The sequence below is a fragment of the Loxodonta africana genome, chromosome 2 (assembly GCF_030014295.1).
Source record: "Loxodonta africana isolate mLoxAfr1 chromosome 2, mLoxAfr1.hap2, whole genome shotgun sequence".
NCBI lineage: Eukaryota > Metazoa > Chordata > Mammalia > Proboscidea > Elephantidae > Loxodonta > Loxodonta africana.
Window position 1 is genome coordinate 200,365,338 of NC_087343.1, and position 62,160 is coordinate 200,427,497.

The following is a 62,160-nucleotide window of genomic DNA, read 5'->3' on the forward strand; positions in this document are numbered from 1 at the left end:
TACATAAGGTTTTCACTGGCTAATATTTGGAAGCAGGTTGCCAGGTCTTTTTTCCTTGTCTGGCTTAGTCTGAAAGCCCCACTGAAACCCGTCCACCATGGGTGGCCCTGCTGGTATTTGAAATACAGGTGGCATAGCTTCCAGCATCACAGCAACATGCAAGCAACCACAGTATGACAGACAGGTGGTGGTTTTCACACAGGGTGTATTTACTTTTCTAGTAGTGCCTTTAGATTAATTTTAGAACCATCACTGCGTCTCCTCTCCTCGACATCCTTTGTTGTTACTCTAAAGGATATGATGGGAGTTTGAAATTTATACCATTACCAATGCCTCAGCTACCAAATACTATCTGAAACAATGTATCTTAGTTATCTAGTGCTGCTATAACAGAAATGTCATAAGTGGGTGGCCTTAAAAAACATGAATTTGTTTTCTCACAGTTTAGGAGGCTAAAGTACAAATAAGGTGCCAGCTGTAGGGGAAGGCTTTCTCTTGCAGCTCTGGAGGAAGCCCCTTGTCTCCTCCGAGCTTCTGCTTCTGGGCAATCTTCATATTGCTTGGCATCTCTCATCCTCCATCACTGCCTGCTAGCTTGCATTTAATCTCTTTTATATCTCAAAAGAGATTGTTGCAAGAGGGCAAATACTGTATGAGACCATTATTATAAGAACTCAAGAAAAGGTTTAAACAGAAGAAAACATTATTTGATGGTTACAAGGGTGGGGAGGGAAGGAGAAGGATATTCACTAATTAGATGAAAAAATTAGATAGTAGACAATAATTATTTTAGGTGAAAGGAAGGACAATACACAATACAGGGGAAGTCAGCACAACTGGACTAATACAAAAGCAAAGAAGTTCCCTGAATATAACCAAATACTTTGAGGGACAGAGTAGCAGTGGTGGGGGTCTGGGGACCATGGCTTGAGGGGACATCCAGGTCAATTGGCATAACAGTGTATTAAGAAAATGTTCTGCATCCCACTTTGGTGAGTGGCATCTGGGACCTTAAAAGCTAGCAAGCAGCCATCTAAGATGTATCCATTGGTCTCAACCCACCTGGAGCAAAGGAGAATGAAGAACTTTAAAGACACAAGGAAAATATGAGCCCAAGAGACACAAAGGGCAACATAAACCAGAGGCTCCCATTAGCCTGAGACCGGAAGAACTAGATGGTGCCTGGCTACCACCAATGACTGCCCTGACAGGGTACACAACAGAGAATCCCTGATGGAGCAGGAGAAAAGTGGGATGCAGACCTCAAATTCTAGTGAAAAGACCAGACTTAATGGTCTGACTGAGATTGGAGGGACCCCAGAGGTCATGGCCCTCATGGCCCCCAGAGTCTCTGTTAGCCCAAAACTAAAACCATTCCCAAAGCCAACTCTTCAGACAAAGATTAGACTGGACTAAAAGACATAAAATGAGACTGGTGAGGTGTGTGCTTCTTAGCTCAAGTAGACACATGTGGAGGCAAGGTGAGAAGGCAGAAGGGGACAGGAGCTGGTTGAATGGACATGGGAAATACAGGGTACAGAGGAGTGTGCTGTCACATTGTAGGGAGAGCAACTAGGGTTACAACAATATGTGTATAAGTTTTTGTATGAGAAACTGACTTGAATTGTAAGCTTTCATTTAAAGCACACAAAAAAAATCTATCTTGGTGAAGCACAGCCAGAATGCTCGTTAGAAGCAAGGATGGTGGGACTTCGAACATATCAGGAGGGAACAGTCCCTGGAAAAGGACATCATGCTTGATAAAGTAGAGGGTCAGTGAAAAAGAGGAAGACCCTGAATTAGATGGACTGACAAAGTGGCTGCAACAATGTACTCAAGCATAATAATGATTGTGGGGGTCGCGCAGGACCAGGCGGTGTTTCATTCTGCTATACATAGGGTTACTGTGAGTGGGAACTGACTTGATGGCATCTAACAACAATGTGATTCTGATAGTTCTGTAAATCATGTTACTCTGCCATCTTATTGACAAAGGTGGGCTTGTAACACACGCTCGTTGGTCAGAATACCCTCTACATCCTGGACACAGGGCCGATGCATAGTGGTGAGCATACAACCTAAGCACAAGTTGAAAAGGGAAGAAGAATAAATGAGGTAGTCAAAGAGGCATTGTACAATGTGTCTTGTGCACAATGTGTACTTCTCCATTGTTGCATAACATTATCCCAACACTCAGCAGCTTAAAAAAAACATGTCTCAGAATTTCTGTAAATCACATTCTACTTTGGGGAGTCTTAAAAGCCTGGGTGGGAGTGGCCATCTAAGATACTCCACCGGTCTCACCCCTTCAGGAGAAAGGAAGAATGAGGGAAACTAAACACACAAGGGGAAGGCCTAATGGGCCACATCTACCATGGCTGTCACCAGACTGAGCCCAGCACAACTAGATGGTGCCCAGCTACCACCACCAACTGCTCTGACAGGGATCACAATAGAGGGTCCCTGCAGAGCTGGAGAAAAATGTAGAACAAAATTCTAACTCACAAAAAAGACCAGGCTTACTGGCCTGACAGAGACTGGAGAAACCCTGAGAGTATGCCCCCCGGACACCCTTTTAGCTCAGTAATGAAGTCACTCCTGAGGTTCACCCTTCAGCAAAAGACTGGACAGGCCTATAAAAGAAAACGACACTAAAGGAGCACAACAGCCCAGGGTCAAGGACTAGAAGGCAGGAGGAGACGGGAAAGCTCGTAATAGGGAACCCAAGGTCGAGAAGGCAACGTGTTGACATGTCGTGGGGTTGTTAATCAGTGTCATAGAACAATATGTGTACCAACTGTTTAATGAGAAACTAGTTTGTTCTATAACCTTCATCTAAAGTACAATAAAAAAGTGAGAAAAAAAAGAATTTCTGTAAATCAGAGATAAAACGAAGACGAAGATATACTCCTGCCTTATTAACATAACAAAGAGAAGTCATTCCCAAATGGGATTATAATCACAGGCATAGAGTTTAGGATTTACAACACGTATTTTTGGAGGACACAATTCGATTGATAACAAAACATTTTTGTCATCTATTCAAACACATCATCTCCAAAGGTAATCTATTCCATTTTTATTCTAAAAATATCCTTTAAGTGCCTTCTATATGCCATATCCAAGAAATATATATAGGTTGTGCCTAAAGCAGAAGAAAACCTTGTCATGCCTGTGGCAAGAGGTGTAGAAACTAACAGTTCTCCAACATTTGCTTTCTGATCTCTACATCAGTACAAAGATATGGTCAAAGGAAAATAGGCCAGCATAGCTTCAATTCATTTTAAGCAACTGGATTTAAAGATACAATTTAAAAATTGTCCCCAGGTTTTCATGATTTACCGCATAAATTTGTAGTGTCATATTGGAAAGCCTCAGATAAAATTGTGGCGCAGGGGTTAAGAGTTCAACTGCAAACCAGAAGGTCAGCAGTTTGAATCCACCAGCCACTCCTTGGAAATCCTATGAGGCAGCTCTACTCTGTCCTGCAGAGTTGCTGTGAGTCAGAATTGACTCAATGGCAACAAGTTTGGTTTGATTCCATTATGTCAGCACCATTCAGTCAGTACATCTCTGGTTTCCTTTTCCTAAACAAATTGTTGCAGTCATATGCTCACTCTTGATTGTAATTGTATAATTCTAATATCCTTTCAACTTCTAAGAGAGTTTATATAGACAGTAAAATGTAAATAGCTTACAGAATGTTTTTCGAGTTTGCAGTAAAATCTGGATGATATTTTAAACAGTGTACCCTTGTGTTCACCTAGTCCAGCTAGTCCACCACCCCAATTCCACGTGATGCAGGGATGGACGACATTAGGATCATCAGCTAAAAACCATTTTCTTTGTAAAGTACTCTCTATCCTCGCTTGCCTGTTACTGTCTTCTCATTTTGCAGTTATACACCAACTTTATAGATAATAATGTAGTATAGATCTCCAAGATTATGATTTATGCCTGTTCCCACCCCACATCCCATTTTATTCACTTTGTAATCCCACTGTCTGGTTCAAAAAACAACTGTGGAATAAATAACTGCCTACTCCGAGCCATGCAGTGTTTTAGGTGGGAATCTAAAAAGTCACATAAGATGTAGAAGGCTGGATACGGCTTTTTCCTTTCTCCCCATCCAAGCAGATAGCAGGCTCTGAGTTCACTGCCTCAGGAGAGGGTGTCATAGGGTAAAGAATACATTGTTTATGGGAAAAGGCATATCCACATTAAGAGTAGACTGTGTCTTTGAATGAAATCCATTGTGATATGAGGAAGAGTCTCTCAGAAAACAAAACTGAGTATTTTCCCCAGGGTTTTTTAGTTTGGGACTAGCAAACCCAAACCAAACCCACTACTGTTGAGTCGATTCCAACTCATAGCGACACTATAGGACAGAGTAGAGAAGCTATGGGACTAGCAGGGAAATCTTAATTGGCTTTGAGCGCAAAAACTGTGAAGTGTTCTTTAATTTAGTCAGCATGATTTTGGCACGGCCTTATGGGCCAGTAGAAAGCTCCAATACTGTAAACATGGAGGTTTTTTTTTGTCCTGTTAACCATTTCTTCAGTTGCAAATTTTTTGAGTTTGCTTTCTTTCAAGAATTTGGCACCACTCAACTGTTTGGTGATTCCTGGCTAGTAGCTCATCTTTGCAACCTAGATCCCCTGGCTAGACTATCTGCCGCCCCTTTGTGCAGCCTGACTCAAAGGAGAGGCACGATGTTTTCAGGTTGCTATGAGTCAGAATTGACTTGATGGAAATGGGTTTGGTCTCAGGGATGAAAAAGATGTGCCACTGAGCAGGGTACCTCAGTTGGTGGTCTCCTGGACTTAGGTCTTCCGATCATTGCTACTGCAAAATGTGTTCTCCACCTTCGCCCCGAGACTGGAGCACGTGAGATGGGGATGGGTGTGTGTGCGGGTCTGCATAAGGATCTGCTGGCTCAGCTGCTCCCACCGCAGTAGTCCAAGTAGTCCCCCTGTAAGCTGCCTCTGTCACCTCCTTCCTGCTCCTGGATCCCACTGCTTGAAGAAATCATGGGCCTCCTTGCATGGCTCCCACCTTTTATGGTAGTGTTCTCCCCATGTGCTTGTCACAAGCATCTCAGGCTGCAGTTTTTCTCTTTAATTTGATCCCATCTGATGTCATTTTCTCGGGGATTTCTTAGTTTCAGATTCACCCAGACTTCCTGTTCTTGTTTTGTTTGGCAATATATTGCCCTACGCTTAAAAAAAAAAAAAAAAAAAACTTATGATTTCTAAGGTTTAGTGCAAAAGTGGAGGTACACATCAGAGCACCCTGGCAGTGTTTAACATATAATCTTGATTAACTTGAAGTACGACAACCAATGACTAGGGACAACATGGTTACAGCATTTCCAAGAGATATGGAAAAGCTGGTAGAGTGACTCAGTATCCACATCATATTTCTATGAAGACTGGACTGCTAAAATCTATTTTTTAATATTCTTTCTATGTGTTTGAGAAGCGGGAACTGACTAGTAGTACAGGGAATGGGTAATAAACAGTGGAAATAACTGTCTTAAAAAAAAAGATCAGCTGATTAAGAGAATAGAACTGAAGAGGTGCTGTAACATGATTTCGAACATTATATATACACTTAACCACTTTAGCCTTTCAAATTCCTGAAACAGTAGTTAGGAATAGTTCCCATTTCTTTATTCGTAAGTTTCTTTTTATTCTCTTACTGCTAAAAAAAGGCATGAAGGAGGGAAGAAAACAATCCACCCAGGACCTGTTGGGTCAGGATAGTGGGTTTCTTACTACTGGATGGATGCTGTATGTGGTATACCATATTTTATGAAAATAATGCAGTGTTATATGTTTTGACAACACCACTACCCCCCTTGATTTTCATAACCAAGCTATCTGTGCATGGGTGCAGTATTTGCAAAAGCCCAATAAACATATTTTCAAATCAAGTACTTTTTTTTTTTTTTTTAAGAAAACACACTATAAAGTGGGAGAATAATCATTTCAGAAATCCTAATCTGTAGGTTGGAAGATAAATGTGAAGAATCCTCCCAGAAAATAAAGGAAAGGTCAAAGAATTAAAGTGTAAGATTATCAGAGACATGAAAGCCAGGCACTAAGTCTAGTAATTTAATATGTTGCTAATGAAGGAAATAAAAAAAAGTAGAACAGAAGCCTTTTCCTCATACATGTAGCAGAAAGACTTCTTGGCTGCAAAATGATGTAACCATTCAGAGCTGACCCGTAATTGTATCTCAAACAAAAATAATGGAAAAGGTTAATCACTAATTTGTTGTTGTTGTTAGGTGCCGTCAAGATGCTTCCGACTCATAGCAACCCTATGTACAACAGAAAGAAACAACTAATACCCAGTCCTTCACTATCCTCACAATCATTGCTATGTTTGAGCCCACTGTTGTAGCCACTGGGTCAATACATCTCATTGAGCGTCTTCCTCTTTTTTGCTGACCGCCTACCAAGCATGATGTCCTTCTCTGGGACTGGTCCCTCCTGATAACATGTCCAAGGTACGTGAGACAAAGTCTCGCCATCCTTGCTTCTAAGGAGCATTCTGACTGTACTTCTTCCAAGACAGATATGTTTGTTCTTCTGGCCATGGTATTCAATATTCGTAACCAACACTATAATTCAAATGCATCAATTATTCTTCGGTCTTTCTTATTCGTTATTCAGCTTTCGCATGCACATGAGGTGATTGAAAATACTGTGACTTGGGTCAGGAGTACCTTAGTCCTCAACGTGACATTTTTCCTCTCTAACATTTTAAAGAGGTTTTCTTGCAGCAGATTTGCTCAATGCAATACATCGTTTGATTTCTTGACTGCTGCTTCCATATGTGTTGATTGTGAATCTAAGTAAAATGACATCTTTGACGACCTCAGTATTGTCTCCATTTATCATGATGTTGCTTGCTTCAGTTGTGAGGATTTTTGTTTTCTTTATATTGAGGTGCAATCCATACTGAAGCCTGTAGTCTTTGATCTTCATCAGTAAATGCTGCAAGTCCTCTTTGCTTTCAGCAAGCAAGGTTGTGTCATCTGCATACTGCAGATTGTTAGTGAGTCTTGCTCCAATCCTGATGTGTGTTCTTCTCCATATAGTCCTGCTTTGCTTAGCAAACAGATTGGATAGGTACAGTGAAAGGATACAGCCCTGACTCACACCGTTTCTGATTTTAAACCACTCAGTATCCCCTTGTTCTGTTCGAACAACTGCCTCTTGGTGTATGTTTAGCTTCCACATCAGCACAATTAAGTGTTCTGGAATTCCCATTCTTTGCAGTATTACCCATAATTTGTTATGATCCACACAGTCATATGCCTTTGCGTAGTCAATAAAACAGGTAAACATCTTTCTGGCATTCTCTGCTTTCAGCCAGGATCCATCTGACATCAGCAATGATATCCCTCATTCTATGTCCTCTTCTGAATTGGGCTTGAATGACTGGCAGTTCCTTGTGGATGTACTGCTGCAACCGGTTTTCAATTATCTTGAGGAAAATAAGGCACAGGAGGGGGCAAATAGAAACGTGTAAGGAAACAACAGGAAAAGGAAAAAAGATGTAGGCAAACAGAAAATGTTATTTGCAAAAGAAGAAAAAAGTCAGCTGGTGTAAAAGCCACTGGGCACCTTTTATCTTTGTTTTTATCAATTTTAATAAGAATAAGAATAAGCATGAAATTATATTAATAAATTTTGGACTTTCAATTTGATGACATTATGTTTATTTTAATATCATATATGTATTAAAATTTCCTCCCCTGTATCCAGATTTATGTTTTTATTCATTTGTCACTGGATACACTGTAAGGGGAGACTCTCTTCATCTTCCTTATATTTGTAATTAATTTTTTCGTGTCTGTGCCATAGGGGTGCCATGAGTGTTTATCCCTATGGCTCCAAAGATTAGAACTTTTTGTAACAGAGCTATAACCAGTAGAATGATAGGGCTGAAGAAAGCTAAGCCTTTTTCAGTTGGTGGCTTAGTGGTTAAGAGCTAAGGCTACTAACCAAAAGGTCAGCAGTTCAAATCCACCAGGCGCTCTGTGGGGCAGTTCTACTCTGTCCTATAGGGTCACTATGAGTCCAAATCAAATCTATGGCAATGGCTTTTTTTTTTTTCTTATTTATGTTTTATTGCTTTTGCTGTTACTGTGGCTGGCTGGCGTAGTGGTTAAGTGCTATGGCTGCTAACCAAAAGGTCGGCAGTTCAAATCCACCAGGCGCTCCTTGGAAACTCTATGGGGCAGTTCTACTCTGTCCTATAGGGTTGCTATGAGTTGGAATCGACTCCACGGCACTGGGTTTTTTGTGGCTGGCTGCTTGCCTTTTTAAACTTTTTTGTTTTTTTAGTTGCCGCAGCCTCCTCCGCGGTACCACTGCTGCTGCCACCAAAGGTGCTGCTGCTGTTGCTTGGACTCTTCTAGTTGCCGCAGCGGTTTGACTTTTAACCCCTTCTTTTCCGAGGAAGACTGTTTTTCTATTATAGATCATTGTGAGTAAGCCTGACTTTATTAAGATACTGGTAGCTTCTGCTGCATTTGGCCACTGTCCTCTCTTGACTACAGTTAAATTTGGGGCTAGCCACTTATTCTGTGTCCTAGCTACCCAATCAAACAATGACCTTTCTACTTTAGCTTGATTTTTTTCCCCAAAGACCTTAGTTTTTGGTTTAATCTGGCATCACTGGGGATTGTTCCTAGTTGTAATAGCTCATCGCTTGTTAGATTTAAACTTCTTTCACTTTTTCCCCACACTTTTACAAGCCATTCTGTTTTGGGTGCTGTTTGTTGAAATTCTTGTCTAAGTTTAATTATCTCCTGTCTCATAAATGCTCTCTGTTCTGTAACTCTGAGTAAAAATGGTAAGGGGGCATTGTCTGAGCTCCTCTAGCTTCACAAGGGGGAAGGAGAATCAAGATCAACAACCCCATCTGTGAAGTATCTCACAACATGGATGAATCTGGAGGGCATTAAGCTGAGTGAAACAGTCAATCACAAACGGACAAATATTGTATGAGACCACTACTATAAAAACTCATGAAAAGGTTTACACCCCAAAAGAAACAATCTTTGATGGTTATGAAGTAGGGAAGGGGTGGGAGGGGAAAACACTAAATACACGATAGATAAGTGGTAACTTTGGTGAAGGGTAAGACAGTACACAGTACTGGGGGAGCCAGCACAACTTGTCCAAGGCAATGTCACAGAAGCTTCATAGACACATCCAAACTCCCTGAGAGACCAAATCACTGGGCTGAGGGCTGTGGTGACCATGGTCTCGGGGGAACATCTAGCTCAACTGGTATAACAGTTTATAAAGAAAATGTTCTACATTCTACTTTGATGAGTAGCATCTGGGGTCTTAAAAGCTTGTGAGCAGCCATCTAAGATACCCCACTGGTCTCACCCTGTCTGCAGCAAGGGAGAATGAAGAAAACCAAAGACACAAGGGAAAGATTAGCCCAAAGGACCAACGGACCACAACCACCACAGCCTCCACCAGACTGAATCCAGCACATCTAGACGGTGCCCAGCTACCACCATTGACTGCTGTGACAGGAATCACAATAGAGGGTCCTGGGCAGAGGTGGAGAAAAATGTAGAACAAAATCCTAACTCAAACACGTGAAAAAGACCAGACTTACTGGTCTGACAGAGAATAGAGAAACCCCAAGAGTATGGCCCCCAGACACCCTTTTAAGTCACTCCTGAGGGTCACCCTTCAGCCAAAGATTAGACAGGCCCATAAAACAAAACGAGACTAACTGGGCACACCAGTCCAGGGGCAAGGAGGACAGGGCAGGACAGGACAGGAAAGCTGGTAATGGGGAACCCAAGGTCGAGAAGAGGTGAGTGTTGACATATCATGGGGTTGGCAACCCATGTCACAAAATAATACGTGTATTAATTGTTGAATGAGAAACTAGCTTGCTCTGTAAACCTTCATCTAAAGTACAGTAAATAAATAAATAAAGAAGATCAACAGCCCAAGGTTGATAAGAGGCAGAGGTCAGACATGCCTCCTTTCTCTGCCATCTTTACCACTTCTGATAGCAACTGTCCCTCCCATGGCACTCTCTTCTTCTCTGCTAGGTTCAATAATTCATTGAAATGGCTACAAAGAATTCAGAGACAATACTCACGATTATGGAGTTTATTTGGGAAGTAACATGTTACAATTCAGGCTCAGGAAAGCTCAGGATACAGTTCTTCCATCAGGACAGCCTCTTCCCAGTCGTGCTGCAGGCATGCCTCTGTCTCGCCCTTTGGCTTCTGCCCTGCTCAGGCAAATGTTACAAAGCTTTTAGCCCCTGCCAATAAATGCCCAGAAGCACCCCATCCCGCCAGTAAGCTTTGGCCCAAAGGCACTCAGCTTTTTCACTCCAAGGGCTGGGAAGCCCTCTGTGCAGTCTCCTGCCAGCCTCTCCTGCCGTCATCTCCTGCCCTCATTTCTCTGCTGCCGCTTCTCACCTTCTCCAGTGTTACAGCTGTCTCTGTGTCAGTGTCCTGGTTCCAGGAGCTTCTCAGCACAGGGATCCTGGGTCCAAAGGACGCGTCTGCTCTCAACTGTCCTTCCTTGGTGGTGGTGGGATCCTCTCTTTGCTCTGGAATTGGCTCTCTTTTAAGCTTAGTGGGATGGCAAAACTGACCAGTTCCCTTGGTGGGCCACAATTACCTTATTTGCACAGTCCCACCCAATCACTTGGGTGGGAGTTAGAAGACCACAGCAAGAAAGGTCACACAAAAGTGATTCATTGCACTGTACTCTGATGGAGTTCTCATCAGTATTACTTTTAGTAATTTTGCCAATTGTCAAGGGGCGTGATGACCAATTATTAGGGGTGCATAAGTCATCTGCATCATTATCTGGTAGAACAAATAAATTGGGATTTAAGATAGGTCCTTTTGACACCATCCACCTGGCCAAGCTTTCCCCTTTATTTATATCTATATTAATGGCTGTTCCTAACAATTCTGGCATGGGGCTATAACTCTTGAGGTCTGGTGATCAGGCTGACATCAGGGGTATCCTTTATTTTAAATTTGTTTCTTGCTATTTCTGTTACAGGTCTCAGGAGTTCATTTTTTTTTTTTTGACCCTAATATATTACCTGAACCTATTTATTTTTTGTTAGCAATTTGAGTGATAAGTTTTAGTTTTTCTGATTCTCCATGCTCCTCTATATTAAAGTATCTTTTGCTTTAATACTATTTTGTATGCTCCTTTTTAAAAGTTAAAATGCTATTATGTATATTAACACTAGGTATATAAAAAAACTGAAAGGTTGTGGTTTAGTGTGTCTAGGTCAGACATATACTATTCCCTATGCCCTATGTCCTTAGGGGACAGTGTTTGGGTTTCAGCTTTTGTGTTTTGGGTAGATTTCAATGTTGCTTGTGCACCTCGTGTCTCAGACCTGTAGTCTTATGCTGGCTAGCCACTTGGATAATGATTCATCCAGATCAAGTACCGTCTGGAGCGTGGAAATAGATGTGCCTTTCTCAGGGTTCTTGTTTATACTGGTGAGTGGTCTAATGCCATCTGTACTCTGCCTATGACCACTAGGCCCTCTTACAGGATTTTTTAGACTGGCAAGTGCCCTTGTGACATCTTTGCTTGGACTGTGACCAGTTTATCCTGTCATGAGAAAAGACTTGTTTCTATATAGAGAAAATGTAATATAATCACCAGGACCATTTAAAAAAATAGATATCCTTCATAGTTGGAAACATTATGTTCCAAATGGCAACATGTTCTTAACAATCTCTCTCATATTTTGAATTTTGACCTTTTCAAGGTTGCTTTTTGTTTTTGGTGCTAACGGCAAACCAGGGCTTGCTTGAAGTAACAGGCCCTTCAGTGTACTACATGGACATGTTTTTTGTGAAAAAAAAAAAAGGTATTTGTTTTGCTTATAAGAATAAATTTAAAACTTTTACAAAACCATCCTTTTGGATATTTCATTATTTTAAAGAAAAACTAAGTATAGTTGATAAATTTTTAGTAGGTCTAGGCTGGGACCTGAAATTCTGCATTTTTAAGGAAGTCCAAGGTGATGCAGATGCTGGCTGGACAAAGGACTATACTTGGAGTAGCAAGGTCCCACAAACCTGAAGCCCAGGCCATCCAAAAACCAAGCCCACTGCTGTCGAGTTGATTCCGACTCATAGCAACCCTGTAGGGTTTCCGAGCTTTAAATCTCTAGGGAAACAGACTGCCACATCTTTCTCCCATGGAGCTGCTGGTGGTTTTTGAACTGCCGACCTTTTAGTTAGGAGACGATCACTTTAACCACTGCACCACCAGGGCTCCATACTCTAGCCCAAACTGAATCAGAGTTACTGTGAGATAAGATCATGTATCAGTATTTGTGAAAGCTCTCCAGTTGTTTCTAATATGTAGCCAAGGTTGGAAATTTCTACCTAATACCTCATCTAGATCATTACTCTTTTTGATAACTTTGATATATTTTATAATGAAATCAGAAAAAGAAGCCATTAGAAGAGAATGTCCGTAAGTTCCCACTATATATACCCACCTGACTAGATCTGTGAAGCCTTCGTAGCCCAGTGGTTATGAGCAACGGCGAGCTACAGTTATTAACCAAAAGTTCGGTGGTTCAAATCCACCAGCCGCTCCTTGGAAACCCTATGGAGCAGTTCTACTCTGTTCTGTAGGGTTGCTATGAGTCAGAATTGACTCGATGGCAACGTGTTTGGTTTTGTATGGTAACTGTATCTGTGTCCATGATTCAAATGTATATCTTGCTGCCATACATGAATGTTTCTTGTTCCAATCTAAGGCCAACCCCATCACTTATGATCTAGAGCTCACCCCTTCTCACCAACTTGAGGGAATTGTTCCAGAAATTCTTTCTACTCTGTAGTAACCCCCTTTCCCCTTTCCTTTCTGAATTATTCCATTAGCATACAAAACATGCTGTCATTTTCCCCCTATTAAGAACAAAGAAATCTTGATCCCACCTTCCCCTCCAGCTAAAGTCCCATTTCAAGAGAGTAACAATAATCCCCTTGAAAGAATTGTCTATTCTCACTGTCCCACAATTTTTCTTCTCTCATTCTTTCTTGAACCTATCCCAATCAGGCTTTGTCTTCATCATTTCACCAAAACTGCTCTTCTCAAGAAGATCAATAATTTCAGCATTGCTAAGTCCAATAGTCTGTTTCTACTTTAGTTGTGGAGTCCCTGGGCCGTAGCACTTAACCACTATGCCACGAGGGTTTCCTTTTTTGTTTGTTTGTTTTGGGTAGGGCAAATTGCTGACCTGCTAACCAAAAGGTTGGAGGTTGGAGGTTGGAGTCCACCTAGAGGTACCTTGGAAGAAAGGCTAGATATCTACTTCTGAAAAATCAGGCACTAAAAACCCTATGGAGTACAGTTCTACTCTGAGACACATGGGGGTACAGTGAGTTAGATTGACTCAATGGCAACTGGTTTACTTCAGCTGTGGTCTTAGGACCAGCAAAAAAGTGTCATTACCCAGGAGGCTGGAAGAAATTCAGAACCTGTATTCAGATCCCTGATTTGTATGCACATCTAAGCTTGAAAAGCACTCCACTAGTAAATTTTCAGACCTCATTCTACTTACCAGCAGCATTTGACACAGCTGATGGTGCGTCCTTGAAAAACTTTTCTGTGCTTAGCTTTCAGGATACCATATTCTGCTGGATTTTCTTGGAATGCTCCTTTGTGGGTTCCTCTTCATATTCCTGATCTATAAACAAGAATGTGCTCCACAGCCTCAGTCTTTGGACCACTTGCATTTTTCCATCTTTACTTTTATCCTTCTGATCTCATGGTTTTAATACCATATATGTAAATGATGACCAACTTTATATCACCTTGGTCTTGAACTTCAGACTCATGTATACAACTGTCTGCGACGTCTCTGCTGGATAGCTTAAAAAAAAAAAAAAACGTTGCTGTCGAGTGGATTCCGACTCATAGTGACCCTATAGGACACAGTAGAACTGCCCCATACGGTTTCCAAGGAGTGCCTGGTGGATTCCAACTGCCAACCTTTTGGACAGCAGTTGTAGCTCTTAACCACTATGCCCCCAGGGTTTCCAGGATAGCTAATCAAAAACCTGAAACCTGCTGCTGTCGAGTCGATTCCGACTCATAGCGACCCTATAGAAAGAGCAGAACTGCCCCATAGAGTTTCCAAGGAGCGCCTGGCAGATTCGAACTGCTGACCTCCTGGTTGCTAATAGGTATCTCAAATTCAACATATCCGTAACTGCGTTTCTGATAATTTCCTCCTCCATTCGTGGCCCCTGGCTCCTCCAAACCTGCTCCTCCCATTATTTTTTCCATTCTTAGCTAATAGCAATTTTCTTCCTCCATTTCCTGAGGTCTAAAACTTCAGCATCATCTGTGCTCTTTCTTTCCTACCATCCATCAGCTCTACTTTCAAAATATCTCCAGAATCCAACCACTTCTCGTAACTTCTATTCAATCTCACAATAGCCTTCTAACTTCTTTCTTCTTTTTCCTTTGACCTTTTCAGTTTATTCTCAGCACAGCAGTCAGAATGATCGTTTAAAAATGGATGTCAGAGTGTCTTTCCATTGCCTTCTCATTCAGAGTAAAAACAAGTGACATGATGACTAATAAGTACATAATGACTACTATTCTGCACCCCTTGTCTCTGATCTCCCACCACTCTCTCCCTAGTACTCTCTGCTTCAGCAACAGTATCCTTATTGCTCTTTGAACAGGCCAGGTATGCTACCACCTCAAGGCCTTTGAATCTGCTTTTCATTCTGCCAGAAAGCCCTTCTTGCGGATACTTGGTTCACTTCTCATCTTCTGCAGGTCTTTCTTCCAATGTCACTTTCTCAGGGAAACCTTTCCAAACCACGTTGTCTAAAATCACAACAGCCGCCTCTCACCAAGAGTTCCTGTTCCCCTTTCTCGCTCTTCTTCCTAGCACTCATCGCTATCTAAAATCATACTATTTATTTTTCATGTTATCTCACTTCTGTCTCCTCCAGTAGAATTTAAGCTGCATGAATGCAGAGGTTTTTTTTGCCAGTTTTTGTTACTGGTGTATCTCTAGCATTTAGACCCATGCCTGACACAAGGCATTTGCTGGATGAATGAATGATGGAATCCTATACAGCAGTGAAAATTAATGAACTCTGCATGAATCAAGATGATGAATCTAAAGTGTTAATGTTTAGCAAATAAAAGAAGTCACAGAAGAACATGTATAGGAGATTCTGATGATTTAAAGATCAAAAACCTGCAAGTGTAAACGCTTATTGTTTAGGGACTCATACACACGGGGTAACCATCAAGTTAAGCAAGAGAATGCTTAACCCAATTGCAGAAAATAACTGCGGAGCATTGTGGACGTGGCTTCCAAGATTCTTGTAAAGTTATCTTTTGTAAGCAATGTTGCGTATGTGGGTATTCGTTGTATTAATTTTAAGCTGTAACTATGCATACATTTTCTTTGTGTATAGTACAGTTTTTAACTACTAAAAAAAAAAGGTCATAACGAATGTTGGGTGCTAGGGCACACTAATCTTCCATAGGCATCTAAATTCGGGTGTAGTTTTTTTCTAAATCATCTTCCCTGTAAACAAAACAAGTCTGCCGGCTGACTTGGGTGCCACTGGCAGCACTTGTGATTCCGGCATGTTGGAGGAAACCGTGTGCCTTATTTGTACGTTAGCCCTAACATCCACTACGGCCCCTGCTCTCACAGCCCTCTTCCCCGTAAAACCCGAAGGCTTGTGAGGGGTCAGGATGTTCATTTCCCAGAAGCCGCCGCGCCGTGCTCTGGGAAACGTAGTCGGCGTGCGGTCCGAGGCATGCCGGGAGTCGTAGTGCTAATTGCGTTCGGGGGTCGGCGAGGACAGCTCGCCGGCTTTCTGCGGGCTCGGTTCGTGGGTGACCCTGGTTCCGCCAGGGCGACCCATCTAGGGCTGCGAAGGTCCCAGCTGTCTCTTCCGGGCTGTGGTCCGAGCCAGAGCCTCTTTGAATGAGGCGGCGTGCGGAGTCTCGGTGGGGAGCGGCGGGGCGTCTGTGACAGGCCCAAGGCAGCGAGGGGATTGGCGCGGACGCCGGGAGACGGCCGCGCGGCCGGTCGGTCAGGAGGCGCGCGGTCGCGTGTTGGCCAGGCCGCTGTCCCCTGTGGGGCCTCACGCGGACGCGGGGCGGGAGCGCTCCTGCCAGGTGATCTGGTGGTAAGTCGATGGCGATACTGTAAGGGTGGCTGGGCCTGGTATGGGCGCCTGAGCCTTTTATGGCTGTTCCCCTCCCCCTTGGATTTCTCAGTGAGACAGACATAATGGAAGCAAACGACAGAAGCCAGTACCTATAGAGAACTTGATTCGTGTCGGGCAGTAGTCTAGCGCCTTCAATGAATTAACTCATTTAATCCTCAAACAACTGATAGGTTGTCTATACGACTATTGTTTCAATTTTACAGAAGAAGAAACTGAGGCACAGAGTGGCCAAGTAATTTGTCGACTTGGATTTGGACTTGGGCCAGGATTCTCTTCTGTTTCTACTATTTACATTTTTGTGGCTTTGGGCAAGTCGCCAAAGCTGCATGGTTCTCAGCCTCACATCTGTAAAATGGGGTAGCAATACTTGTAAGTTGTTTAGATTATAAATAACACATGAAAAGCACTGAAGATTGCTGGTGAAGAAGGTGTGCATCATATAGCGCTACCATTACTTCTACAACAGCTTCCCTCTGGCTGAGAGTGCCCAGCTGGAGATTCAGGCAACATGCTGAGCATACAGAGCTCTCAGGCAGGTGCTGCACCCTGAGGAGCCAACTGCAAACTCCAGCAATCAGCCCAGGCAGCTGTGAACAAAGCCCTTCCCTGACACGTGTCTTGTTGCTCCAGATGCCCTCATACCTGACTCTCTGTAAGGCAGGTGGGCTTCCTGCCCCTCCCAATTGGCATGTTTGTATGGGGCGGGGCGGGGGGGCTAGTTCTAGCTGTGGATGCTGTAAGAGGTGGAGGCTGTGGATTTGTATTTAGGCATCTGAGCAACAATCTGGCTGGTGTATTTGTGGCAGGGGAAGGGATGGAGATTGGCAAATTGTCTTAGAGCTACACTGGCTTTAGAAGCCCCCTTTTTACTTGGATTGGATTTTTTATGTGGCATGGCTTTGTTGGGACCTGATAGACATTACGGATGGTTGTAACTTGCTCTTCCCAAGCAGTTCCTTGACACCAAAGTTCCTCATAACATCATTTTCCTCTGCAGACTTGCCTTGGCAGCACTCTGCTCTCCCTTGACAAGAAAAATAAGAAGGAAGGAATGGCCATGGACTTGGTGCCTGCACTGGTGACAGTAAGTGAAGCTTGTCTTTTTCATGAATTGCCTTCTGGGTTCAGAGATGGTGGACATGTTTCCATTCTTTGTCCAGGGACTTTTCTATCTGATTTCCCGGTGGAGACTCCAGAACCTCTCAAGTTTTTCCCAGGACCCTGGGCTTATCAACGGGCTGCAAGAAATATGCTTCCTTTGTCCCCACTCTCCCTTCTTGACCAAAAATTAAATCAGCTGTGAACATACCCTTTCTGCCTCAAAAAGTGTGTGGTGATGAGTATGGAGTATTAGACATAGTCTGTCTCTTCACAAAGGTTATAGTCTCATTTGGGACAAAGACATGGGAGGGCCAAAGATGTCTCTCAACAAACATTTATTGAGCACCTGCTATGTACAGGATACTGTGCAAGGCACTGGGGATACAAAGAGGAAAGATGTTATTTCTGTCTTTGAGGAGATCATGGGGCTAGTCTAAGAAAACACAATTAAATGTCCAAGAAGATTCAGGGAAAACATCCTAGAAACAGGGTCATTTAGAGCTGATTTTGAAGGTCAGGGGAAACCCTGGTGGCATAGTGGTTAAGTGCTATGGCTGCTAACCAAAGGGTCGGCAGCTCAAGTCTGCCAGGCGCTCCTTGGAAACTCTATGGGGCAGTTCTACCCTGTCCTATAGGGTAGCTATGAGTCGGAATTGACTCGACGGCACTGGGTTTGGTTTGGTTTGGTTGAAGGTCAGGATTGATTAGTGGTTAGAGAAGACTAAAAGAATCCCCAAAGGAGCCCACTGTGGCTAGGGCTCTGAGGCTGGCACCAGAGAGGACAGGGGGCTGGAGCCTTCCCTGACGTTTTCACTCTTCTTCAGGAATTCCTCTCCCTAGTGTACTTGTAATGTTAAACTGCCTAAATTTTCCTCTTACCTGTCCAACCAATGCCTCCATATCCTTCTCTGATTCTTTTTTTCCCTGCTACTTCATACTGTCCTCCTGGGCCCTATTTTGTCCTTTCCCCTTTGGAGATAACATTTTCATTACCTTTCTAAGAATTTTTCCCAAATCTCTGTCCTTAGGCCTGATCTTTTTCCTGGAGCTCCACTTGGTCATTCCCAAGCCCTTATTAAACATTTCAGTGTGGAAGTCCCATCTTTCCTCCAATACCAGTTGCCTTTCCTGATTTCCTCCCTTCTGTGGATTTACCATTCTGCCATACCCAAAGCCTCTAGAATATAATCTCTGACTCCCTGTATTTCATTGGCTACTTTTCCAGAAAGTAGTGCTAGCTGACTGATTGAAAATAAGGACTCTGAAGTTTGACTGTTGTTGTTTGGTGTTGAGATTGAAAATAAGGACTCTGAAATTTGACTGTTGTTGTTCGGTGTTTTTGAGTCGATCCCAACTCACAGCAACCCCATATGACAGTAGAACTGCACCATAAGGTTTCTATGAGTCAGCTTCTACTCGACAGCAACAGGTTTGGTTTACGGGTTTAATCTTTACAGAAGTAGATTGCTAGGTCTACATAGGTTCACATCCAAGCTGTAGATAATGACCTTGAGCAACCTATTTATTTCTCCATGCATAATTTCCTTATTTGTAAGTCGGGCTAATAATATACCTCATAGAATTGGTGTGAACATTAATACTTAAAAACACATTTACACCTTTACTCTGTACCAGGTACTGTGTATTGTTACGTGCAAAATATTTTTTTCACGTATTAATTCATTTAATTCTTATAAGAGTACTCTTCATATCTGCATTTTACATATGAGAACACTGAGGCACAGAAAAGAAAGTAACTTGATCAAAGTCACACAGCTGGCTTTTGAACCAGACTAAGCAGTTTATACTGTTAGCATTATGTTCCAAGAAAGTACTTGTAAAGTGCTGAAAACAGTGCTTGATACATCAGTGTCATAAATGCATTTGTTAGTATCATCATCATTATCATCAGTATTAGGACCTGTCAAAATTTGGGATGATGGTCCTCACTAGAAGGAGCACCTGATGACACAGTGGTTAAAGCACTCAGCCGCTAACTGAAAGATTGGCAGTTTGAACCCACTAGCCACTCCATGGGAGAAAGGTATGGCAGTCTGCTCTGTGAGGATTTACAACCTTGAAAACCCTGTGGGGCAGCTTTCCTCTGTACTTAGGGTTGCTGTGAGTCGGAATAAACTCAAGAGCAATGGGTTTGGTTTTTTTGGCTCTCCTCACTAGGCCAGAGTTTACTTTGATTCTTTAATTACAAGGAGATGGACATTTCAGGAAACCGAGAGATAAAGACCAGCCAAACTGCAGTGCAAAGTAATACCCAGCTATTACCTGGGCTTCCCTCTGCCCAAAGGTAGAACTCTTCACTGTCTGAGTTTTTTCCACCACCCCCAACTTGTTTTAGCTAAGGGCAGATGTAGAGGAGTTTGTTTGCAAACCAGAACCAGTTTTTTTTTTTGTGGATAGCCAGTTCAATATGTAAGGAGCCCTGGTGGTGCAATGGTTAAGTGCACAGCTGCTAATTGTAAGGGTGGCGGTTTGAACCCACCAGCCTCTCTGTGGGAGAAAAGACCCTGGCAATCTGCTTCTGTAAAGATTATAGCCTTGGAAACCCTATAGGGGAGCTCTACTCTGTCACACTGGGTGACTATTAGTTGGAATTTCCTTGATGGGACACAACAACAGCAACAACAATTCAGTATGTAACCCTTTTGATCAAATGTCCTTGGAACCTGAGGTGACCCTATCACAGCTCTCTTTGGTCTCATTACCCATGTCAGTTCATTGGTAATACCCAACCTCAACATCTTTCCTCATTCAGGGCACTGAGAGACAAATTTCTCTCAGCTGTGCATTGGAAACACTAAACAGCAAGCAAGCATAATTTTTGGAAAAAGGATCTTCACAGATTTTAAACGTATTACTCTGTTTCATTATAATATATAATTCTGGGGAAAAGATACCTGGAACTTGAGGTTGATTGCTTATAGTTTGTTAATCTTTGTCTACAATCAATCAGTACTTGTTTTTGTATTGTCACTTATTTTAAAACTAATCTTTATCTTATAGAACAGTTTCAGGTTTAAAGAAAAATTGCAGAGATAATACAGAGTTACCACCTACCCTGAACCCAGTTTCTCCTATTATTAACATTGTGTTACATTATTATATTAATATGATACATTAGTTAGAATAATGAACTGATATTGATACATTATTATTAACTAAAGTTCATACTTTGTCAAATTTCTTTAGTTTTTACCTAATCCCCTTTTTCTGTTCCAGGATCCCATCCCAGGATACCTTATTACTTTTAGTTGGGCTCTTCTTGGCTCTGACAGTTTCTCAGACTTGCCTTGTTTTTGATAATCTTGGTAGTTTTGAGGACTAGTGGTCAGGTATTTTGCAAAATGCTCCTCTAGTGGGATTTGTCTGATGTTTTTCTCATTATTAGACTGAGGTTATGGGTTTTTGGAAGGGAGATCACAGAACTAAAGCATCATTCTCATTATATCAAGGGAACATACTGTCAACGTGACTTGTCACTGTTGGTGTTGACCTGGATCACATGGTTGACCTTTGTCATGTTTTTCTACCATAAACTTACTCTTTTTTTTTTCCTACCTTCCCATAGTGTGTTCTTCGGAAGGAAGTCACTGTATGTATCATGCACTTAAGGAGTGGGAAGTTATGCTTCACCTCCTTGAGGGTGGAGTATCTCATTTGGAAATCTGCACAGAGGACTTATCTCTTTTCCTTCATTTATTTAGTCAATCATTTATTTATATCAGTATGGACTAATAGATATTTATTTTTTACCTTGGGTTATAATTCAGTACTACTTTAATTTGTTGCTCATATTGTTCCACGTGTGGCCATTGGATACTTTTTCAGTTGGCTCTTTTATCCCTTTGACTTAACCCCATCAATCTGTGTGTGTATGTTAGCACTTCCTTACTTTCTTGTCACTACCAGATGCTCCAGGTTTATCTTGTGTATTTCTTGGCCCCATCCTACAATCAGCCATTTCCTCAAGGAACCCTGGTTTTATATATTGAAGAATGGTATTAGAAAACAATATCTGGGCCCTGGGTTTGCTCATTGAAACTGGGATGTCTTTGCTTTTAGACTCTCTCAGCTGAGAAAGCAAGGTGATATGTGTACACACTAACCTGTGTATGTAAATATATTTATAAATTTTTCTATATGTAACCATCTGTATCTATATGAAGCTACACCTGAGTTCATGCTGCTGTCTCCAACTCTAATCCATTACCTCATGAACCATTCTAGCCTCCTTCTCTTCCTTATCTGTAAACCCCTATTCCGGTAGTGATAAATCTGGCTCTTACCATCTACCATCCATTTATCTACTTAACTGTTCAATTCTGCTATACAGGTATAGTAGTATCTGAATTGCTAACCCATCCCCCTGTAACCTCATGGGGAACAACTTTATCAACCCGAGTACAGTGCTTTTGTACTGTTCCTTTTGTCTCTGGTCTTAGAGATTCTACTCGTTTTCAAAATGTCTTAAATCAGCACCTTTTTCCTCACCCCCTTCAGTGAGATAGTTTTATATATTTGTAATATAATTTGAATCTTTTGTGACAATCCATGCCTCGATCCCCTGACCTCCTACAAGTGGTGCCTTAAAAATTTTCATACATTAAGGTTCACTCCTTGTGCTTTAAAGCTCTATGGATTTGACAAATGCAGTGTCAAATTATTATACAGAATGATTTCACTACCCTAAAAAATTGTCAGTGTTTCACCTATTCAAGCCCCTTTCTTCCCCCTTCTTTAAACCCTGGCAACTGTTGATTGTTTTACTCTCTGTCTATATCAGTCAGAGGAGCCCTGTTGGTGCACTGGTTAAGGGTTTGGCTGGTAACCAAAAGACTGGTGGCTTGAACCCACCCAGCAGCTGTGTGGGAGAAGGAGCTGGTGAGCTGCTCCCTTTCTAGATTATGACCCTGAAAACCCTGTGGGGCAGTTCTATACTGTCACATGGAATCACTATGAGTCAAAAATTGACTCGATGGCGCCTAACAGCAACGTATATCAATCATACTTCTTTTTAATTGTTTTTAGTGGTTGTCTTGCAATCTGCAATATACATTTACAGCTAATCTAAGTCCATCTTCATATAAAAGTATACTACTTCACAGGTAGTGCAGATACCTTACAGCAGAGTTTTACTAATTCCTCCTACCCATCCCTGATCACATTATTATAATTAATTGCACTCATCCATATGCTATAATTGGAGCCCTGGTGGCGAAGTGGTTAAGAAGAGCTTGGCTGCTAACCAAAAAGTCTGTGGTTCAAATCCAGCAGCCATTCCTTGGAAACCCTGTGGGGCAGTTCTACTCTGTCCTATAGGGTTGCTGTGAATCGCAGTCCACTTAACAGCAGTGGGTTTGGTTTGATTTATATGCTATAATCACCTAATATGTTGTTACCATTATTACTTTAAACAATTGTCTGTTAGATCAAATAAGAATAAGAAAAATAAAAGATTTTATTGTACTTGGATTTATTCCTTTTCCAAGGAGGCCTGGTGACACAGTGGTTAAAGCACTTGGCTGCTAACTGAAAGATCAGCAGTTCGAAAGACCATTGGGTCCACAGGAGAAAAGTCCTGGCGATCTTCTCTGGTAAAGATTATAGCCTAGGAAACCAAACCCTATGGGGCAGTGCTACTCTGTCACATTGGGTCACTATGAGTTGGAATCAACTTGATAGCACATAACAACCTTCCCTCTCCAGTGCTCTTCCTTTATGTAGATTCAAGTTTATGACCAATATGATTTTCTTTCTCCCTGAAAAACTTCTTTTAATATTTCTTATAGAGCAGGTCTGCTGGTGAGGAGTTCCATCAGTTTTTGTTTCCCTGAGAAAGTCTTTATCCTTTTTGAAGGGTAATTTCACTGGATATAGAATTCTAGTTGGTGTTTTTATGTTCTTGTTTGTTTGTTTTGGTTTTTAACACTTGAAATATTTCAACTTCACTCTTTTTTTGCATGATTTCTGTTGAGAAAATTTGATATAATTCTTATCCATGTTCCTCTGTAGGTGAGATGTTTGTTTTGTTTTATTTTCTGGCTCCTTTCAAAATTTTTTCTTCTTTGCTTTTCTGCAGTTTGAAAATGATATGCCTACATGTAGATTTTTGGTATTTATCCTGCTTGCTATTCTCTGAGCTTCCTGGGGCTGTGGTTTGGTGTCTGTTATTAAGTTCGGAAAATTCTCAGCCATTATTCAGATAGTTCTGCTGTGCTCTATCCTCTTCTGCTAATTCAGTTACATAGCAATTTTGAATGATCAAGTAGAGTTGTATTTTTGACATGGAAGTATATGTATGTCAGTAGGAAAATGCAGGCTATAGGATAATACATATAGTATGATCCCAATTTTATTTCTTAGAATATGTATGGAAGCATTTTTTTTTTTAATTATACTTTCAGAGCAAGTTTACAAATCAGATCAGTCTCTCATACAAAAATTTACACACACCTCGCCATACGCTCCTAATTGGTCTCCCTCCAATGAGACAGCACAGCTCTTCCCTCCACTCTCTCTACTCTTGGCCATTCGGGTAGCTTCTGGCCCCCTCTGCCCTCTCATCCCCCCTCTAGACAGGAGATGCCAACATAGTCCCGTGTGTCCACTTGATCCAAGAAGCTCATTCTTCACCAATATCATTTTCCATCCCCTATTCCAGTCCAGTTCCTGTCTGAAGAGTGGAAACACATTTTTAAAAATTATTTTCAACTATTATAAGAACTTGAGAAATAGTTTAAACTGAGAAAACATTCTTTTGTGGTTACGAGAGGGGGGAGGACGGGAGAGGGGTATTCACTAATTAGATAGTAGATAAGAACTACTTCAGGTGAAGGGAAAGACAGCACACAATACAGGGGAGGTCAGCACAATTGGACTAAACCAAAAGCAAAGAAGTTTCCTGAATACACTGAATGCTTCGAAGCCCAGCGTAACAGGGGCAGGGTCTGGGGACCATGGTTTCAGGGGATATCTAAGTCAATTGGCATAATAAAATTTATTAACAAAACATTCTGCATCCCACTTTGAAGAATGGTGTCCGGGGTCTTAAACACTAGCAAGCAGCCATCTAAGATGCATTAATTGGTCTGAGCCCACCTGCATCAAAGGAGAATGAAGAACACCAGGGACACAAGGTGATTACAAGCCCAAGAGATAGAAAGGGCCACATGAACCAGCGACTACATCTCCCTGAGACCAGAAGAACTAGATGGTGCCCGACTACAACCGATGACTGCCCTGACAGGGAACACAACAGAGAACCCCTGAGGGAGCAGGAGAGCAGTGGGATGCAGACCCCAAATTCTCATAAGACCAGACTTAATAGTCTGACTGAGACTGGAAGGACCCTGGTGATCATTGCTCCCAGACCTTCAGTTGGCCCAGGACAGGAATCATTCCTGAAGCCAACTCTTCAGACATGGATTGGACTGGACAGTGGGTTGGAGAGGGATGCTGGTGTTGAATGAGCTTCTTGGATCAGGTGGACACTTGAGACTATGTTGGCACCTCCTGCCTGGAGGGGAGTTGAGAGGGTGGAGGGGGTTAGAAGCTGGTGAAAATGACACGAAAAGAGAGAGTGGAGGGAGAGAGCAGGCTGTCTCATTAGGGGGAGAGTAATTGGGAGTGTGTAGCGAGGCGTATATGGGTTTTTGTGTGAGAGACTGACTTTATTTGTAAGCTTTCACTTAAAGCACAATAAAAATTATTTTCAGTAAAGACTGCTATATCAGTCAGGGTTCAGTCAGGAGACAGAAATCATAGCAGTTTTTTAAGCAAATAAAGAATTGTTCAGGTATAAAATAACTGAAAAGGCAAAAAAAGAACACTAAGCTGCCAGCATTAGTAACTGCAGGAAGCAGCTGTTACCCTTAGGACTAAGGAAACAAATGGAAGAGGTTAGAATTATTAAAACTTAGAAGCTTAGGGGAGGGCCCTTACGTAGCTAAAACGCAGACCTCTGAATAGAGGGTATTGCTTGTTGGTGTGGTTATTTGTGAGCTTACAGGAGGGAAGGACCCTGGAGGATTGGGACCCTGACTTCTGAGGAGGGGGTGCCAGCTGTCTAGTGCTGGTATCTGAGCCTGGTTCTGCTAGTGTTGGAAAAACTGCAAACTGGATTCAACTGCTAGCACTGGACTAAACTGCCACTGCCACAGTGAGGAAGCAAGGCTGGGGTGATGCTGGCAGAAACAGGAAATAGGGAGAAGTAAGTTTTTTCTTCCTCCTCCAGCCCTGTGGCCTCCTCTAACTTCCTGTATTGGTAGAGCCTAGTAAGGAGCCAGCTGGCGAAGCAGAAATATAGTTGGCAGAGTCCCAGCCCCAGCATCATAAAGAAGACTATAGAAGGGTAGGTTTAAAGCTGAGAAACAGTAGCTTAATAACTACTACAAGAGCATTTCTAAGCAAGTACAACATATAGAAACAACAAAGGAAAATATTGATAAATTTAACTACAACAAAATTAGAAGCTCTGCCCTTCCGAAGACATCCAGCAAAATTAAAATACATATCACAGACTGGGATAAAATATTTGTAACATATAACAGCTGAAGGAATAATATCAAAGCATAAAGAACTAAAATAAATGAATAAGAAAAAGTTGAATAACCAATAGGAAAATGAGCAAAGAACATGAACTATAATCTATGGAGGAAAAAAATGACCATTAATCACATGGAAAGCTGCTTAACATAATTCATAATTTAAAAAATGCAAATCAAAGCAAGATACCATGTTTTACCTATTAGATTGATGAAGATCCAGAAGGTTGCTAGCAAAAAGCAATTACTAGGCATAGCTATATATTGTATGGAGGGAGTATAAAATGGTTTCACCTCTAATGAAGGGTAATTTGGCAGTATCTGCTGTATTTAGTTATCTAGTACTCCAAACCTTAGTGGCTTGAAGCAACAATTTATCATCTCGCACAGTTTCTCTGGGTCAGGACTGCAGAAAGGGCGGTGGAAACAGCTTATTTCCACTGAATAAAGTCTTGGGTCTCAGCAGGAAGACTTGCAGGTGGGGCCTGGAATCATCTAAGTCTCACTCACGCGTCTGGTGGTTGATGCTAGCCGTCGCCTGAGACCTTAGCTAGAGCTGTTGGATAGAGCACCTACATGTGATCTCTCCATGAGTGTTAGGCCTGCAACATGATGGCTGGGATCCAAAGATGAACACGGAGCGCTAAAGAGTGGAAGTGAGCCAGGTGTAAAGTGTATTGTTTTATTACCTTTCCTCGGAAGTCACACAGCATCACTTTGACTGAATTCCATTGGCCATGACACTCAGAAGTCCTTGCACAGATTCAAGGGAAGGCAACCTAGACCTCACTTCTTGGTGGGAGAAGTGTTAATGTCCTAAGAAGAGCATGTGGCATGGGCTGTGTATTGGTGTGGTCAACTCTGGAAAGGAAAATCTGCTACATCTGTCTCAATTAAAAATGCACGTGTACTTTGGCCTGATAGTTTAGTTTCCAGAAATTAATTAATACAGGTGCGTGTGTACACAGAGATCTCTGTATGAGAATAGTCATTGGGCACTGTTTGTGATAACAAATAATAGAAACCATCTAAATATCCATCAGTAAGGGAAATAATTGAATAAGCTGTGGTATCTATAAGGTGGAATATATCATGCAGCTTTTTAAAAAGAATGAGGTCTGTACATGCAGCTGTAGAAAGAACTCAAGATACAGGAAAGACAAGATTCAGAATTGTTCCATTAAAAAGGATACATGTATCCATGCATAAAGCATTTCTGGAAGGAATATAGTTGACTCTGCCAACTATATTACTGCTGCACCGGCTGGCTCCTTACTAAGGCCCTACCAATACAGGAAGCTAGAGGACACTGGAGGGCTGGAGGAGCAAGAAAAAACTTACTTCTCCCTATTTCCTGATTCTGCCAGCATCACCCCAGCCTTGCTTCCTCACTGTGGCAGTGGCAGTTTAGTCCAGTGTTAGCAATTGAATCCAGTTTGCAGTTTTTCCAACACTAGCAGAACTAGGCTCAGATACCAGCGCTACCAGCTAATCTGGGATAGGAGAAAATACTTAACCTATCATTGTACTTTTGTACTTTCTGTATTCTTTAGCATGCACCTGTTTTCCTTTTGTTTAAAAATAAAAGAACATGGGTGTGAATTCTGGAATATATTCTTTTAAAAAATTTTTTTATTGTGCTTTAAGTGAAAGTTTACAAATCAAGTCAGTCTCTCATGTAGAAATTCATATACACCTTGATATATACTCCTAATGGCTCTCCCCCTAATGAGACAGAGTGCTCCTTCCATCCACTCTCTCTTTTCATGTCCATTCCGCCAGCTTCTGACCCCCTGCACCTTCTCATCTCCCCTACAGGTAGGAGATGCCAACATGATCTCAAGTGTCTACTTCATCCAAGAAGTTCATTCTTCACCAGCATCTTTTTCTATCCCATTGTCTAGTCCAATCCCTGTCTGAAGAGTTGGCTTTGGGAATGGCTCCTGTCTTGGGCTAACAGAAGGACTGGGGGCCATGACCACTGGGGTCCTTCTAGTCTCAGTCAGAGCATTAAGTCTGTTCTTATTATGAGAATTTGGGGTCTGCATCCTATTGCTCTCCTGCTCATTTAGGGGTTCTCTGTTGTGTTCCCTGTCAGGGCAGTCATCGGTTGTAGCTGGGCACCATCTATTTCTTCTGATCCCAGACTGGTGTAGTCTCTGGTTTATGTGGCACTTTCTGTCTCTTGGGCTCATAATTACCTTGTGTCCTTGGTGTTCTTTATTCTCCTTTGCTCCAGGTGGGTTGAGACCAATTGATGCATCTTAGATGGCTGCTCTCTAGCGTTTAAGACCCCAGAAGCCACTCTCCAAAGTGGGATGCAGAATGTTTCTTAATAGATTTTATTATGCCAGTTGACTTAGATGTCCCCCAAAACCATGGTCCCCAAACTACCGCACCTGCTACATTGGCCTTCAAAGCATTCAGTTTATTCAGGAACCTTCTTTGCTTTTCGTTTAGTCCAATTGTGCTGACCTCTCCTGTATTGTGTGTTGTCTTTCCCTTCACCTAAAGTAGTTCTTAACTTCTGTCTAATTAGTGAATATCCCTTTCCCTCCCTCCCTCCCCCCTCTCGTAACCATCAAAGAATATTTTCTTCTCTGTTTAAAATATTTCTTGAGTTCTTATAATAGTGGTCTTATACAACATTTGTTCTTTTGCAACTGACTAATTTCACTCAGCATAATGCCTTCCAGATTCCTCCATGTTATGAAATGTTTCATGGATTCATCATTGTTCTTCATCGATGCGTAGTATTACACTGTGTGAATATACCATAATTTACTTATCCGTTCATCCGTTGGTGGGCACCTTGGTTGCTTCCATCTTCTTGCTATTGTAAACAGTGCTGCAGTGAACATGGGTGTGCATATATCTCTATGTGTAAAGGCTCTTATTTCTCTAGGATATATTCCAAGGAGTGGGATTGCTGGACCATATGGTAGTTCTATTTCTAGCTTTTTAAGGAAGCACCAAATCCATTTCCAAAGTGGTTGTACCATGTTACATTCCCACCAGCAGTGTATAAGTGTTCCAGTCTTTCCACGACCTCTCCAACATTTATTATTTTGTATTCTTTGGATTAATGCCATCCTTGTTAGAGTGAGATGGAATCTCATTGTAATTTTGATTTGCATTTCTCTAATGGCTAATGATCGTGAGCATTTCCTCATGTATCTGTTATCTACCTGAATATCTTCTTTGGTGAAGTGCCTGTTCATATCTTTTGCCCATTTTTAAATTGGGTTATTTATCTTTTTGTAGTTGAGTTTTTGGAGTATCATGTAGGTTTCAGAGATCAGGTGCTGATTGGAAATGTCATAGCGAAAAACGTTTTCCCAGTCTATAGGTAATCTTTTTACCCTTTTGGTGAAGTCTTTGGATGAGCATAGGTGATGATTTCTAGGAGCTCCCAGTTATCTAGTTTTTCTTCTGGATTGTTAATAATGTTTTGTATACTGTTCATGCCATATATTAGGGCTCCTAACATTGTCCCTATTTTTTCTTCCATGATCTTTATCATTTTCGGTTTTATATTTAGGTCTTCGATCCATTTTGAGCTCGTTTTTGTGCATGGAGTGAGGTATGGGTCATTTTTTTGCAGATGGGTATCCAGTTATGCCAGCAGCATTTGTTAAAAAGACTGTCTTTTCCCCCATTTAACTGATTTGAGACCTTTGTCAAATACCAGCTGCACATATGTGGATGGATTTATGTCTGGATTCTCAATTCTGTTCCATTGGTCTATGTATCTGTTGTTGTAAAAGTACCAGGCTGTTTTGACTCCTGTGGTGGTATAACAGGTTCTAAAATCAGGTAGCGTGAGGCATCCCACTTTGTTCTTCTTTGTCAGTAATGCTTTACTTATCCAGGGCCTCTTTCCTTTCCATATAAAGTTGGTGATTTTTTTCTCCATCTCATTAAAAAATGTGGTTGGAATTTGGATCACAATTGCATTGTATCTATAGATGGCTTTTGGTAGAATAGACATTTTTATAATGTTAAGCCTTCCTATCCATGAGCAAGGTATGTTTTTCCACTTACATGGTTCTCTTTTGGTTTCTTGCATTAGTGTCTTGTAGTTTTCTGTGTATAGGTCTTTTACATCTCTGGTAAGATTTATTCTTAAGTATTTTATCTTCTTGGGGACTACCGTAAATGGTATTGATTTGGTGATTTCCTCTTCGATGTTCTTTTTGTTGGTGTAGAGGAATCCAACTGATTTTTGTATGTTTATCTTGTACCCTGATTCTCTGCTGAAATCTTCTGTTAGTTTCAGTAGTTTTCTTGAGGATTCTTTAGGGCTTTCTGTGTATAAGATCATGTCATCTGTAAACAGAGATACTTTTACTTCTTCCTTACCAATCTTGATGCCATTTATTTCTTTACTATCCCAATTGCTCTGGCTAGGACCTCCAGCACAGTGTTGAATAAGAGTGGTGATAAAGGCCATTCTTGTCTGGTTCCTGATCTCAAGGGGAGTGCTTTCAGACTCTCTCCATTTAGGATGATGTTAGCTCTTGGCTTTGTATAAATAAATGCCCTTTATTATGTTCAGGAGTTTTCCTTCTATTCCTATTTTGCAGTGAGTTTTTATCATGAGTGGGTGTTGAACTTTGTCTTTTCTGCGTTGATTGATAAAATCATGTGTTTCTTGTCTTTTGTTTTATTTTTATGATGGATTGCATTAATTGTTTTTCTAATGTTTAACCATCCCTGCATAAAAAATACCTGGTATGAATCCCACTTGGTCATGGTGAATTATTTTTTTGATAAGTTGTTGAATTCTATTGGCTAGAATTTTGTTGAGGATTTTTGCATCTAAGTTCATGAGGGATATAGGTCTGTAATTTTCTTTTTTTGTGGTGTCTTTACCTGGTTTTGGTATTAGGGATATGCTGGCTTCATAGAATGAGTTTGGGAGTATTCTGTCGTTTTCTATGCTGTGAAATACCTTTAGTATTAGTGGTGTTAACTCTTTCTGAAGTTTGGTAGAACTCTGCAGTGAAGTGGTCTAGGCCAGGCCTTTTTTTGTTGTTGAGAGTTTTTTGATTACCTTTTCAATCTCTTCTTTTGTTATGGTTCTATTTAGTTGTTCTACCTCTGTTTGTGTTAGTTTAGGTAGGTAGTGTGTTTCTAGGAATTCATCCATTTCTTCTAGGTTTTCAAATTTGTTAGAGTACAGTTTTTTATAGTAATCTGATATGATTCTTTTAATTTCATTTGGGTCTGTTACAGTATCACTCATCTCATTTCTTATTTGGGTTATTTGCTTCCTCTTCTGTCTTTCTTTTTTCAGTTTGGCCAATGGTTTATCAATTTTATTAAGTTTTTCAAAGAACCAGCTTTTGGTCTTGTTAATTCTTTCAATTGTTTTTCTGTTTTCTATTTCATTTAATTCTGCTCTAATTTTTATTATTTATTTTCTTCTGGTGCCTGAGGGTTTCTTTTGTTGCTCTCTCTCTATTTGTTCAAGTTGTAGGGGTAATTTTTTGATTTTGGCCCTTTCTTCTTTTTGGATGTGTGCATTTATTGCTATAAATTGACCTCTGAGCGCTGCTTTCGCTGTGTCTCAAAGGTTCTGATAGGAAGTGTTTTCATTCTCATTGGATTCTATGAATTTCTTTATTCTGTCCTTAATTTTCTTCTATAATCCAGTCTTTTTTGAGCAGAGTATTGTTCAGTTTCCAAGTGCTTGATTTCTTTTCCCTGCTTTTCCTGTTACTGATTTCTACTTTTATGGCCTCATGGTCAGAGAGGATGGTTTCTAATATTTGAATGTTTTGGATTCTGCTAAGGCTTGCTTTATGACCTAATATGTGGTCTATTCTAGAGAATGTACCATGTGCACTAGAAAAGGAAGTATACTTGGCTTCCATGTCTTTATTGAGCTTCTTTCTGTATGTCCTATCCTTAACCGAAAGTCGTGTGTTGAAGTCTTCTACTATTATTGTGGAGCTGTGTATCTCACTTTTCAATGCTGTTAATGTTTGTTTTATGTATCTTGCAGCCTTGTCATTAGATGCAGAATTATTTAATATGGTTATATCCTCCTGGTATGTTTTTCCTTTAATCATTATATAGTGTCCTTCCTTATCCTTTATGATGGATTTAACTTTAAAGTCTACCTTGTCAAAAATTAATATTGCCACTCCTGCTCTTTTTTGATTGTTTGCTTGATATATTTTTTTCCATCCTTTGAATTTTAGTTTGTGTCTCTAAGGTGTGTTTCTTGTAGGCAGCTTACATACGGATTGTGTTTTTTAATCCGTTCTGCCACTGTCTCTTTACTGGTGCATTTAGTCCAATTACATTCAGTGTAATTATAGGTAGGTATGAGTTTTGTGCTGTCATTTTGATGTCTTTTTTTGTGTATTGTTGACAGTTTCTTTTTCCCACTTAATTTTTTGTGCTGAGTAGTTTATCTTTATATATTGCCTTTTCCTCATATTCGTTGTTGTTACTTTTGTTTCTGTTGAGTCTCTATTGTTTTCTTGTATTTTATTTTGATTTGTAGGATAGTTAGTCTCCTTTGTGGTTACCTTAATATTCACCCCTATTTTTCTAAATTTAAATATATCTTTTATTTCTTTATATCACCTTGTCTTCCTCTCCATATACAAGATTTATGACTACATTTCTTAGTCCCTCTTTTTTGCTTCAATGTTGTCTTCTTTTACATAATAACATTGCTGTTACCCCCTTGAGTAATTTTTTTTTTTTATCTTGATTTATTTCTGTGATTTCCCTGTCTGGGTTGACATCTGATTGCCCTGTCCCTTGTTCTAGTCTTGGGTTGATACCTGATATTATTGATTTTCTAGCCAAAAAACTCCCTTTAGTATTTCTTGTAGTTTTGATTTGGTTTTTATGAATTCGCTAAACTTCTGTTTTTCTGGAAATGTCCTAATTTCACCTTCATATTTGATAGTCAGTTTTGCTGGATATATGATTCTTGGCTGGCAATTTTTTTTCTGCAGTTCTTTATGTAAGTCATCCCATTGCCTTCTTGCCTATGGTTTCTGCTGAGCAGTCTGAGCTTATTCTTATTGACTCTGACTTGTAGGTGACTTTTCGTTTATCCCTAGCAGCTCTTAAAATTCTCTCTTTATCTTTGGTTTTGGCAAGCTTGATTACAATATGTCTTGGTGACTTTCTTTAAAAATCTACTGTATGTGGAGCTCGATGAGCATCTTGGATAGATGTCTTCTCATCTTTCATGATAAATCAGGGAAGTTTTCAGCCAATAAATCTTCAACAATTCTCTCTGTATTTTCTGTCATCTCTCCCTGTTCTGGTACTCCAGTCACTCGTAGGTTATTTCTCTTGATAGAGTCCCATGTGATTCTTAAGGTTTCTTCATTTTTTTTTAATTCTTTTATCTGATTTTTCTTCGAATATATTGGTGCCAAGTGCTTTATCTTCAAGTTCACCAATTCAGCCTTTCACTTGCTCAGTTCTACTCCTTTTTATTGAGTTGTCTAATTCTGTAATTTTATTGTTAATCTTCTGAATTTCTGATTGCAGTCTGTCTGTGGATTTTTCCACCTTATTAAATTTTTCATTATGTTCCTGAGTAACCTTTTTAATTTCTTCAGCTGCTTTATCTCTGTTTTTCTTGGCTTGTTCTGCGTATTGCCTAATTTCCTTCCTGATGTCTTCAGGGGTTCTATATATTAATCTCTTGTATTCTGCATGCAGTAATTCCAGGAAGGCACTTTCATCTAGAAGATCCCTTGAGTCTTCATTTTAAGAGCTTGTTGAGGAGATCATGCTCTGTTTCTTTATGTGACTTGATTTTGACTATTGTCTCCAAGGCGTCTATAAGTTATTGTATTAGTTTATATTATGTTTGCTTACTGGATCATAGTTTCTTGCTGTGTTTTGTTTTGATATGCCCAGATGGGTTGCTTGAGTGAGCTAGCTTGATTATTTTCAGCTTTGGAGCTTTGACGTCCTTTCACCAGATGGCTAGAGCTGTTTTCAGGTGTATCATTCTAGGTGTCCATTCACTTTTCTTGTATGAATTCAGCTCAGGTGTCTAGGTAGCTCATCATCAAATGTGTGGTACAGGCTCTGTCCTACAGACTTAGAAGGGCAGGGGTGATTGGTGTAGGTATGGTATCTGGTTGCAGCAGGGGTCATGCTCTGAACAAGGCAGAGGTCTGAGAATCACCCTCCAATAGTCAGTGAGGAAAGCCTGTCCCTGTTCCTTAGAGTGTACAGGTGGGTGGGCTCTGCAGACGGACCATGGGCACCCAGTGTTTTGGGTTGTAAGGAGTGGGAGGTACCAGTTATCCTCGTCCCCTGTCACAGGTAGCTGGGTGACCTGAGTGGAGCCACCAGTCCCTAGGCCTCTGATGTGGGTAGGTGAGGACCCGTTTAATATGCAAAGCGGTGTCAAACATCAAACACCTACTTCTCCACCACACAGCTGAAACAGTTGTAGTCTGCCAACAAGGGCCTAGTCTCCTGAAATAGGCCAACTCATGTCCATGCAGGGGGAAAGGTACTCAAAGTCCACAGACCATTTTTGCCTGATCAGGAGCCACTTCTGTCCTCACCTCGCCTGGTTACTGGAACTGGCAAATTATCTTTTCCCCCAGTTGCAGATTTATTCCTTCTCCAAGGCTGAGAGGATGGCTCTAGATGCTCAACAGGTTCTATCTCAGGCCCAGGGAAATCAACAGCTGCTGAAGCTGGCTTGGGGGCAGGGGGTGGGCTAAAATATTCGCAAGTAGTTTTTGCCGAGTGCACAGTTCTTCTCTGATTCTGGAGGTTTGAGTAGCCTGTGTGACTGGCAGTTTCTACCTGAGGAAAGTGCATCTGAAGGCTAATATCAGCCTGCTGCAGCCCCTCCCGGGAATGGTACCTGAGGGCTCCCGGTGATTCAGTTCCGGTAACTTCTCTCTGCTTCTGAACCATCTCTTCCTCCCCCTGCTGCCCAGTCCATTTTCTGACTTTGACTTTGCTGTTCAGGACTCCTAGCTTGTCATAAATATGTTCATTTCACTTGTTTTTTTGGGTCTTTGTTGTAAGAGGGCTTGCTGGAAGCATCTGTCTATTCTGCCATCTTGGCCCCGCCTCTGAAATATATTCTTAAAACATAATCGAAAGTTATCTCTGAGAAATTAGATTCAGTATCATTTACCTTTTTTCTTTTTGTTTCTAGTTTTTTTTCCTCTAATTTTTCTGAAGTGAGTATGTATAATTTGTACTCTTTTTAAAAAGTCAATGAAGATGAAAATGAAAAAGAATGTCAGTTTGCAGGAATTGTTCTAAGGCCAAGGGAGGTGGAACTGGAAAGATAGATTATGCACTTGTCATGAGGGAGTATTCTGCTGATAGCAACAAGAAGTTATGTCAGGGAGGCGGGGCCAAGATGGCGGACTAGGTGGACACTACCGCGGATCCCTCTTGCAACAAAGACTCGGAAAAACAAGTGAATCGATCACATACATAACAATCTACGAACTCTGAACAACAAACACAGACTTAGAGACGGAAAACGAACAAATACGGGCAGACAGCGACCGTTTTCAGAACTAGGAGCCAGCGTACCAGGCAGGTGACCTTCGGAGCCCGATCTGGGGCAGAGCCCAGGGGGGCAGACGGCACAGACAAGGGGCCCCGCCCTACCCCCCTGAACCCATCCCGGGAGGGAGTCTAGCTGGTTGGCGCGGGTGGAGTAGCGGCACAGCCGGAGGGAGAAGCACCCAGGAGGCAGTGACTGATCTTGGAGCAGGGAGAGCAGCGTCCCAGCCGGGGAGCCGTCCCGCCGGGAGTTTGGCGGGAAGCGGGCGTGGCGCGAGCGGGGGGATCAGCCATATTTCCCTAAAGCGACCCCGGGGCGGGGCCCACACGTTCTTGCGGGTGACGCCCACCCAGTTCGCGCGAGTGGTGCGGCACACCGGAGGGAGAAGTCCCCGGGAGGAAGTGACTGGTCTCGGAGTGGGGAAAGCAGCGTCCCAGCCGGGGACCCGTCCCACTGGGATTTGGGTGCGCGCGGGCGGGGCGTGAGCGCGGGGTCCAATTATATTCCCCTGAATAGACCCCGGGGGCGGGCACGCCTGTTTGTGCGGGAGACGCCCACCCAGTTCGCTAAAGCGGTGCGGCGCACCGGAGGGAGAAGTCCCCGGGAGGAACTGACTGGTCTCGGAGCGGGGAGAGTAGCGTCCCAGCTGGGGAGCCGTCCCGCCGGGATTTTGGCGGACAGGGGCAGAGCGTGAACGCGGGGATCAGCTCTATATTCTGTGGTGCTACACTCCTAGCTCTCTGATCCCTCCCCCACCCTCCCCAGGCGGCTCCATTAACATCCGAATACCCTGAGCCAGAGGGAGCATTCAGATAGGGATCTGACTGCATTTTTTTATAGCTGATTACCTGGAAAATCTAGTTTCCCAGTGATGGCTCGGAGACAGCAGTCCATATCAAACCACATAAAGAAACAGACCATGACAGCTTCTCCAACCCCCCAAACAAAAGAATCAAAATCTTTCCCAAATGAAGATACAATCCTGGAATTATCAGATACAGAATATAAGAAACTAATTTACAGAATGCTTAAAGATATCACAAATGAAATTAGGCTAACTGCAGAAAAAGCCAAGGAACACACTGATAAAACTGTTGAAGAACTCAAAAAGATTATTCAAGAACATAGTGGAAAAATTAATAAGTTGCAAGAATCCATAGAGAGACAGCATGTAGAAATCCAAAAGATTAACAATAAAATTACAGAATTAGACAACGCAATAGAAAGTCAGAGGAGCAAACTCGAGCAATTAGAATGTAGACTGGGACTTCTGGAGGACCAGGGAATCAACACCAACATAGCTGAAAAAAAATCAGATAAAAGAATTAAAAAAAATGAAGAAACCCTAAGAATCATGTGGGACTCTATCAAGAAGGATAACTTGCGAGTGATTGGAATCCCAGAACAGGGAGGGGGGACAGAAAACACAGAGAAAATAGTTGAAGAACTCCTGACACAAAACTTCCCTGACATCATGAAAGACGAAAGGATATCTATCCAAGATGCTCATCGAACCCCATTTAAGATTGATCCAAAAAGAAAAACACCAAGACATATTATCATCAAACTTGCCAAAACCAAAGACAAACAGAAAATTTTAAAAGCAGCCAGGGAGAAAAGAAAGGTTTCCTTCAAGGGAGAATCAATAAGAATAAGTTCAGACTACTCAGCAGAAACCATGCAGGCAAGAAGGGAATGGGCCGATGTATACAGAGCACTGAAGGAGAAAAACTGCCAACCAAGGATCATATATCCAGCAAAACTCTCTCTGAAATATGAAGGAGAAATTAAGATATTTACAGATAAAGACAAGTTTAGAGAATTTGCAAAAACTAAACCAAGACTGCAAGAAATGCTAAAGGAGATTGTTTGGCTTGATGACCAATAATATCAGGTACCAGCACAATACAAGGTCACAAAACAGAATGTCCTAATATCAATGCAACTCAAATAGGGAAAGCACAAAAACAAACAAATTAAGATTAATTCTAAAAAATAAATAAATAAACAAAATAATACACATAAGAGGAAATCATGGAAATCAATAGATAAACGATCACAATAATCAAAAAGAGGGACTAAATATAGGAGGCATTGAACTGCCAGATGGAGAGTGATACAAGGCGATATAGAAGGATACAAGTTAGGTTTTTACTTAGAAAAATAGGGGTAAATAATAAGGTAACCACAAAAAGGAATATCAATTCCATAACTCAAGAAAAAAGCCAAGAAAAACGTAACGACTCAACAAACATAAAGTTAACCATTATGAAAATGAGTATCTCACAAGCTACTAAGAAAAACGTCTCAGCACAAAAAAGCATGTGGAAAAATGAAATGGCCAACAACACACATGAAAAGGCATCAAAATGACAGCACTAAAAACTTATTTATCTATAATTACGCTGAATGTAAATGGACTAAATGCACCAATAAAGAGACAGAGAGTCACGGACTGGATAAAGAAACACGATCCATCTATATGCTGCCTACAAGAGACACACCTTAGACTCAGAGACACAAACAAACTAAAACTCAAAGGATGGAAAAAAATATATCAAGCAAATAATAAGCAAAAAAGAAGAGGAGTAGCAATACTAATTTCTGACAAAATAGACTTTAGACTTAAATCCGCCACAAAGGATAAAGAAGGACACTATATAATGATAAAAGGGACAATTGATCAGGAAGGCATAACCATATTAAATATTTACGCACCCAATGACAGGGCTGCAAGATACATAGATCAAATTTTAACAGAATTGAAAAGTGAGATAGACACCTCCACATTTATAGTAGGAGACTTCAAAACACCTCTTTTGGAGAAGGACAGGACATCCAGTAAGAAGCTCAATAGAGACGTGGAAGACCTACTTACAACAATCAACCAACTTGACCTCATTGACTTATACAGAACTCTCCACCCAACTGCTGCAAAGTATACTTTCTTGTGCACATGGAACATTTTCTAGAATAGACCACATATTAGGTCATAAAACAAATCTTTGCAGAATCCAAAACATCGAAATATTACAAAGCATCTTCTCAGACCACAAGGCAATGAAGTTAGAAATCAATAACGGAAAAACTAGGGAAAAGAAATCAAATACTTGGAAAATGAACAATACCCTCCTGAAAAAAGACTGGGTTATAGAAGACATCAAGGAGGGAATAAAGAAATTCTTAGAAAGCAACGAGAATGAAAATACTTCCTATCAAAACCTCTGGGACACAGCAAAAGCAGTGCTCAGAGGCCAATTTATATCGATAAGTGCACACAGACAAAAAGAAGAAAGAGCCAAAATCAGAGAACTGTCCCGACAACTTGAACAAATAGAAAGTGAGCAACAAAAGAACCCATCAGGCACCAGAAGAAAACAAATAATAAAAATTAGAGCTGAACAAAATGAATTAGAGAACAGAAAAACAATTGAAAGAATTAACAAAGCCAAAAGCTGGTTCTTTGAAAAAATTAACAAAATTGATAAACCATTGGCTAGACTGACTAAAGAAAAACAGGAAAGGAAACAAATAACCCGAATAAGAAACAAGAAGGACCACATCACAACAGAGCCAAATGAAATTAAAAGAATCATTTCAGATTACTATGAAAAATTGTACTCTAACAAATTTGAAAACCTAGAAGAAATGGATAAATTCTTGGAAAAATACTACCTACCTAAACTAACACATTCAGAAGTAGAACAACTAAATAGACCCATAACAAAAAAAGAGATTGAAAACGGTAATCAAAAAACTTCCAACAAAAAAAAGTCCTGGCCCAGATGGCTTCACTGCAGAGTTCTACCAAACCTTCAGAGAAGACTTAACACCATTACTACTGAAGGTATTTCAAAGCATAGAAAAAGACGGAATACTACCCAACTCATTCTATGAAGCTACCATCTCCCTGATACCAAAACCAGGTAAAGACATTACAAAAAAAGAAAATTACAGGCCTATATCCCTCATGAACATAGATGCAAAAATCCTCAACAAAATTCTAGCCAACAGAATCCAACAACACATCAAAAAAATAATTCACCCTGATCAAGTGGGATTTATACCAGGTATGCAAGGCTGGTTTAATATCTGAAAAACCATTAATGTAATCCATCACATAAATAAAACAAAAGATAAAAACCACATCATCTTATCAATAGATGCAGAAAAGGCATTTGACAAAGTTCAACACCCATTTATGATAAAAACTCTTACCAAAATAGGAATTGAAGGAAAATTCCTCAACATAATAAAGGGCATCTATGCAAAGCCAACAGCCAATATCACTCTAAATGGAGAGAACCTGAAAGCATTTCCCTTGAGAACGGGAACCAGACAAGGATGCCCTTTATCACCGCTCTTATTCAACATCGTACTTGAAGTCCTAGCCAGGGCAATTAGGCTAGACAAAGAAATAAAGGGTATCCAGATTGGCAAGGAGGAAGTAAAGCTATCACTATTTGCAGATGACACGATTGTATACATGGAAAACCCTAAGGAATCCTCCAGAAAACTACTGAAACTAATAGAAGAGTTTGGCAGAGTCTCAGGTTATAAAATAAACATACAAAAATCACTTGGATTCCTCTACATCAACAAAAAGAACACCGAAGAGGAAATAACCAAATCAATACCATTCACAGTAGCCCAAAGAAGATAAAATACTTAGGAATAAATCTTACCAAGGATGTAAAAGACCTATACAAAGAAAACTATAAAACTCTGCTACAAGAAATTCAAAAGGACATAGTTAAGTGGAAAAACATACCCTGCTCATGGATAGGAAGACTTAACATAGTAAAAATGTCTATTCTACCAAAAGCCATCTATACCTATAACGCACTTCCAATCCAAATACCAATGTCATATTTTAAGGGGATAGAGAAACAAATCACTAATTTCATATGGAAGGGAAAGAACCCCCAGATAAGCAAAGCATTAGTGAAAAAGAAGAAGAAAGTGGGAGGCCTCACTCTACCTGATTTCAGAACCTATTATACAGCTACAGTAGTCAAAACAGCCTGGTACTGGTACAACAACAGGCACATAGACCAATGGAACAGAATTGAGAACCCAGATATAAATCCATCCACGTATGAGCAGCTGATATTTGACAAAGGACCAGTGTCAGCCAATTGGGGAAATGATAGTCTTTTTAACAAATGGTGCTGGCATAACTGGATATCCATTTGCAAAAGAATGACCCATACCTCACACCATGCACAAAAACTAACTCCAAGTGGATCAAAGACCTAAACATAAAGACTAAAATGATAAAGATCATGGAAGAAAAAATAGGGACAACCCTAGGAGCCCTAATACAGGGCATAAACAGAATACAAAACATTACCAAAAATGATGAAGAGAAACCAGATAACTGGGAGCTCCTAAAAATCAAACGCCTATGCTCATCTAAAGACTTCACCAAAAGAGTAAAAAGACCACCTACAGACTGGGAAAGAATATTCAGCTATGACATCTCAGACCAGCACCTGATCTCTAAAATCGACATGATTCTGTCAAAACTCAACCACAAAAAGACAAACAACCCAATCACGAAGTGGGCAAAGGATATGAACACACATTTCACTAAAGAAGATATTCAGGCAGCCAACAGATACATGAGAAAATGCTCCCGATCATTAGCCATTAGAGAAATGCAAATTAAAACTACGATGAGATTCCATCTCACACCAACTAGACTGGCATTAATCCAAAAAACACAAAATAATAAATGTTGGAGAGGCTGCGGAGAGATTGGAACTCTCATACACTGCTGGTGGGATTGTAAAATGGTACAACCACTTTGGAAATCCATCTGGCGTTATCTTAAACAGTTAGAAATAGAACTACCATACAACCCAGAAATCCCACTCCTCGGAATATACCCTAGAGATACAAGAGCCTTCACACAAACAGATATATACACACCCATGTTTATTGCAGCTCTGTTTACAATAGCAAAAAGCTGGAAGCAACCAAGGTGTCCATCAACGGATGAATGGGTAAATAAATTGTGGTATATTCACACAATGGAATACTACGCATTGATAAAGAACAGTGACGTATCTCTGAAACATTTCATAACATGGAGGAACCTGGAAGGCATTATGCTGAGCGAAATGAGTCAGAGGCAAAAGGACAAATATTGTATAAGACCACTATTATAAGATCTTGAGAAATAGTATAAACTGAGAAGAACACATACTTTTGTGGTTACGAGGGGGGGAAGGGAGGGAGGGTGGGAGAGGGTTTTTTATTGATTAATCAGTAGATAAGAACTGCTTTGGGTGAAGGGAAAGACAACACTCAATACAAGGAAGGTCAGCCTAATTGGACTGGACTAAAAGCAAAGAGGTTTCTGGGATAAAATGAAAGCTTCAAAGGTCAGCGGAGCAGGGGCTGGGGTCTGGGGAACTTGGTTTGAGGGGACTTCTAAGTCAATGGGCAAAACAATTCTGTTATGAAAACATTCTGCATCCCACTTTGAAATGTGGCGTCTGGGGTCCTAAATGCCAACAAGCAGCCATCTAAGATACATCAATTGGTCTCAACCCACCTGGAGCAAAGGCAAAGGAAGAACACCAAGGTCACACGACAACTAAGAACCCAAGAGACAGAAAGGGCCACATGAACCAGAGACCTACATTATCCTGAGACCAGAAGAACTAGTTGGTGCCCGGCCACAATCGATGTCTGCCCTGTCAGGGAGCACAACAGACAACTCCAGAGGGAGCAGGAGACCAATGGGATACAGACCCCAAATTCTCATAAAAAGACCATACCTAATGGTATGACTGCAACTAGAGGAATCCCAGAGACAATGCTCCCCAGAACTTCTGATGGCACAGGACAGGAACCATCCCCGAAGACAACTCATCAGGCATGAAAAGGACTGGTCAGTGGAGGGGAGAGAGATGCTGATGAAGAGTGAGCTAATTAAATCAGGTGGACACTGGAGAGTGTGTTGGCAACTCTTGACTGGAGGGGGGATGGGAAGATAGAGAGAGAGGGAAGATGGCAAAATTGGCACAAAACGAGAGACTGAAAGGGCTGACTCAATAGGGGGAGAGCAAGTGGGAGAAGGGAGTAAGATGTATGTAAACCTACATGTGACAGACTGATTGGAATGGTAAATGTTCACTTGAAGCTTAATAAAAATTAATTAAAAAAAAAAAAGTTCTGTCACTTGGCTTCTATTGCATGCACTTTCTTATCATACCCAACGTTCTTGCAATTCAGACATATTTGACGTGGTTCGAAAGCTTCTCTGTAAGCTCTGTTTCCTGTGATCTCTAAGTTATGGAGGAGATGTTCCCTAAGCCTACATACAGTGAGGGCTAGGCTGAGGCAGGATCCCTGAGCCCTTGGCTGGGTATGGCTCCAAACACCCAGATTACCAGTTCTAGTCTCAGCGGAGCCACATAGTTCTTCTCAAAGAAGCCACAACCCACACCTAGAAATTAAGTAAATATGGAGTTACCATACAGCAGATATTTTGTGACTGCTTAATGACTAAACCACATTCCTGTGTTTGGGGAATTCTTCTTTTTTTGAGTCTTACTAGGAAAAAATGGCGATTCCAAAAAAGAGCTCATCTCACATGCTAGAAGCTAAAACCACCAGATATTTGAGTTCCCAAACTCCCATACAGTTAAGGTACAGACATGTCAGTAAGCTTGGCCAATCAGTTGTACACACCCCAGACTTTGAATCAGTACCTAGGAATGCAAAGAATCAAGAACAATGTAGAGTGCACTCTGGTGGTTGGTGGCAGCAGACATTGAGTTTCTAGAGGAAGAAAGAGGAATGATGTTGCAAAAGCAGTGTTTATCTAGTGCCAACAGCGACGATGGTAAAGCTGTGCCATTTACTTTTCCAAGGCAGTAGTGACAGTGTTCTTACCAGTCTAGTTTTCCAGTGTGATGGTGACTGTGGTCCAGATATTGCCTGACCTCCCTTGTTTCTGTTCCTTTTCCAAGCCTAGTTCTGTGAACCAGGAGCTACCCAGTACCTTTCTAATAGATCCCTTTTCTTTGTAAATGAGCCAAGGTCATTTTCTGTTGTTTGAAACCTGAGAAACTTGATAGATACACTTCTTGTAAAACCACCTGCTGAAGCCCAGCTTCTCATCTTGCATCTGTAAAATATAGCTTGGACTATCCATGTTTCTAAATGGGGACACTGTCACCGTTTTGGTTAGCGCAATCTTTCATTGTCAGGACTGTCTTGTGCATTTCAGGATAATTAGCAACCCTGACCCCTTCCCTTAAATGCCGGTATCACATGCCCTCGTCATTGTGACAAGCAAAAACATCCTCACACATTTCCAAACTCGGTGGGGTGGGTTCAGGTCGGGGTGGGATGATACCCTCCTTTCCTGAGAACAACTGGACTAGATGATTAACAAGATGTCTTTCAGGAATATAGTTCTAGGATTCTTTTTTAAATTTATTTCTTATTATTTCATGAGCTTGCCTAGGTTCACTGACGAGTGTTTTGTAATGATGTTTTTTTTCGGTTGTTGTTGTTTTTCTTTTTTTTTTTTTAATAATACATGGGGGAGTGCTCCAAGGCGGGTGGTAGTCCTATATACTTGCAAGGTTCTTGAATTCTATATGAGGTGGTGTACGATTACCTCTAAGTAGATTATAAATAGCTAAGAATTTATAATTCATAGAGCCACCAGTAAAAATGCAGAGGTATAGCTAAAAAGTCTTAAATTTTAAACTGGACTCTAAATTTTAAAATGGACTCAAATTATTTTTTTCAAAATAACGCACACTATAAAAAAAATGTAAGCCTAATGAAATGTATAAAGTGCCCATTTCCACAAATACCAAAGAATAATAAGGGCTAATAGCTTATTGTCTGTTCTTCCAGATATATTTGTAGGTACAGATAGAGAATTTTTCAACAAATGTAGATTGTTTTGCAGCTTGCTTTTTCATATGTATCTACAGTATATCCTGGTCAAACTCCAGTGTCAGGACATACAAATCTACCTCATTCTGTTTAATAGCTGTATTACATTTCATGGAATGGATGTACCATAATTTATCCTTTCTCTTATTGTTTTATAATGTAGGTTGTCTTTAAATTTCCACCATTATATTATTTTCCTATTACCATTGTAACAAATTACCACAAATTTAGTGGCTTAAAACAACACAGATTCATTCTTTTACCAGTCCTGGAGGTCAGGCCTAAAATCAAGGTGTCGGCAGAGCTGGTTCCTTCTGGAGGCTCTGAGGGGAGAATCTGTTTCCTTGCTTTTTTCAGCTTCAAGTAGCCACCTGTATTTCTTGGCTTGTGGTGCCTTCCTCCATCTTCAAAGCTTATTACTTCACTCCCTGCTTCTGGTATCACATCACTTCCCTGTGTCCTGACTCTGACTCCTCCCATAAAAAACCCACCACTTATAGTGACCCTATAGGACAGAGTAGAACTGCCCCATAGAGTTTTCAAGGAACATCTGGCAGATTTGAACTGCTGACCCTTTGGTTAGCAGCCGTAGCACTTAACCACTGTGCCACCAGGGTTTCCACTCCTCCCATGTCCCCCTTATAAGGACCATTGCGATTACATCTGGCCCACCTGAATAATAATCCAGGATAATCTCCCGATCTTCAGATCCTTAATTTGAACACATCTTCAGTGTCCCGTTTGCCATATAAGGTAACATTTGCAGATTCTGGGGATTAGGATGGGGACAGACTTGGGGTTCATTATTCAGCCTCCTACAATCACTAACATACAAGTAATGTTGCAGTAAACATCCTTGAGCAAACATCCCTACCACTTCTGTAATTATTTCTGTAGTAGAGTCCCAGAAGTAGAATTGCAAGTTCAGATTGATGCAGCTCTTATGTATTGATAGATTCTGAATAAAATACTCACCAAAAAACACTGCATCAGTTTTTACTCTCTTCAGCTCTTTTATACCACAGTTGTCATCCATCTGTCCAGCCCATGCTCTCTCACATTTTGGGGTTTTACTAGGGTTCTGTTGGAAGAACTTAACTTTTCAACAGATTCCCTCTTGCTCCTGTATAGTCTTTCGAGATCTTTGGTTTTTTAATTTTCATAATCAATAGAAATCCATCCGATGGTATATCTTAGAAGTCTATCTGAATTCAGATCCTAGTTCCACCACTTTCTGTTAGTATTACCTTCATAAGGTTACTTAACTTTTTTAAAATTGTTTCTTCATTGCAAAATGGTTTGATAATAGTATCTTCCTCATGGGATTGTTATGAGACTTAAATAAGCTGATCCATGCAAAGTCTCTATTATACTCCCTAATATATAAGTAGTTGATAAATATTAACTAGTGTTATTTTATTATTTGCTGTATATCTCAAAAATTCCTTTATATTCAGCCAATTGTATTTTTCTTTAGTATTCCAGCGTTTCTCTAAATGTATTCCCTTTTTTTTTTTCCTTTCATTTAATTTGGATTTTGAGTGAAAGGGGCAGAGGTAAACGTATATACTTGGTCACTTTGAAAAATCCCAGGCTGGGATTTAAATTCTCCGTTAGCAGGGACTTTGCCTTTTTTCCTATCCCCACAATGCATGGTGTGTGTCTTTGCTCCCAGTAGGTACTCAGTAAATATTTGATGGGTGTCAAAACACACACACATATACACACACAAATTGTTGATTTGAAATACTTAGAATCCTGAGACATTTTCAGAATTGCTTGCAGCACATCCTGATGTCACCTTCTTACTACGTCTCTCCTTGACCTTTGAAGAAGATAACCCTTAATGAATAGGAATGGGTTTTTTTGTTACAGGAGTCAGTGACGTTTAGGGATGTAGCTGTGCTCTTCAGCCAGGAGGAGTGGGGACAGCTGGACCCTGCTCAGAGAGCCCTATACCGGGAGGTGATGCTGGAGAACTACAGCAACCTGGTCTCACTGGGTAAGGAGCTTTCCTTGTGAGGCAGAATCTGCCGTGGGAACATCCTAACACCCTCTCCAAGGAGAATGGGCTTGGGCTAGGCTCATCTGCAGGTGGACTCAGCTGCTGGGGTGGGTCTCAGCTTGGTAGAGTTGATGGTGGGCATTTTTACTGTGCTTTTCCTGTCTCCTGCTCCTCTAGTTCTGTCCCCTGGGCCCCCCAGGGGTCTCCAGCATAGAGGGGCGCACAGCCAGAGCCCTAACTTTGTTTCCAGGAGCATCTCCTGACCATCCCCCAGGTGCCCAGTTTTAAGCCCCTCTCAGAACACACCTCTCTGCCTCCTTGGTCTATTCCTCTGCACTGGAGATTCCGGGGCTGATCTGAGGGCAGGATGGCCGCTCATGTCTGCAATCTGCATTCAGTTTCTTTTTCTTATTCATGAATAGGAATTCCGTTTTCCAAACCAAAGGTCATTTCCCAGTTACAGCAAGGGGAAGACCCCTGGATGGTGGACAAAGGAGTTCCTCAAGGCACCCGTCAAGGTGAGTGACAGAGCAATGGGAAGTGGGCATTGTGCATTCTAATGGTCTGGGTGTTGGTCAGCGAGGTGGTTGCACTCAGGAGACACTGGCCAGGAACCTCCTTGATGTGCCAGCCAGGTAGAAAATGTTGGGAAGAGCATGTCCTCTCTCTCTACCTTTTTGATTGCTTGATCCGTCAAATTCAGAGGGAGAGTTGATTTTCCTAATATGGCTGCACTTCAGTCAAATTTTCCTTGTAACTTGAGTTCATAATATGTAATGTATAGAAGTTGATGATTTTTATATTTTCCACTTCCTAATCTCATTAGGTAACGAGGTTTGTCTGTAATGAAGAATCTGTTATAGAAGCACCTTATCTCCATCTTTGGGGTTCAGAGTCTGGAGGTTTCTGTTCTACTCTGCTCCTGGGAAAGGTTGAAACTTTGTAGGGTTGAAAGTGTACATTTTTGTAGAGATGTCCTTGATGCTATTCTTTTCCCCATCCTCTTTCCCAATCCCTCCCCCAGTGTAGAGTCTGAGACACATATAGGTATCCCCTCTTACAGGCATTCATAGCCAGGGCCCTATATTCTTTCTGAACTGAGACCTACCTCCTGGTCTACCTAGAACCCCTCAGAAGTGCTTGTGCTGCCTACCCTGCCTGCCTAGAGCTTCCTTCCATAGGTTCTGGTATATGAGTGCTGGGATTGCTTTTTATGCCATTCTTTCAAACTCCATTTTTTCCTCATGAGCAGGGATTCCATTTTCAATGCCAGAGGTGACCTGCCAGTTGCTACAAGAAGATCCCTGCATAGTAGAAAGAGAAATCTCCCAAGGCACCGGTCTAGGTAAGTGAGTGACTAGGAAATAGCACAAGGGAGTCTCTGTAGATGAGAAGGTCATGAGAAGGCAATAGATTGGAAGCTTTCTTGGAAATTCTGAGCTCTATTGAAATGTTCAGGGCCCCCAACAGATGCCTCCTTGATTGTATCAAGAAGGTTCTTGTCTTGACAGCTTTCTTCATATACCATTCTTTCAGATAAGAGGCAAAGGTGTCCTTTTTTCTCCATCTAACTCTACTCGATGATTATCCTTTCCCATTTTTTGCAGTTTCTCTTTTAGCATCTTTAGCCTCTTGATCTTCATGGTTTCCTATTCATCTGCATTCACAGATGTTCGTATCTGAAAGATTTTAAATATGTTGCACCTTTTCCTGCCATATTTTTAATTCTTTATAATTTTTTTTTCTTTTACCAAACACATACTTCAGAGTATTATCTTTAACTTTACTTGTCTCTGACTTTGTAACACACATTTTATTTTATCTTTTTAGAGACTGGGCTATTATCTCCCACTGTTTTATTCAACCAGCTCTTAAGAAAATAACAACTGGTACCTTCCTAGTTCCCATGGGTCAGCAAACTTTCTCTATAATGGGCCAGAATTAAATATTTTTACTTCGTAGACCGTATCATCTCTATCGTAACTACTACTAAATTCTACCATTGTAGTGTAAAAGCAGCCAGAGACAGTATTTTTTAAAAAATGGATATGGTAGAATTCTAATAAAGCTTTACAGAAACAGGTGGCAGCCAGATTTGACCTGCAAACCCATAGTTTATTGACCCTTCTTCTAGTCTAGTCTAATTGGTCTTTATCATAACCTGTGGATTGCTAGAGTTGGGGCAACATTTTAAAATTATCAAATGTAGATACCTCTTTTTATATTTGAAGAAACATAGAACCAGAGATTTTAAAATACTTTGATTACAGAGCTAGAAAGCTGAAATGCAGTGACAGAAACCTAGACACCAATGTCATGCCAATATTTTGCTTGTATCTTTGTCGTTTGATCTTTAATTGCTGATCCTTTCCTTCACTGGCATCTCTTTTCCCTCATTCTCTCTACAGATTATTTTCATCTTTATTAAAATACAGTTTTGTCTTATAAAGAGGTTCTAGACAGTACATTTAGCATTTAAAAGCACGGGTTGAATTTAGACATTCCCAATTTCAATTTATCTACCACCACTTACAAGCCTTATGACCTGTGGGAACGTTACTTAACCCCTCTGAACCTTGTTTTCCTCACCTACCTTCCATTGCAGCCAGCAGAGTGACCTTTTTGAAACTCAGATGTTTCACCCTTATCCATGGGGAGAAGTAGGACTCCTTAATGTGACATTAAACCCACTTCATTGCCTGTCCTGTATTCCTTTTCAGCCTTGTCAATGGCCACTTCTATTACAACTCCATGTTCTGGCCATACCTTCATACTTATTAACATTTTTATGTTATTCTTCCAGCTTCCCTCCTCCATCTTATGTACTGGAAAACTCCTGCTTATCCTCCAAGATCCATCTGCCTTCCTAAAATGCCACCCCTTATTTGTCCCTTACCTTTCCCATTTCCCAATTGTTAATTTTTTCATCATTTGTGCTCATGTAGCACTGTATACATACCTTGAACGCATCAATAACAGTATCATAATGAATTAGTTATTTTTTCATTATTTATTTTTCTCATTAGATTGAGCACATTGAGGGGAGAGACCAGGTGTTTGAATTCTATGCCTCCAGTATCTCATATATTACATTTAGTAAATATTTGTTGAATTTAATAAATAAATAAACCTCCACTAATAGTTTTACCTTTCTTCACAGATGACTTTGATTAGGTTATCTTTTTAACCCACAAGATCCTCTTTTATTTTTCTATGGCAATCAACTCCATCTTTGTTGTCCAAACTACCTCATAATTACTTACTAATACAGCTGATATTATTATCTTCATTCTTTGAACATAAAACCTGAATCGCACAATCTAGGCTTCTCATATAATGGAGAAATGGACTATTACTGTTGGGTTGGTTATTTATTTCATATCCTTATTGCCAATTAGTCAATATTTGATTGAATCTCAGGTGTCAGGCATGAGAGGAAAGAATGTTTTCTATTCATTTTTTAGGTCACCTGCTTTTCCTAATAATTTTTCCAACTTACCCTGCTCATTCATACATTATTTTTTTTTTTAATTTAAGATGTTCTGATTGTATACTTGTGCATAATAAGGAGTTACCAAATGATGATGACTTGTCCACTGCTCTACTTGAGAAAAATACTTGAATTATTTTGACAAGCCTTATATATAGGATAAGTGATGGAACAAATAATATAAATATGTTTTGAAAATTCTGAGAAAGAGGTAGTCAATTTAAAAAAAAACAAATAATTGAGAAGTTTCTGTAGCAAAACGAGATCAGAATAGTAGGGTAAATTTCTGGATGGGCAAGGAAGGTCATATTTTGGCAAAGTGAAATAAAAGAGAAAAGGTACCTTGGTTGATCTGTGAAAATCCAAACTGCTAGGCTTCCCACTGGCAATTATTTAATTATTCTCAATTATTTAATTTCAATAAAACATATTAATAAGACTGGGTGGCTTAAGCAGTAATTTTATTAACATAAATTATCTGGTTGTATGGTTTATTTAAGTAAACAAAAACCTAAACCTGTTGCTATTGTGTTGATTCCAACTCATGGTGACCCCATATGTTACAAAGTACCACTGCTGCAATCATCTAATTACAGTTCTCTAATTTTAATCAATTTTCAATCATGGATTGATTAATGAAAGCCAGCTTTTAACCCAGAGTTCCTTAGAATCAGCTCAAGCCAAATCTTTTCACTTAGAATCAGAGCTTAGCTTAGAGCTTGTACATATTTCAGAGCTTCAGGACATGTTGACTTCAGATCTCTTGCAGAATTTCATTATTCTCTAAAGGTTCCTACAAAGAGAATTCAACCTCTGGTTGCAGCTTATTAGAAGAATGAACATGTCTGTTTTTCCTCATGATCAAATAGAAAGGGGGAAAGTGGTGGCAGGGTAGTATGAAAGAATTGTAATTCCTTCAATCACAAGGGATAGATTGTTGCACAGGGCTGATTTACTCCATAGTTTTCTTTATCATCAGCATCTTAAACTGAGATCAAATATTATCAAAACAGTTTTGCTTCAAAACTGTTGTAATTTTTAAAATCTGAATGTCTTCTTTTTAAGATTGTTAACCTTTTCACAGACTATGGTACAAACTCCTAATCACATAAAAAATCACAAAAAAATTGCAAATATTTAAAAATTATTGTACATGGGATTTCAGAGAGAACATGGGAAAAATGCAACATTTTAGCTGTCAGTAGGAAGAAAGGAGAAAGTAAAAACAAGTCTTCTACTTTATTGTCCATTATACTCAGAGTGAGAAGTAATAAATGATAAATACTATGAAGTATCACATAGTATTCCCAGACTAGCTTTTCAACTTGATCTTAATGTCTGACATTTTTCTGTATCGTTGTACCTTCTGCTCAACCTATTCTATGTCTAACTTCTCTTCGTTTTCAGTGTTAATTTGTCCAGCACATTCTCCCATACCATTCACTTAACCTATTTACCTCTCCTTCCGTTATTCCATCACATTTTTACCCAGATTCAAGTCCATATTTGAGATCAGATGATATAAACCTCTTTTATATGTATTGTTGCTAATTTTATTGTCCCATTAATGGATCTGTTTGTTTCTTCCACAAAAGTAGGCATTAATTCTTCTGATTCATTTCAGGTTTGAAGACTTGGCCTAAAATAGAAATATTGCCTTCAAGACAGGACATTTTTACAGAAGAAACATCTCAGGGAATAATAATGAAAAAAGCCATTAAGTATGGTCACTGGAACATCAAATTTGGAGAAACTTTAGATTTTGAGACCAGGCTAGAACAGGAGCAACAGAAGAAACCTCTTAGGCAAATGGTAGCCTCATACAAGAAAACCATCAGTGAAGATGGAAACCATACAAGTCTTGACCTGGGGAAAAGCTTATTTATAAATACAATTCTTGTTAGACAACAGAGTGTTCCTATAGAAAGGATACCTAGTATATATTATACTTTTGGGAAAGATTTTAAACAAGATTTTGATCTAATGAAATGCTTCCAAATTTATCCAGGAGAAAACCCTCATATTTATAATGAATATGGCAAGAATTTTAACCATAATCTTCATTTTATTGAACATCAGGGAATTCATACTGGTGAGAAACCCTACAAATGTAATGAGTGTGGGAAAGCCTTCAGCCACAGATCATCCCTTCTTGCCCATCAGAGAATTCATACTGGAGAGAAACCGTACAAATGTAATGAATGTGAGAAAGCATTTAGCAGCAGTTCAACCCTTATCAAACATCTGAGAGTACATACTGGAGAGAAACCCTATCAATGTAATGAATGTGGTAAAGCCTTTAGCCAATGTTCAACCCTCACTGTACATCAGAGAATTCATACTGGAGAGAAACTCTATAAGTGTGGGGAATGTGAGAAGGCCTTTAATTGCAGAGCAAAACTCCATAGACATCAAAGAATCCACACAGGTGAGAAACCCTATAAGTGTAGTGAATGTGGGAAAGGTTACAGCCAGTTTACATCTCTGGCTGAACATCAGAGACTCCATACTGGAGAACAGCTGTGTAAATGCACGGAATGTGGGAGAACCTTCACACGCATCTCAACCCTTATTGAACATCAGAGAATTCATACTGGACAGAAACCCTATCAATGTAATGAGTGTGGGAAAACCTTCAATCAGTATTCATCCTTTAATGAACATCGGAAAATTCATACTGGGGAAAAACTGTATACATGTGAAGAATGTGGGAAATCCTTTGGTTGCAAATCCAACCTTTATAGGCATCAGAGAATTCATACTGGAGAGAAACCGTATCAGTGTAGTCAGTGTGGAAAAGCTTTCAGCCAGTATTCATTCCTAACCGAACATGAGAGAATCCATACTGGAGAGAAACTCTATAAATGTATGGAATGTGGGAAAGCCTACAGTTACAGATCAAACCTTTGTAGACACAAAAAAGTTCACAATAAAGAAAAACTCTGTAAATGGAAGGAATACGAGAAACCTTTCATCTACAGCTCGTCCCTTACTCATTATCAGAATTTTCTTAAAGGAGATAAGCCCTATGAGATTTAATTTCTCAAAGAGTCCAAGACTTATCATGGGAGAATAATCAGGGGAATAATAAATAGGGCACAAATTCCTAATAAATTAAATCTTTTTATTTCTCCTACAGGAAATACACTTGTTTTTAGGTGCTGTCAAGTTGGTTCTGACTCATAGCAACCCTACATACAACAGAAGTAAACAGTGCCCAGTCTTGTACCATCCTCACAATTGTTGCTATGTTTGAGCCCATTGTTGCAGCTACTGTGTTACTGCATCTTGTTGAGGGTCTTCCTCTTTTTCACTGACCCTCTACCAAACATGGAGTCATTCGCCAGGGACTGGTCCCCCTGATAACATGTCCAAAGTTGGTGAGAACTTTGCTAGGAAATATGCTAGTTAGCACTAAGTAATGGTAGAATTGTTCAATGAATATATGAAAAGCATGGATTAGTCAAATTCTAGGAGAACCATTAAATACCCAAGATTTCTAAAAACCTATAAACAAAATTTTAAAATTCATAGCCAGGAAAATGTAAAAGGCCTAACATTTTTTAAAAAAGCATGAAGAATAGTTGAATATAAATTTTGTTACTCTCATTAGACTGTATTCCCTTTCTATGAGTAAGCATCTATATGTTTTCTTTTTAAAAAAGTCATTGTGTTACTGTAAATAATGTAAATAAGTATAAGACCTTATTTTATAAAATGGCAGGCAGATACAGGAAAGGCTTCTTTTCATAAAGAAAAACTAAATATAAAAAAAATTCTTTAACTTCTTTCGTGTGAAAATAGTCAAGTTCACTTCTTACGAGCTGCCCTATCAACAAGTTATATGTATATAAACATACACATAATATACACACATATACACATTATATATTTGTATTCACACATAGTATTGGAATATATGTATATTTTTCACATGTCCTTGATTACTATAAAATGCATTTTTATTAATTGAAATTAATTTCAGTTTACTTTTGAAAATTAAAATTTTTCCAAATACTCTTTTCCTTTTCTACTCCTATATTATTTCTTCATTTGATATGATTCTGTATTACTAGAGTCCTATAGTACTACAGAAAGTGGAGGAAACTGAAGCAAATGGAGAGACTGTCATGCAAATACTTTGCTGTCTGTTGCAGAAGGTATACATTTGACGGAATCTCATACTATACACCTGATAACCACTTGTTAGAGCCAAGAGAGATTTTAGGTTAATCAAATTATAGTCTTTCATTTTACCAATGAAGTAGCCAAGCTGAGTCAACACTAGAATGTAGGTATTCAGCTCTAGTATTCTGTGATAACTGAAGATTCATTTCCAGCTTCAAGGCTCAAGAGTACTATTTGTTTTGTAAACTGTTTAGACAAAATTGCTGTAATTAGCTATATTTTGATCTTTGAGGTATTTTTCCCCACTCATTTTAATTTTAATAATAGGCCTACAGTAAATGGTTTCCTTTATCATATGAATCTCTGATTATACCTGCCTCTATGATAAAAAAAAAAAAATGATAATTGTACTTAAATCCTCAAACTCAGCTGAGGCCCAGATGCTGTAATTGCTTTTAGGAGTTTCATATACAAAGTTTTTTTGTTTGTTTCTGTTGCAAATCTTTTAGCAATTCTTTTTTGTAAAGAAATAGAAACACCCAGTGTCAAGTTGATTCTGAAAGGATTATATGATTATGTTATTATTAAACATCCTTTTCATTCTAAATTGGTTATCCAAACATTTTCCATGCTTTTAAGATTCATTTCCTCCTGGGCCTACTTCTTCCAATTTTTTATGTGACTTTGATAACTGGTTATCATTTAAAAAATTGTTCTAATACAATTAGCTAGAACCTTTTGTCTGGGAAAGGTTTTAGAATTAAAGCAAACTCAAGAAATCAGCATAGTATATTTCTTAATTGACATCTTACCTCATCAGAAATATGATTTTATACATTTAATTATATTTAGAAGGAAAATGAAGCTGTTAAACAGACCTAAGTGTTTAACATTGTACAGAGCTATCTGCATGATATTCTAGATAAAAACATGTATGGTTACATAATAGCAGTGAGCATGCTTAGTACCCAGATTTTGGTTTTTAAATAATATTACTCACTAGAAGAAACCAGGGCTCCTTGGAGAAAAGGCTGATTCCATGTTTGTAGCAAGTGTAAGGGATGTCTGGAATATCTTTAAAAAAAAAGATAACACTCATAGATAGTGGGCTATCAGAGGGCACAGGAATAAGCATTCCCACTAGCCAAACTTACGACAATTTTTAAATATCAACAAGGATAATGACTGATTGATTATATTAAATAAAAAACACCACCATACCACACACACATACACACATCTGTAATGATGAAAAAAAGGAAAGCTCTTTATAAAATTATTGAAAAATGACATCTTTGAAATATGCATGGAATGATAGAAAAGTCACCATTTTGCAACCCTTAATTAAATCGGGCAAAAAAATCAATAGATGGTAAAGCCTATTAAGTGAAGAATTTTTAGAAAATATTTGTACTATGTCAAAACATCGTACCAATTGCAAAAGAAAGATAAACCTTTATAATAGATCTGGCAGCCAAATGGGTTTAACCACTAGTGGGACAACCTGGCATTATGTGGCTCATGATGAAATGTAATTTTTTTCATCTTTTTTTTTTTCATCTAAGGAGCATGTTCCCCACATGTATTATTTTTTGTTTTGTAGTCCTGTCTATGAAGAGTGGGCTTCGTGGATGGTTTCAGTTCTAGGTTAACAGAGCGTCCAGGGGCCATAATTTCGGGGATTCCTCCAGTCTCCATCAGACCATTAAGCCTGGTCTTTTTATGTGAATTTGAATTCTGTTCTACATCTTTCTCCTGCTCTGTCCTGGACTCTGTTGTGTTCCCTGTTAGGGCAGTCGGTGGTGGTAGCCAGGCACCATCTAGTTCTGGTCGCGGGCTGATGAAGTCTCTGGTTCATTTGGTCCTTTAGTATTTTCTTTGTGTCTTTGGTTTTCTTCATTCTCCTTTGCTCCAAGTGGAATGGGACCAATAGATGTATCTTAGATGGCTGCTCGAAAGCTTTTAAGACCCCAGATGCTACTCACCAAAGTGGAATGTAGAACATTTTCTTTATAAACTATGTTATGCCAGTTGATCTAGATGTCCCCCGAAACTATGGTCCCCAGGCCCCAGCCTTAGCTCCTCTGTCCCTTGAAGTGTTTGGATGTGCCTAGGAAACTTATTTGCTTTTACTCTGGTCCAGTTGTGCTAACTTTCCCTGTATTATGTGTCGTCCTTCCCTTCCCTGAAGTTGACCCTTGTCTGCTACCTAGTTAGTGATTTCCCCTCCTCCTCCCTCCCTACTCTCAAAACCATCAAAGAATGCGTCTTTTCTTGAGTTCTTATGATAGTGGTCTCATACAATATTTGTCCTTTTGTGACTGACTTACTGAAATGTAATTCGAAGCACGCATCATCATACATGATTTATTTTTTTCTGAAAATGTTTAACTAAAATCTAATAAAGTCTCTCACCGAAACTTAGCTTCCTGTTTATAAGATGTACAAGGGATAGAGAAGCAGGATAAATCACACAATGAGGAAATAACTAGACAAATCCACAATTTGGGACATTCTACAAGACCGCTGGTTTGGACCCTTCAAAAAGCCACTCTAATAAAACAAAAAGTGGTGTTTTCTGGATTGAGACACTTAAGAGACAACCACATGCAAGGTATGATCCTTAATTGATTACTGCTTTGTAAGAAAATTAACTGTAAAAGACATTTTGAGGAATAAGTGGGGAAATATGAAAATGGAATGGGTATTATATAATGAGTGTGTTTAATTTTACTAGAGGTGATAGAGTATTGAGGTTCTATAGAAGAATGTCTTTATTCTTGGGTGTCTTGGTTATCTAGTGCAGCTGTAACAGAAATAGCACAAGTGGATGGCTTTAACAAAGAAATTTATTCTCTCACACTCTAGTAGGTTACAAGTCCAAATTCAGGGTGTCAGCTCCAGGGGAAGGCTTTCTCACTTTGTCAGCTCTGGAGGAAGGTCCTTGTCCTCAATATTCCCCTGGTTGAAGAGCTTCTCAGGCGCAGGGACCCCGCAAAGGATGCACTCTGCTCCTGGTGCTGTTTTTTTTTTGTGTGTGTGTGTGGTATGAGGTCCCCAACTCTCTGCCTGCTTCCCTTTTATCTCTTGAGAGAGAAAAGGTGGTGCAGGCCACTCACCCCAGGGAAACTCCCTACACATTGGGTCAGGGAGGTGACCTGAGTAAGGGCGGTGTTACAATCCCACCCTAATCCTCTAAATATAAAACTATAATCACAAAATGGAGGACAACCACACCATTCTGGGGGTCATGGCCTAAAGAAGTTGACACATTTTTGGGGGGACATAATTCAATCCATGACATTGGGCAATGCATGCAGAGGATTTTAAGTTTGAAAAGTCATATCTGCGTCTTGTTTTCAAGTAAATATGTAAGAAATTATTGAACTGTTGTTGAACCTTTGTGAATGATGTAGAGACATTCATTGGTCATTCTTTAAACTTTTCTGTATGTTTAAAAGTTTTAATAAAAAATTGAGACAAAAAGTGATTGGATGTACATCAACGTTCATTGCATTATTCGCAATAGCTAAAAGATGGAAACAAGCCAAGTGTCCATCAACAGATGCATAAACAAAATGTGGTATATATGTCAATGGAATATTATTCCACCATAATGAAAAAAATGAAGTTCTGACACATGCTACGACACGGACAAGCCTTGAAAACATGCTGAGTGAAATAAGTCAGGCACAAAAAGACAAATATTGTATGACCCCACCTACATGAAATATTTAGAATAGGCAAATGCAAAGAGACAAAAGTTTAGTGGTTACCAGGTGCTAGGTGGAAGGGAGGGATGGGGAATTATTACTTCAGGTACTGAGTTTCTGTTTAGGGTGATGAAAAACTTGTAGATAGTGATGATGGTTGCATACCATTGTGAGCGTAATGTCACTGAATTGTACTTAAAATGGCTTAAGTGGCAATTTTTTGGTTACTTTTTGCAACAATATTTTTTTTTTTTTCAGAAAAGTGATTGTATAAAGTGATGAATATGAAGCTTCCAGTCAGAATTCTCTTTTTATACTCTCAAAAACTTCCTATTTGAGAGTTCATCCTCCAGGGATGTAATCATTGGAAAAAAAATAACTTTAGGTCAGTTCTGATCCCACTTAAAATGGAGTAAACACACTCCACTGTATCTCTCCCACCAAATATGACTAAAAACCCCTGAGATAATGCATGGAGAAGCTGTTGGAGGACCCTGAAAATTAAAGGTAACAGGCAGATATGAGAAATTAACCAGTTCTAAAATTGCCATTTGGTTCCTCTTTTATGTCTTTTCGTGCTGAGAACTTCAGTATTTCTATTCATATCAGGAATGTTCACACTTCCTGAAGCATTGTGATAATACCTACCTTAAAGAGAATTTGCTTAACTTGGTAAAAGGCATCTACAAACCCCCCACAACTAACGTCATACTTAATGGTGATCAACTGAATGCTTTCCTGTTAAAATCAGGAACAAGTCATGGATGACTACTCTGAACACTTCTATTCATCATCATACTGGAAGTCCTTGCCAATGCAATCAGGCAAGAAAAAGAAATAAAAAGTATTCATATTAGAAGAGAAGAAAACTGTCTCTATTCATGGATGACATGATTGTCCACTTGGAAGATCCTAAGTAATCAACAAAAAAGCTCTTAGAACTAGTGAGTTTAGCAAGGTCACAAGATAGAACGTCAACATAAAAAATATATTTTACTATCACCTGCAATAATATGGAAAGTAAAAAAATGTACCCAGTGTGGTTTCACTAAGATTCCCAACCAGAATGTTGAAGGCGCCACATGGATGCTTCTTGCTGCAGATGATAAGATGTGACAGAAGATACTAAGTATGGGAAAACTGTTAAGCAAAAGGAGCCAGGACTTGATGGTTCTGGAAATTCACAGTCTTTCCAAAACAGCCAAACAAAAAGCCAAATCCATTGCCATCAAGTCAATTCTTACTCATAGTGACCCTATAAGACAGAGTAGAACTGCCCCATAGAGTTTTCAAGGAGCACCGGGTAGATTTGAACTGCCAACCTTTTGGTTAGCAGCCATAGCACTTAACCACTATGCCACCAGGGTTTCCAAAACAGCAGAGGATGCTAAAATCAAGAAATTCCTTCCAAAGATGAAATTTAGGGCACTGCCTGGAAAACAGCCTCCAATGTTGTGACTGTAAAATCTTTTATTAAGGTTTCAGAAAGATCTAAGGTGATGCATCAGAGTATTATTCAATCAGAGGAAAGATTCTATAGAAAGATTAAAGGTGTGCCTCACAGATAATCTCAAACAACAGGGCTTCTAGGAAGTTAAAGCACATTGTCTTCAGCCTTCTCAGAAAGTTCAAGATAGAGAAGGTCTTAAAGAACTCTGTGGGTGGGGCTTTATGTAATGGGGTGAACCCAAAGGTGATTACAGGAGACTCACAAAGTTTTAAAAAGAAATATACAGAAACATCACCACTGAAGAAGACAGAATATAAAATGAGACAAAGCCTTTGGGCACCCAAAATTCAGCTAGCAGGAAGCAGACAAAAATACTCAGCAGCAAGTACTTGCTACCTTTTTTAAAAGGGTAACTCAGGGCAGAACCAAGATACCAGAAAGCAAAGTGGAGAGGCATAATTATTTCTAGGTCTTGAGACATAATCAGGGAGATTCCAACATTTTCCTAACTGGATTTTAGAATTACTGTGGACCAGTCACTTCTTTTGGAAACCCTGGTGGTGTAGTGAGTAAGAGCTACAGCTGCTAACCACAGCAGTTCGAATCCACCAGGTACTCCTTGGAAACTCTATGAGGCAGCTCTACACTGTCCTATAGGGTCGCTATAAGTCAGAATTGAGTTGACAGCAATGGGTTTGGTTAGTTTGTTTTTTAGTCATTTCTTTTAAACAGATACGTCTTCAGTGGTTGTTCTATGCCAATCCCATTATTTGTTTTGTGTGTGTGTGTGGGGGGGGAGAGGCAGATAACTTGTCTCTTTCGTTTCCTAAATTTACAGATCAAGAAGAAATGTACTTGAGGTGCAGTACTTAAGAAACTATACCTGAGAACCCTCATCCTTAAACTGGAGTTTATTTAGATGACAAGATTATGGATGGGTGCTTTAATGGGATGAAACTCTGTGGCCTTGGGAGGGGATGAGTGTATTTTGCAGGTGTTAGAAATGTAAACACTTTGTGGCCAGAGGATGGATTGTGGTAGTTTTAAAAATATTTTGACAAATTCTTTGATATGCCTCACTTTAAGAAGTGGAACTTAAAGGGTAAGACAGTACACAATACTGGGGAAGCCAGCACAACTTGTACAAGGCAAGATCATGGAAGCTCCATAGACACATCCAAACTTCCTGAGGGACTGAATTGCTGGGCTGAGGGCTGTGGGGACCATGGTCTCGGTGAACATCTAGCTCAATTGGCATATCATAGTTTATAAAGAAAATGTTCTACATTTTACTTTGGTGAGTAGCATCTGGGGCCTTAAAAGCCTGTGACCAGAGATCCTCCACTGGTCTCACCCCTTCAGGAGAAAGGAAGAATGAAGAAAACTAAAGATACAAGAGAAAAATTAGTCCAAAGGACTAATGGACCATAACTACCATGGCCTCCACCAGACTGAGTCCAGTACAACTAGATGGTGCCTGGCTACACCACTGCCTGCTCTGACAGGGATCACAATAGCAGGTCCCAGACAGAGCTGGAGAAAAAATGTGGAACAAAATTCTAACAAAAAAAAGATCAGACTTACGGGCCTGACAGAGACTGGAGTAACCCCAGGAGCATGCCCCCAGACACCCTCTTAGCTCAGTAATGAAATCAGTCCTGAGGTACACCCTTCAGCCAAAGATTAGACAGGCCCATAAAACATAATGAGACTAAAGGGGCACACCAGCCTAGGGGCAAGGACTAGTAAGGAGGGGGCAGGAAATCTGGTAATAGGGAACCCAAGTTTGAGAAGGGAGAGTGTTGACGTGGAGTTGTTAACCAATGTCATAAAACAATATGTGTACTATTTAGTGAGAGGCTAGTTCTGCAAACCTTCATCTAAGGTACAATTTTAAAAAAGAAGTGTTTAATATTCCCCCCCGCCTCCCCGCCACATCCATTGAGTGTGGGCTTCAGTTAGTAACTAAGAAATGTTGTTGTTAGGTGCCATCGACTCGGTTCCAACTCATAGCAACCCTGGGTACAACAGAACAAAACACTGCCCAATCCTGCACCTTCCTCAGAATCATTGCTATGTTTGAGCCCCTTGTTGCAGCCACTGTATCAATCCATCTTGCTGAGGGTCATTGAAGGTATGTCACTTCTGATATAAGGTTATAAAAAGGCTGCAACTTCTGCCTTGGTCATAGTCTCTCAAATCACTTATTCTGAGGAAAATTAGCCATCATATCATAAGGGCATGCATTCAACCTAAAGAGAGGCCCATATGGCAAGGAATTTAAGACTGTTCAATAGCTAGCAAGGAACTGAGGCCTTCCAGTAACTCACGTAAGTGGGTTTGGAAGATGATCCTGTCCCAGGCAATCGTTCAAAGTGAGGCTGGAGTCCCAGCTGACAGCTTGACCACAACCTTGAGATTGATCTAGAACCTAAACCACCAGCTTCCTGACCATAAGTAACTGTGAAAAAATAAAGTTGTTTTATACTGCTAAGTTTTGAAATAATTTGTTATGCAGCAATACATAACTAATTCATAGATCCACACAAATATGGCCAATTAAGTTTTTTTAAATTTTTACTTTGGAATAATTTTAATTTATGGAAAAGTTGCAAAAATAGTACTAAGTACTACTGTATATCCTTCACTCAAATTCCTCTAATGTTAACTTCTTGCATAACTATGGTACATTTGTCAAAACTAAGAAACTAAGATTGGTATAGCACTATTAATTAAACTGCAGGCTTTATTCAGGTTTCACTACTTTTTTTCATTAACACCATTTCTCTGTACAACACTAGGATCCAGTCCAAAGTACCACATTACATTTAGTCACCTGGGCTCCTTAGTCTCCTCTGATCTGTGAAAGTTTCTCAGTCTTGTTTTTAGTTACCTTGACATTTTGAAGAGTTCTGGTCAATTATTTTGTAGACTGTCCCTCAATTCGAGCTTGTCAAATGTTTCTCATTAGACTGGAGT

The 62,160-nt window shown here is 40.1% G+C and overlaps 1 protein-coding gene across 3 annotated transcripts; it reads left to right on the top strand.

Annotated features, from left to right (window-relative positions):
* The first annotated feature begins 15,847 nt into the window (after positions 1–15,847).
* On the top strand, positions 15,848–60,644 carry ZNF354C (zinc finger protein 354C). 3 transcript variants are annotated; one of them, XM_064279258.1, is made up of 7 exons: positions 15,848–16,228; positions 17,268–17,354; positions 46,271–46,397; positions 46,823–46,918; positions 47,653–47,745; positions 51,515–52,318; positions 56,459–60,644. In XM_064279258.1, exons 2-7 carry the CDS (start codon positions 17,322–17,324, stop codon positions 56,647–56,649), a joined length of 1,344 nt encoding a protein of 447 aa, XP_064135328.1. In that variant the 5' UTR covers positions 15,848–16,228; positions 17,268–17,321; the 3' UTR covers positions 56,650–60,644. The 3 variants fall into 3 exon arrangements, with proteins under 3 accessions (XP_064135328.1, XP_064135329.1, XP_023407968.1); XM_064279259.1 differs by having other exon boundaries at positions 53,030–56,576; XM_023552200.2 differs by having other exon boundaries at positions 15,849–16,228; positions 51,515–56,576.
* Positions 60,645–62,160: the final 1,516 nt, after the last annotated feature.

Bases quoted from the DNA above. Each gene is read 5' to 3' on its own strand.
- ZNF354C (XM_023552200.2), top strand. From the start codon at position 17,322: ATGGCCATGGACTTGGTGCCTGCACTGGTGACA. The intron at 46,919-47,652 runs GTGAGTGACAGA...CCTCATGAGCAG, and splicing joins TCCTCAAGGCACCCGTCAAG to GGATTCCATTTTCAATGCCA. The intron at 47,746-51,514 runs GTAAGTGAGTGA...GATTCATTTCAG, and splicing joins CTCCCAAGGCACCGGTCTAG to GTTTGAAGACTTGGCCTAAA.